Below are 60,948 nucleotides of genomic sequence, written 5' to 3'. Positions count from 1 at the left end.
AACGCAACCATGGGGCTCCAATGCAACCACTGGGCTCCAACACAACCTGTGGGCACAGATGCAGTGCAGGTGGTGGCACAGAGGTCCTGGAGCACCATAATGCCTCCAACTCTCCCTAACCTCCCTGTGGAGACCAAACCGAAGCCAGGCTTGGAACAAGAACTGGGTTTAGGAAGGATGTGGCCGAGGTTGTGCCCACCCCAGCACATATTCACATCCCGACGTGCTCTGGGTGCACAGTGCAGCACGAGGAGAACTGATGGGTTCTGAAAGCTCCGGGGAGGAGGCAAGCACACAACCAACCTGACAGAATCCCTTTAGCACAGCATTAGTCTTTTTTTTTTCTTTTTTTTCTTTCCAAAACAACAGCATCCATTGCAGAACCTGGCAACAGTGCCCACCCCTCTTTCTACCTCTCACCATCTACGGTAATAATTTTACCACTGATGCAAAATGGTGGAGGTAAATCACTTCACGCCCATCCACCCATATCCAGAGGGTGAAACTCAGCAGAAGAGGGGATGTTCCCGGGAACATTGTTACGATGAAACCAAAGTCTCCTGTAACCGAAGGGAAAGAAAACAAAAAATGGCGTGCGATTTTGGTGACGGTGATGATTTTCTTTTGTTGTCTCAGCTAAGTTGTGCAACTTGTTGGTTCAGCTCTAAATTGGGGTCCAGAATCTGTGAGGGGCAGGAAATGGGGCAGGGAGAAAAAGAGAGATACCACTGATATATACATATATATAGGTGCTAAGTGCCTATATATATATATATACTTATATTTATATATATATTTATATTTTTATATATAAATATATATATATATGTACATGGGTGTTGGTAGTGAGGGCACTTGTGTTTGCTGGGTCAACCCAATACACATCTTTACCACTGCGGCATTTCAGCATCTGGAGAACAGCAGCCAAACCAACCCAACGATGGCAACTGAGATACTGCATCCACCACCGGGCACAGGACCAGAACAGAGGCCCTTCCTCTCCCATTTCCCAACGATGAACCAAAAGATGCGACTAAACGGAACCAGGAGTCTTGCAATGACCAAAGGATGTTTGACAAGGCAATTCTTTTTTTTTTTTTTTTTTTTTTTTCTGTTTCATTCTGAAAAAAATAGAATATATAAAAGTGGCCAACCTCAGGAAGATCCTGACAAAGGACAGCTGAAGAGGTTTCGGTCCATAAAGAAATAACTTTTTTTTTTCTTCTTTTCATTTCCCCCCAACTTGGTTTTGGGTAACAAAACTTTTGGTCCGGCTTAAAAACGACGACGACAACAAAATTATATCTCTGTAAAACCCAGGTTTTGCATTCATGGTTGTTTGTTTTTTGTTTTTTTTTTTTGCTTTACCGTTGGGACAAGCGATCGCCTCCACCGTGTCATCATATCTCTTAGGTTTCGGCGCAAGGAAAGGGGAAGGAAAGCACCTTGTGATGTGCATGCGTCCGCCTCGCATGGAGCCCAACGCGGGGGGAGCATGTGGAAATACCCTGTTAGCAGCTCCGGCTGCATCGGACCAACTCATCCCTGCTTGGAGGAGGAAGAGGAACAACGACTGCACTCCGCGGTGGCTCAGAAAAACAAGACGCGGATCGGCCCACGGGGACTCCAAGAGCTTCTTCCAAACCTTCTTCAGTTTCACCAGCGTTAAACGTGGTTTTTTTTTTCTCTTTTTAAAATATTATTATTTATTATTATTATTTGTGTCTGTGTCTTTTTTTTTATTCTTTTTTTTTTTTTTTTAGAAAAACGGCAAATCAGAAAAAAAGAGAAAACAAAGTTCTTCAGCTGCTGTGGTTTTCTGGTTTTTTTTGTTGGTTTTTTTTTTTTTTTTTTTTGTAAATCTTTGAGGTAATACAGTTGTGCCCTCGTTCAAACAGGTTCCCAGAGGTCGGTGGTTTTTTTTTTTTTAATTATTATTATTTATTTGTTTTTCCTTTTTCTTTTCCAATCTCCGACATCCGTTTTCCTGTCTCTCAATCTCTCTTCTTTTTGGAGCTCCCGGTTGAGCTGACTCCCTCAGAAGTGGCAGGAGGAGGACAGCAGGCGCTTCAGACCCGTGTGACAAATGGAGGGAAAGGGCCACTGGGACCCCCTCCTTGTCCTCCCCCATCCAATGGTCAGCACTGACGAGTCCCAGTCTCACCAAGAAACTGACTGAAAACTGCTTTGCTTGCAGGATGCGAGTGTGCGTTCAGAGCTCTTGTTCTTGGAGAAGGCGTTGCAGGTGGAGCATCCTCTGCCCTCCCCCATTTCTGGCTTTGCTATTTGCTTCCACTGTGTCATTCACTTCTGTTTTTTCTATAGATTTTTTTTTTTTAAATAACATACATTGCTCGTAAAATAATTTCTTTCTTTTTTTTTCTTTTTCCGTTTTTTCCCTTAGTTCTTCTCCTTTAAATTAATTTATCCTTTCCTTCATTTGTTCTTCAGGTCTCATTATTATTAATTATTACCATGACTTCTCTCTCCTGCCCCCCCCAAAACCCCTCCCCACGCTCCCGTCCTACCTCCCGCCCCCACCCTCCTGGCTCTGTCTCTTTAGGAAAATATTCTAATGGCCTGAGTGGCTGCAGCGTGGCACACCGGGCACTCCGGGTCAGTCCTCTCACAGATCCTCACGGCACACTCCATGCAAAAGAGGTTATGGCCACACGGCACCAGTGCTGCAGTCACTTCACTCTCAAAACATATCATGCACTCGCGGCTGCCAGAGACGGATGTCCGGGCAGTGCTTCCCAGTTTGGAGAAGCCCTGGAGTGATTCCCCCTGGGATCGCCGTGGAAGAGCAGAGAGATTTGGCTCTTGGATGGAAGAGGATGGTGAGCGGTGGGAATTGGGGTGGATGGCACCGGTGCTGCTGGAGCGCTGCTGCTTTGAGAAGAGCACTGAGACTGGGTTGGTGTTCTCCTGCCCAGCCCACATCGGGGCACCTGACTCCGGCACCCCATAGTACAGATCTTGCTTGTTGACGCCGTAGTTGGGAAAGAGGTAACCGTAATTGAAGTCGTTTTGGTCACTCAGCCGTGGTGTCTCATAGACCGGGTCCACCGAGCAGTCCCCGATGCAGCCCAGGCTGTTTTGCCGGAAGGTGGAGAGCGGCTTGCAGCCCGGTGCAGGAGTGTGCACCCGCCAGGCCTCTGAGTAGCGGTTCTCCATGCTGGAGTCGGGGCTGCTAGACAAGAAATCATTCTCATTGTTGTACTCCAAGATCTTCCCCGTCCTCACTGCGATGTGGGTCTCAATCTCCTCTCGTGCACGTTCCACGTTGCCTGGAGCACCGGTGATCTCAAAGACGGGGTCTCGATCTCGGCTGGGAGTGATGATGTACGTGTTGGTTTGCTGTTGGATCCTCTTGATGGTGGCTCCTTTTGGGCCCACCACCAGTCCCACCACTCGATAGGGGACACGCACTCGGATGGTGACCTGGCCTGGCAAGGTGGGTGCGCTGCCAAATGTGGTGCCGGCCTTATTGCGTGACGCCCGGATCATGGAGAAGTGCTCAGCCGCTGAGATGATCTCCCGCCGCGCCATGGCCACATCCTCGCGCCGCCCTGTCACCATGAAGACTGGCTCCTCACCCCGCACCGGTGTCTTGATGTATGTGTTGGTCTTGGCCCGGAGAGCTTTGATTTTGCAGCCTTGGAGAAGAGGGGAAAAGGGTAAAGAAAGGTCAGGAAGGCCACTCCCACCATCAGCCCTCTGCCATGGGAAATCAGCACAAAATAGTCATGGCTGCTGCTATGCGGCAGAGAGCTCTCAGTCCCCGTAACACTGATGGGCGACTGCCCAGTGGTAAAACACAGTGGAAAGGGATTTTTCCCCCGTAACAGAATTGCTGAGGAAGGTTCCCCCATCCCCATCCCCACAGTGAGGTCCACTCCCTGGAGGGCACTGCTATTTTGAGCACTGACCCTCAATACACAACATGTTCCCCCCCACTGGACCCCACTGATCACTGTGCCCCCTCCCACCAAACCCCACTGCTTGCTGAATACACTATGGCAACTGCTGGGGGTGGAGGGTGTCCCCCAGCTTTGGGCACTGGACAATGATGGCTGTAGCCCTTCCCACCACAGCGGCCCAGGCCCTGCCCCAAGGCTGCTCTCCATGCTGTCCACTTGTGACACCAATGCTGACACCCTGGAGCCCACCAACTCCACTCCCTCTGCTCCTGAAAATGGCCTGAAAATGTTCTTCTCCTCCTCCAAACAGTGCTGTCCAGTGTGCCCTGGTGCTTTCTCTGAAGAGCTTAGAGGCAGCAACATGGCCACTGGCTCCTATACCACTACCAGTTCCTACACAACTACTGGTTCCTAGTTGACTATGAGACCCTATATATATGACTACTGGTCCTTACATGGTTACTGGTCCCTACACAACTACTGGTTTGTACACAACTACCAGTTCCTGAGTGACTACTGGTCCCTGTGTGACTACCAGTCCCTACACAACTACCAGTTCCTAAATGACTACTGGCTCCTACACAGCTACTACTCCCAAGTGACTACCAGTTCATAGATTACCATCAGTTCCGACCTGACTATCAGTTCCTGAGTGACTACCAGTCCCTACACAAGTACTGGTTGGTATGCAACTACTGGTTCCTACAGGACTACCTATTCATACACTACTACCAGTTCCTGAGTGACTAATGGTCCCTACACAACTACTGACTCCTACATGACTACCAGTTCTTACACAACTCCCAGTTCCTACATTCTTACTCAATTATTAGTCCCTACAAACTATCAGTCCCTTCATGACTACAAGTTCCTACACAACTACCAGTCCATACACCATCGCTGCTTACTACACAACTATCGATTCCTGAGTGACTACCAGTCCTTACACAACTACTGATTTGTACACAGCTACCGATTCCTACATGACTACTGGTTCTTGAGTGACAACAGGTCACTATGTGACTACCTGTTCCTAAATGACTACCAGTTCCTACACAAGTACTGGTTTGTACACAACTGCTGGTTCCTACACAACTATCTATTCCCAGTCTACTACTGATTCCTGAGTGACACCCACTTCCTATACAACTCCTGGTTCCTGGATGCCACCAGGATGCCACCAAGCCCATAAATAATTTAACAGATGTGGCACTACATTTTTCTAAGCAACTTCTGGCAGCACTTCCTGCTTTGCCCTCCCCCAGTACACCCAATGAGCTCCCACTGAGGGTGGGGCATTCCTCTGCAGGAGGAGGTTCACTCTGAGATTGGGTCTCCAGGAAAAACAAAACCATGCATTCCTACTGGTGAACACAGTGTCAGGTGGCATTTTGTTGAGGTGACCCATAGGGCCACATGTACAGACACATCTGGATCAGAGCTCATTGAGCATGAGGTCCCCCATCCCAGAAGCGTCCCAGGAGAGGGTCAGCTTGGGGATTAGGAAACATTTCTTCTCCATAGGAGTAGTGAGGTGTTGGAATGGCTGCACAGGGGTGGGGGGGTCACCATCCCTGAGGGGCCGAAATTACAACTGAGAGACGTGGAGTGTGGGTGACTGGGGGTAGGTGGATGGACGGAGTGGATGATCTTGGAGGTCTTTACCCACAATAACCATTCTGTGATCATGTGAGCGAGCACAGTGATGGGGGTGGGTTGGGTTTTGTCCTGGACATCTCAGAGCTCTTCTCTGACCGGAACGATTCATTGACTCTTCGGGTAGTGGGCACAGTGGGGATGGGCTGCGGTTGGACTTCATAATCTTAAATGTCTTCTCCAACCTGAATTTTTCTCTGGTCATCCTCTCCCCAAAAGAAGCCCATCTCTTCTCCATCCACACAGCACTGCATTACCACTACACTTCTACCACAAAAGATCCAACAACAATGCTTCTACAACCAAGTAAGTGCCTTGTCCAGCAGACTGCAACATTACCACACAGACCCCAATATCACCCACACCCCAAATAACAAGACCGCTTCTCCCTGTTGTGTGTCCGGGGCTGCTCGCTCAGCAGTCATCTCACAGAGAGCGATTTGTGCCATAGGGGCACGTGCAGGAAAGCAATGATCTCACTGGTTACCACAGCCAAAAAGAAAACCTTTAGGGATAAAACCAGAACCCCACATCGATACAGCTGGTGGGAATCACCCCCCAGGCACAGCACAACTGAGAGCTACAGCCACACAGTGAACAGCCCACAGATCATAGTCGCTCTCCCAACACCACACTGACTGCAGGAGAGCATTGCAAGGATGGCAATGCTGCTCCCAAACCCCTTTTTGTTCAGAGGGCTCTGGCACAGGTGGGCAATGTGGGATGTCTGCAGGCGAATCCCCCCACTGCAACTTCCAATTCCTGGGAGGTACTTCTGTGCACTGAGTCCCATGCTCTGTAAAATGGAGAGGACGGCCCCATGATATAGCAAAACTTCCTGTGCTACCGAGTGCGGTGACATTATGCACTGAGTGCATCTCTAGGGTACTTATTTCACACTCCTGGGGGTTGGAAATGTGATGCAGAGAAAGAGCAAAACCCAAAGCCCAACCCAAACCCAACCCCCAACCCAAACCCAACCCCATGCAGCCGACACATCACTCCACACCAAGTTCACACCCTGAAATCCATCTGGGCTGTTTTCTTTACTAAAGTTTTGCAGCAACTTCTGCGGACCGGTGGTTATCTGCAGCACTGTGCTGCTGGGACATGGGAGACTCTGGCAATGAACAGTGCTGGTTTTGACAGCTGTGCAATGAAAGCAAAATCATGGAAGAATGGCTCCACCACAGCAGGAAAAATGGGACGGGGTCATCTAGTCATAGGATGCACAAGGACATGTGTCAGCCCCACATCTGCATCCCCAGCTCCACGGACAGAGATCCATCTTAAGAAGACAATCCCAAAGCCAAACCCAAACCCAATCCCTCGCAGCTGAGACGTCGCTCCTCAAAGAGCTCACACCCCAAAATCCACCTGCACTGTTTTCTTTAGGAAAGTTTTGCAGCAGCTGCTGTGGAGCAGTGGTTATCTGCAGCACTGCACTGCTGGGACACAGGAAACTCCAGCAGAGAACAGAACGCACCAGGCATGACACAACCATGCAGTGCAACAACCAGGACAAATTCACAACTAATAAAGCTTCTCCAGGGAGAAGAGGAACAAATGGTTCAGGATCTGCAGCCCTAGGTTAGGGGGATGCATGTCAGACTCACACCAGAAACACCGGCTACAAGGCTGGAGATCCATCGTAGGAATGAACCAAATGCTACCATTTCCTCTCGGGGTATCACAGAAGCATTGTGTGGGGAGCAAAGGGGCAGTCACTGTGCTGCGGCTGACCTCCATGTGCTCTCCCCAGGGCAGAGGGTTTGCAGGAATCCCTCTTCCAAGGGCCGTAGGTGCACACTGTCAGGGCTGGGTGGGTCTTTTTGAAGCTGTGGGGCAATGCCTGCATTGGGGGAAGGGTGATCCAAGCGCAGCACCACTGGGAACAATGTAGAGGTGACACTGATGGTCAGAGTGGTGACAAAGGACGGGTTCCATGCTGAGGACAGATGGAGGGAACGATGGGAACACAAATGAGTGAGAGCAACTCAGAGCCAGAGGCAGCAGGAAGGATGGGGGAAAGGCAGTCAGAATTGGGGGAGAGGAGGGCTGGAGCAAAAGAGGGAAGATGGAGGGGCAGTGCAAAATAGAGGACCCCAAAAAGGGAACAAGAGGGAGAGAATGCGGCAAGAGGAGGGAGGGAAGATGGAGTGGCAGACAAAAGAATGCACGGTGCAGTGGTGGTGTGAGGAACAAGGGGAGAAGGAGGAAGAGGAAGAGAAGAAGGAGGAGGAGGGAGGGAGGGTCTGTGCGGACCTGCAGACAGGAAAGGAGGCTTTGTGTAGGCAGACAGATGGGGATCCCCTGCTGCTCCATGCAGGAGAATGACCCCGCAGGGATCAGGAGCAGCGGTGCTCCAGCACAGCCCCAGCACAGGGCAGGCAGCGCACAGCCCGCCAACTTCCAGAGGGCTGCACCGATTTCCATCCATCCTGATCTGATCCATTCAATCCAATGTGATCCACCCATCCCAATCTGATCTACCTGCCCCGATCTGATCCACTCACCCCAATTGACACACCCACTCCATGTCGTGGCCCCAGCCATGAAATCCTGAGGGCTAAACCCTACCCCCCTTCATCCCCAGCACTGTCCCATCCTCAACAGAGCAGGAGGGGGCCCTCTACAGTGCTTCATCAAAATGAAATCTGCCTCCTCCCACCTCCTCACTCCCTCCTGTATGTGCTGCATTTTTTCCCCACCAAAACGTTTTCTTTTTTTGCATGGAGCTGAAACCAACGCAATGCAGCGGCTTTTGCTCGGGGATCGCAGTGCAAAAACGTGAAGCAAAGAGAAGAGGACCCCCAGGAGCAGCAATAGGGCGGAACTTTGCCGTCATGCATAATTCCACCCCAGGAAGGTGGCGTGCAGACATCGTTAATTGATCCCTGGCAGACTCCTGCAGGCCACAGTTCCCTATGGGAAAGCTCAGCTCCTCCTCATGGTGCTTCCACCGCCCATATCCTTTCATTCTGTTGTGTTTTCTTTTTTTCTCTTTGCCGACAGCACAGACCCCAGAGTGTTTCACATTTTGTGTCATCTCTTTATAACTTTAGCTAACGGACTCCAAGTGAATGTGTTTGTTCACTTCCCAGAGAGAGTCACAAATGCTCAAAGCAGAAATGAACCTGGAACATGGTGACCCAACCAGGATCAGTCCCTGAACAGTGCTGGTAAAAAAGAAATGCAGAAATCTAGTCTAGAAATGGAGAAATCTGGACTAGAAACAACCAAAGCTGGTCTAGAAATAGACAGATTTTGTCTAAAAATGACTAAATCTGGTCTTGAAACGGATAAACCTCGTCTCTAAATGACCAAGCCTGGTCTAGAAGTTGATAAACACAGTGGAGATATTGCCAAGTTGGAGCTGGTGTGATGGTCCCTATGGTTTCCTTCCAAATGGGGAGGTTCTAGGAAACTCGGGAAGGGAAGAATCAGGTAGAGCCAAATTCCACCCCTGAATGAGGGAACAAACTCATCAGAGGTAACAGAGAAGGATTAAGGATCCTTCTCCGCCTCACAGTGTGATGCGGGTGCAGAACACATCCCATCCACCTTTGGCTTCACACGGATTCATCCCAAACCCTTCCATGCTCAGTGCACCACAAAACCAATGGGATTCCATAGGACCTCATTCATGACAAGGTAGTGGAGAAAGGCCTCTGAGCAGATCACAACCACGGATGTGTGCTCCGTGCGGTGCCAACAGGAATGTACCAATGGGAATGTGCAGCATCAAAGGGAATATGCCAATGGGAACAGGAATGCTCAATGGCAATGGGAATGCACAATTTCAATGGAAACACACAACGCAAATTGGAATGCACAACACCAACAGGAATGCAGCAGTGGGAATGTGCACTGCCAATGGGAACACATCAGTGGGAATGCATAATGCCAATGGGAACACACAATGCCAATGGGAATGCACAATCCCAATGGGAATGTGCAACACCAACAGGAACGCGCAATCCCAATGGGAATATGCAGAGCCAATGGGAACACGCAATGCCAACAAGAACAAACAACATCAATGGGAACACACAACGCCAATGGGAACACACAGTGCCAATAGGAATGTGCAGTGTCAGTAATGGCAACAGGAATGCACAATACCAATGCCGGTAGAAGGACAGCACAATGGGAAATATGACGTTCCCACGACACAGAGATGACATTCCAAGAGATGCTTCCATCGGGCGCCAGTTCAACTCCAACCCATGGACCCTTTCCCCTCAGTGGGGCTGAGGGCGGACACAGAGCAGGTGGCACTGCTGGAGGGTCCCCACACCTCCAGGTGGGCCTCAGCCACGAGCAGCAGATTGCAGTTCCCACCACGGACCCACTGCTCCTCTTATCACACAAACCACTCTGGGACAGTGAATTTCTTCCTTCCTTCAGATAGAAACCATCCCCACAGACAAAAGATTCAGTTTTCATTTACACTGCGGCTCCTTTCCACTGCCCCACTGTAATACCCCACAGAGGGCATTCTGAAGTCATCTGGGGGCAAATGGGAATCCACTCTTCTTTGCTTTTATGTCATGAAATGGAAGAGGGCCACAAAACAAACAGCCATCCCACATCCTCGGCAGGGTGGGGTGCCCTCCTCCCACTGAAGACACAAAGGCCACAGTGGAGATGTGTGGGGTGAGGCCACCACTGATGCCCCTCTGCTCGGGGGTCTGTGGTGCCTATGATGCCATGAGTTGTGTGCATGAGAAAGGAAAGGAAAAAAAAAAGAGAGGGAAAAAAGAAGAAAAGGAATCAATGCAATAGAAAAACGAGGGAGCGCACTCACCGTGATGTGGTGGAGACGGGAGTTGGATGAAAGTTGTGTTAAAAATGAGAAACAACAACAAAAAAACACACAGAACCCTACACAACGTGACCCTGCAGACAATTGGTGCCTTGTTTGTGCTGGAGGGGGGAGGGAAGGGGGGGTGCTGTGAGCATCCCACCGCATCACCCTGCACTGTCGCCCCACACCGGGTGGGTGTGCCCATGGCCCTGTGCGATGTGATGCGATGCAATGTGATGCGACGCAATGCAATGTGATGCGACTGCTGCACACGAGCAGGGCTGGGAGTGGGGGTTGGGGGGGTAACCACCAGACAAAGGCAGCGGAGGAGGTGGGGGGCATGCTCCCCCACTGCCCTACATCTGGGCTCCGGCATCCCAACCCAGACTCCACTCCATGCTGTCTTCCTGAAGTGTTCCCTTTGTCTCCCTCCCAGCCCCATTTTCCCCTCCCACCTCCAGTTTGAGCAGTGCAAAGTCACTCCTGTGGCGACGCACTTTTTCCTAGTGGAAATTCAGACGGATTCTCAACACCACCTCCCAGTGATGGCCCGACACCAAGCGCGGTTCCGCTCACTCACCCCAACTGCCAGAGCACAGAGTGTTGGCTTCGGCCATTTGGCCCCACCACAGACCCATTGTGATGCACCCTTCTGAATGCTCTCCGTCCCCCTCCACCCATCCCCACGGGGGTGGGCGCTGAACTCGGAGCCCTCCAGCCCTCCCTGGGAATGTGTGCAGTCAACAGGAGCATGGCTGGGGGGACACAAAGAGCCCCTCCACTGGGGTTGGTGAGGCCTCCACTGAGCTTCACTTTGCTGAGAAAGGGCAATGCTCCCATTGCAGAGCTCCTTTTATTGAAAACGGGCTGGGAGAACGGGCTCCACCGAACGGTGGCTCTGGCTCCAGGTGACAATGGACACAGACGCTGGTGACACCAGCAACAGCACCCGGTAGGAAGGTGCTGATGGCTCCACTGTGCTCCCAGCAGCAGAAAACCAAAGGGGCTGCTGCCCTCTCCACAGAGCCCCATGTCCTTCATGGATCCACGAGGCAGAGGGAGCAGACCGCAGCTGGGCAGCAAAGAGACAGTGGAGCCGTTCTCATGCCTATCTGCACCTCTGATACTGAGGGGATCTCCACCGCGTGACACTGCTGTCACTCTTCCCAGCATCACCAGCACAACCACACCCTTGCAGTGAAAATGAAGAGGGCCTCACCACCCCTTCTGTCCTGAAACCTCATCCCAAAACAACTGCGAGGTGTGCAGGTGCTTTGGTGTTGCACCTTGGCAAACCCATTGCTCAGCTCCAGGAATGTTGTGGAGGAGCTGTGTGTTGGTGCTCAACACAGTGCTGGCAAGGATGGAACCGCCGAGTGCCCCATGGGCTCCGGAGCCCGTGTCACATCCATGACCACACAGCCACCTGCGGCTGACATCCTCACAAGAAAAGGGCACGTGAGAAGAAAAGTTATTTTCAGCTACTGCTCGCCCCGGACAGAGCAGAGGGAAGAGATCACACGTCACCCAAAGGTGTTGTTCTGCCCGTCCCCTCCTTGTTCCTCCACTCTGGCACTACGGAGGAGCAGTTCCCAGTGTCTCCAACTGAATCCCCAGAACCTCCCCCCACTCAGGGTTCCATGCTGTCCCAATGTGGACCCCACACCACCAGGAATCAAAAAATCACTGAAGTTGGAAAAGTTCAGAGCCCATCCCAGTGCTACTGCAGACTCCAAGAGGTGCTCCAGGCAATATGGTCTACAACTGATGCTGCCCACATCCAGCGCCATCTGCAGTCAATAAGGTCTATGGTCCATAGAGTCTATAGTCAATACGGTCTACAGTCAGCTACAGTCTATGGTCAACACGGTCTACAGCCAACACAGTTTATGGTTAATGGAGTCTATGGTCAACATGATCAAATGTCAATGTTGTCTACAGCCAACATAGCTTATGGTTAATACAGTCCATGGTCAATGAGATCGATGGACAACATGGTCTACGGTCAGCCACAGTCTACAGTCAATGTGGTCAACAGCCAACACAGTTTATGGTTAATACTGTCTACAGTCAACGTAATGTACAGACAATGCATTATACAGTCAATATGGTCCTCAGCCAACACGGTCCATGGTCAACACAGTCCATGGTGAACATGGTCTGCAGTGAACGTGGTCCATAGTGGATATGGTCTATGGCCAAAGCAACCTGTGGATGATGTGGTGTATGGGCAGTGCATTCTAATTCCAATGCATTCTATGGTCAACAGCCAACACAGCCTAAAGTAAACCCAAGCTGAAGCCACCAAGCTCAAGCTGAACTCACCCAGACAAAGTAGAGCCCCCCCATAATCAAACCTCCCCACTGACCACACTTTATGGCCTCCCTGACCCAAGTATCTGGAGCTGAGCTATGGCCGAGTGCCCGCAGACCCCTCCGGCAAAGTTGAAGGCATCTTCCATTGGTGGTACCACATCACACAGGGGAGGGTCTCCATGCCCAGCTCCAGAGCTCTCCCCCAGTTACGCTCCCAGAGGTGGAAACCACAATGCTCCATGGGGAAGGAATGGAGCACTTCATCAGACCACAAAGCACCAACTCTGTAAAGAAAATTCCACCATCGCTTGAAGCCTTAGCGTAACTTTCATTTCAATGGTGTTTCTTCTCCCTGCTCTTTTTCAAGGTGCGAACAGGAGAGTGAGGAACAGGTACCACCCAACTACACACTGCCCATCACCATATCACAAGGATGGGGAGGACGGGGGGAAGGGGAGGTGTCTTCGTGGTGTAGAGATTGTCCTGCTGTGCCATGGGCTCCACAGTGGTGCAGGATGCAGCCCCTGGTACGGGGCACTGTCTGACCCAACTGCTAACACTTCCCAGATATAGAAAACCCTCATGCACACAAAAGATGGTGGAAGAAACTCCACGGTTCAGGCTGACCCAAGATGCAACCCTCAGCAGGACTCAATGGGGCGGGGGGTGGGCAATGAGCTGGGACCCCCATCCAGCATCACTCCCCAAAACCTCTCCTTCTGAACTTTCCCAAACAAAGGTAACCCCTGCACGGTGCCCCCCACACAGTGCTGAGCGCTGCCCCAACTCACAGAGTGGGGGCTGAACTGACCCTCCCTGGCACCCCTGTTCCCCCTCCTGTGCCCTAAATGCACCTCAGCCCCATTGTTCCAAGCGCAGCAATGCATGGCCATCCCCGTTCCCCATTCTGTGTGTGTCCCCTGGTGACAGTAGCCTTCCTCACCCCACGACCTTTCCCCCATACCTCCCCATAACCTCCAAACCTCATCCCAGGAGCTGCACTCTGTTCCCTCTTACTCTGACTTTTCTGCTCACCCATCCATCCCCTCCCCCCCTCTGCCATGCTTGCTCCATTTTTCCCCCTCTCCGAACCCCACGAAGTGTGTGTATGCATCCCCTCCAAACACACCGTGGACCAGATGCGTGGAAGGGTGGGGGTGGGCATGGGTCGACTGAGGAAGGGGGTGTGGTGTGCGCGTGTCTCTCTCTCACTACAGATATATATATATATAATTTTTAAAGCCCTCCTCCATCCCACCTCGCTCCGCGCGGAGCCGCGACGAGAACAAAGCGGTGCTGTCACCCACGCGGGACGGGGACCCACGCGGGGACGGGGACCCACGCGCTATGCAGAACCGAGTTCCACTCGCGCCGATCCGATCCGCGATCCGGAGCTCCAACCACACCCCCTTCGCTTCCACTGCCGCTCCCGACACAAAGGGGATTTTTCTCCCCGCTCCGTCACGGTTCTGGGGGGGGGTTCGGCGGTCCCCGGCCCCGCTGCCGCCACCGCTACGCGCTGTGGGTCTTTAAGGGTGAGGGGCGGTGGGGGGAGGGGGAAGGCATAAAGTGGGGCTTTGGGGTACGGGGGGTGGGGAAGCTCAGAGGACGGACCCACGCAGACATTCCTATGGATGTGGATCCATAGAGACCCCTCAGACCCCCCCCTCCCAACACCCCAATCCCAGAATGAAAGTCCGGGAGCTGTGATTCCCCCTCCACCCGTACCCTATTCCCCGGCAGAGAATGCGATGGGGGCGGCGGCGCGGGGAAGTTCCGAGCACCCCCTGACAAAGGGACCCCACACCCACCCGCGACTCCCACCCACACGTGAGCTTCCACCTCCCCTGTGACCCCCCGCCCCACGCACGACCCCCCTCGTATCCCCTTTCAGGGCCCGAACAATGCGAGGGGGAGTGGCGGCGCGAGGAACTTCCGAGCACTCTCTCGACAAAGGGACCCCCGCACCCACCCGTGACCCCCACATCCAACCGTGACCTCTACCCCACCCCTGACCAATCCACGCGCGATCCCCACCCGAACCGCGCCCGGCGCCGTAGCCCCCTTTGGGGGCCCGAACAATGCGAGCGGAGCGGCGGCGCGGGGAAGTTCAGAGCGCTCGACAAAGAGACCCCCGCACCCACCCGTCACTCCCACTCCACGCAGGACCCTCACACCCACCCACGCGCGCCGCCGCGCTTCGAAAGGCGAAGCGGCACGGGGTAGTCCCGAGTACTGCACGACGAAAGGACCCCCGTACACACCCGCACCCACCCGCGACCCCCACGCCTACCCACGCGAGACCCCCTCCCCCCACGCCCTGAACAACGCGGCGAGCGGCGCGGGCCGGTCGGCAGCTCCGCGCCACAAAAGAACCCCCCCCCCAGTCTTCCTCCCCCACCCCCTACCCCCCACCTACGCGCGACCCCACGCGCGCCCGCTCACCTTGCCGCCCCACGATCTCGGCCACGTGCTCGGAGCTGGGCACGGGCACGCACTCGGTGGTGTTGGAGCTGCTCTTCAGCCTCAGCTCGGCCTCCTTATACAGCGCGCACAACTTGGGCTCCGCCGCCCCTCCGCCCGCGGCGGACGGACCCTTCGGGGCCGGGGGAGGCGGAGGCGGCGGCGGCGGCTGCGGCTGCGGCGGCGGCGGTGGGTTCGGCGGCGGCGGCTGCTGCGGCGGAGGAGGCGGCGGAGGGTTATTGTTGTTGTTGTTGCTGTCCTCCACCAGCACCGCGGCGGCGGCAGAGGAGGAGGAGGAGGAGGAAGGCTCGCCGAGCCCCAGCAGGCAGAGCTGGTCCAGGGCGAGCTGCAGCGCCCGGTCATCCTCCAGCAGAGCTCTGTCTTTGCCGCTCCCACCGAAACAGCCTAAATCGCCGAAGCCGCCGTTCCTTTCCATTATCCCTGGGACGAGCAGGCTCGGCATGGCTCACAAAGAGCTGGGAGGGGGCCGGGGGGGGCGAGCGGGGAGAGGAGGGGATGGGGTGTGTGTGTGTGTGTGTGTGTGTGTATGTATGTGTATGTGTGTGAGCGTGTGAGCGAGTGGGGGGGGGGACACAAAGAGCTCGGGAGGAGGGAGGGAAAAAAAAAAAAAGGAAAAAAAAAAAGGGAACAGACACAGAGAAAAGGACCCTCCGCCCACCTCACCCCGCCCCTCCCGCTGTAACCCGACCCCCCCCGCACATCCCCTCCCAACCCGCGGGGTCCGACCCCCCCCCACCCTTCCACCCGCCCCCCCCCGCCTCTCTCTCCTTTCCCCGCGCCCGGAGCGTCGCGCGGTGCCCCCGGAGGGCGCGGAACGGAGCGCAGCGCCGTGAGGGGAAAACTCTTTTGTTTGAAGGTGGGAGGCGGCCCCCGCCCACCAACCCCCCCCCCCCGGCGCAGCCTGGCCGGGGATGATGGGGGATGTAGTCCTCCGTGCCGCGCCGAGCCACCGCCTCCCCCCGAACGCGGACACGCGTGGGAAGGGGGCGGGAATGGGGAGAAGGAGGGGCGTGGGTCGAAGGTGGGGAGGGGTGGTGGTGCGGGGCAGTGCGCTGTGTGTGGGGGGCGGCGTGGGGGAGTGGGGACGTGGGAGGGGGAGGGAAGTGGAGAGGAGGGGACACGAGTGAGGGGAATAAAATCGGGAACCTAGGACACGAGTGGGGGCATAGAGTGGGGAGGCGGGGACACGGGTACAGAGAGCTGCACTGAGAACCTGGGACACGAGTGGGGGGATAAAGTGGAGAACCTTGGACACAGGTGGGGGAATGGAGAGGGGAAGGGGCTGACATGGGTGAGGGGATGGAGTGGGGAGGCTGGGACACGAGTGGGGAGATAAAGTGGGGACGGGGCGGGGGGACAGTGTGGGGAGCAGGGGATGCTGTGCTGTGAGGAGTGGGACAACATGGGGACACAGGTGGGAGGATGGAGTGGGGACCCTGGGACATGAGTGGGAGGATATTGTGGGGAGCACGGAACACTAGTGGGGGGATAATTTGGCAAACCTGGGACACAAGTGGGGTGGGCTGCATAGGGAGGCTGGGACACGAGTGGGGGGAGTCAACTGGGGAACCTGTCATGTGGGTGGGATGGGCTGCTTGGGAAGACTGAGACATGAGTGGGCGCTGCTGTGTCACCAGTGGAGGGGACTGTGGGGATCCCTCTGGGCCACGGGTAGGGTACAGTGTGAGGTCCCTGGGACATGGGTGAGGGGACCGTGTGGGGTGTCTGGGACATGAGTAGGTGCACTGTTACAGGAATGGGGACAGTTTGAGGGCTCTGGTACATGGGTGGGGGAACAGCATAGGAGTCCCTCATGTAAGGGGTTGTGTGAAGACCCACTGTGTGCCCCATGGGTGGGAGGGGCACTTGTGGGGCGCCCCCCACCTGTATGGGTGCTTGGGAGTGGGGGATCACATGTGAGGATGGGAGGAAGTGGGGACACAAAGAGTGGGGCTGGGACCCTGTAGTGGGGGGAGGATCCCCACACTGAGGCTGTGTGATGCCCCACGTGAAATGGAGCTGCTCTAGGGGGGGCACAGCACAACCCTGCTTCCCCTGCATGGCTCTTCCCGTTGAAATGAGTGATGGAGGGCACTGAATATCCCACACCCTACAGCCCACATCATGTCGTGCATCCTATACCCCACATCACGCATCACACCCCACACCTAGCACTCCACCCCCTGCATCCCATATACCACACCCTACATCCCCTCGCCTCACTGTGAGGCAGAACCAGGGGAGTTCCATCTGCTGCAGAACAGGTCCTGAAAGGGTACAGGTACTGAACAAGTCCAGGTCCCAAGTAGATGTAGGTCCTAAATGGGTGAAGGTCCTGAAAGGGTGCAGTTCCCAAATGGACGTAGGTCCCGAATGGGTGCAGACCCCAAGTGGGTGCAGGTCCTGAGTGGATATAGGTCCCAAATGGGTTCAGATCCCAAATAAGTGCCCATCCAGCCAATCCAAAGCCAATGGAGTGCATTTGTTGCACCCAGTGCAGCTGTAGGATGTCCATGGGTCAGCCCTTTTGGTGTTGCACCTTTGCAAAGCCACTGGGGTAGGTTTGCTGCACCCAATGCAGCTGTAGGACACATGTAGGTCGTCCCTTTGTGTGTTGCACCATTGCAAAGCCACTGGGTTGGGTTTGCTGCACCCAGTGCAGCTGTAGGACATGTGTCGGTCCCCCCCACATTATTCACAGTATTGTTGAGCGGGACCCTATAGATCATAGAACCTTGGAATCAAAAGTGTTGGTTGGGTTTGGAGGGATCCTATAGATCACAGAACTGTGAGATTGCAGTGTGGTTGGGTTGGGAAGGACCATAACGGTTATAGAACCATGGGATTGCAGCATGGTTGGGTTGGGAGGAGTTGTATGGGAACTGTTGAATCATGGCCTGAACCACTGATTGGTCACCTGAGGTGAGCACTGAGTCAGACACAGAGGCACAGGTGAAGGTGATATACCTGTGTGATTGGAAGGGGTGGAGCCTGGCTCCACCTCTCCCAAACCCCATTTAAGGGCTGACCACCACCAGGGAAGGATCTCTTCTTGGAGATCCCTCATGCATGGAGTTCACGGCAAGCCTCTATCATCCTAAAGTTGAGCCACTGTCTTTTGCTAGCTGTTTGTGTACCATCTGTATAGGCCTACTAAAATATACCATCTTCCATACTTTTTTCATTGAGTACCATCCTTGGGGGTTATTTACCCTACAGGGGTCCTACAGATCATAGAACCGTGGGATCACAGCATCACTGGATTGGACGGGACCTAAAAGGCCATGAAAGTGTGGAATGGTTGGGTTGGAAGGGACCCTAAAGACCATGGAACTGTGGGATCCCAGCACAGTTGGGCTGGAAGGGATCCTGTAGATAACAGAACCATGGGGTCAGAATGGTTGGGTTGGGAGGGACGATGTGAAATCATAGAACCATGGTATCACAGCGCAGTTGGGTTGAACTGGAGCCTATAGACCATAATACCATGGAATGGTTGATTTGGAAGGGACCCTATAGATCATAGAACCATGGGATCACAGCATGGTTGGGTTGGAAGGGACCCTAAAGACCATGGAACTGTGGGATCCCAGCACGGTGGCTGTGTTGGAAGAGCCCTTACTGCCCCTCCATCTCTCTCCAATTCAGAGACAAAGATGCAGTGTGGGGCCACACCAAAGGTGGAGTGGACAGTGGTTGGGGCAGGTCCTTGTGCTGTGTATGACACCTTCCCAGCGTGGCGCCTCACTCCTGTTGGGACACACTACAGTCTCATGGGGCTGAGTGGTGCACCAGGGGAGGATCAGGGTGTGGGGGTGGGGGAATGGCTCTGTCCTCGAGAGTGGTGGGCACGGCCCTGAGCTGCCAGAGCATATGGATCACAGCCATAGGGTCTGGGTGGTGCAGTGTGGGGCTGTGGGTTGGACTGGGCAAACCCTGTGGATCCCTTCCAAGGTGGATTTTTTCTCCTTGGGTTTCTCCCAGGTGCACCAGGATATGCAGAGTGTACATGGAAGCAGGATCAGGCCCTGAGCCAATTGAACCCTTCTTCTTATCAGTCTAGACGTTCTCATTATCCAGATAAGTGTCTGATCCCCCTGAATCCTACTAAGCCACCAGGGGCACTCACTCTGGTCCTTGGGGTGGAAGATCCCATGCTGGGAGCAGATTGTGGAGCTGGCATCAATCATTAAGGGCTCTTTACCAATTACAAGACATTACCAATGCCTTTATTACTATTATTTAATAGATCATGTTAATTATTATTATTCATTGGCTTTAAAAGAAGTGTTTCCATGGCAACGGGGAGATGTATGCTGCTTTTCAGGCACATCAAGTGGACCAGTTCCTGGGTTCCCCCAGAGCAGTGCTGCCAGTGGCTGGGGGAACCAGGTCTGTGATGGCATCCCCAGGGTCAATGATGGCACTGCCGCTGCCACTGCCACTGAGTGGTCCCTTGTGCCATTCGGAAGTTCCTTTGGGATGCAAACATTGCTCCAAAATGCTGAGAGTCCTCCAGAGAGCAGTGTTCGTCTGGCCACATCGCTCCAGGCATGTGTGCAGACCAGCAGTGAGAGCATACACTGTTCATTACTGCATCAATGCCACAGTGGTCTGAGGATGCATGTCGTGTCCTGCTCTGGTGCTCAGGTTGGGCTCTGCTCAGAGCAGCAGGGCTGAGGCGTGCCCAAGCCATGTGCCATGGCCAACCATTGGTCAACCACTTGGTAACTGCTGAGCAACTGTTGGGCAGCTGCTGGTCAACCACTGGGCAACCACTGTCATCTGTTGGCCAACTGCTGGTCAACCGTTGCTCAGCCATTGGTCAACTGTTGACCAGCTGCCGGTCTCCACCCACCAACACTCCCAGGTCCTTCTCTGTGTTGTTAAGCAGATGCCCATGGCTGGTGGTAGCTCCCAAATGATCTGTTGCATTAATTGGCAGCTTTGCAGGCAGCCTGGGGTCTGTGGGGATCCCAGATCGTTCCAGCAGTCCCTGTGGGGCTGGGGTGATACACAGCATCACCTCAATCCTGCAGATGGCCCCAGGGTGGTGGCAGGGAGGGTACAGGCATCCGCACACCAGCTGTGTCCCTACCATCAGCCACTGCATATCCCACTGCTCAGTGCGTTATCAGAGCAGCAGGTTCCACAGGGTCATGTCCACATGTGTTTGGATCCCTCCAGAGAGGGAGACCCCTGCCCAGCTCTGTTTTAGCACACTCTGCTCCTCACAGCACCAAAGATCTTTGTCCAATTCAGACAGAACTCCCCAGGCTTCACCCTGTGCTCTCTACCACAATCCACACCCTCTGTGGGGCTCTCCCAGTCTGCCCTGAGCTGGGCATCCCAGCACTGGGCACAGCGCTCCAGTTTCACAGTATAACAGAATCACTAAGTTGGAAAGGACCTCAAAGATCATGTAGTCCAAATGTGAACCCATCACCACTATTGCCCGCTAACCCACATCCCTCAGTGACACATCTTTGGCACAGAGTCCAGTTGGAGGCCTGAACTTAGCGGTGTTCCTCAGCAGTCGGTACTAGGTCCGGTCCTGCTCAGCATCTTTATTAATGACCTCGATGAGGGGAAGTTTGCTGATGATACGAAGCTGGGAGGAATGGCTGACACACCACAGGAAGGCCGTGCTACCATTCAGCAACACCTGGACAGGATGCAGAGCTGGGCAGGAAGAAACTGGATGAGGTTTAACAAGAGCAAGTGTAGAGTCTTGCACCTAGGGAGGAATAACTGCATGCACCAGTACAGGTTGGGGGATGAGCTGCTGGAGAGGAGCTCTGAGGAGAGGGACCTGGGGTGCTGGTGGATGACAGGTTGACCATGAGCAGTGTGCCCTGGTGGCCAAGAAGGTGCATTAAGAAGAGCATGGCCAGCAGGTCGAGGGATGTGATCCTCCCCCTCTGCTCTGCCCTGGTGAGGCCTTACCTGGTGTGCTGTGTCCAGTTCTGGGCTCTCCAGTACAAAACAGACAGGAATCTCCTGGAAAGAGTCCAACAGAGGGCTACAAAGATGATAAAGGGCGTGGAACAGCTCCCTTTATGAGGAAAGGTTGAGAGACCTGGGGCTGTTCAGCCTTGAGAAAAGAAGACTCAGAGGGGATCTGATCCATGTTTATAAATATCTAAGGAGCGGGAGGCAATGGGATGAGGCTGGATTCTTCTCAGCAGTGTGTGGCGATAGGACGAGGAGAAATGGCCACAAACTGAAGCATAGGAAGTTCTGCACAAATGTGCGTGGGAACTTCTTCACAGTGCAGTGACGGAGCACTGGAACTGCACAGAAAGGTGGTGGGGTCTCCTTCTCTGGAGACGTACAAACCCACCTGGATGCCGAGCTGTGCTGCCTGGGCTGGAGCTGCATTGGCGGGGGCTTGGGCTCGAGGATCTCTGGAGGTCCTTTCCAACCCCTGCAGTTCTGTGATGTTGTGATGCTGTGGGAGGTCTGGGCGGGCTGCAAGCATCTCATTTCTTCGGGGGAGTATATAGTTGTACAATGGGGGTTTATGGTGCAGTGGGGTTATTCAAGAAGTAGGCTGCGAGGTTGAGTGAACTCAATAAGCACAGCATCAGCAGACGGTAATCTGAGCATTGCAGCTGCTTTGGCCGCAATGCTTTCAGATATTGCAGCTGCTCAGCTAATGCAGCACCAAACTCAGCGTACTTCTGTCGTGGCTAACTTCACGTGAGCCACCAGCTTGAACCTTGTGAGGTACCACCATGTCTGCACTGGGGAGCAGCTCTGTGCATGCCCGCAGCAATGAGCGCGTGTGACAAGAAGCTTTACAGGTGCCTGGAGTGTGAGCAGGGCTCTGTGCAGGGCGCGGGGCTCCTCGCTCGCAGGAGACAGCACTCGTGGAAGATGTGCTGTGAATGTCCTGAGCACAGGAAGAGATTCGAGCACAGCTCCAGCCCGACACTTGCTCTCCCTCTAAGCCTCCCAGCCTGCGTTTCCTCTCTCAAGAACGCTGTTCTTCAGCCGCAGACAAAAACTTATATTGCCTCAAGGCTCCTGAGCTACGTCCCTTTGGTACGCCGCTCTGTAGCTTAAGCAGAAACAATACGTTGTCTCCCACAAGAGTCACCTGGAGAGCGCTTCTTGGATGCACGGAGCTCGCCCACGCCCCTCAGCCAATCGCACGAAGGAACGGGAAGAGGTCACGCCTCCCGGCCAATAGCAGGACGGCTTCACTTAAAGCCCCGCCCCTCAGCCAATAGCAGGGAGAGTTCTGACCAAACCGTAACGCTCCGGCGCGAACGCTTCAATCGACGGTCGCGATGGTGCCGGACGCGGAGCCCGCGCGCAGTTTCGGGATGGGCCCCGGGAGCAGGAGGGTGGTGGGGACGTTGGTGGATGCGGGGACGTGGCAGCAGCTACAGTTCAGGCGGTGCTGATGGACATGGAGCAAATCATGGCTGTGAGAACATCCAGGAGCTCCGTGAAATAAATGCATGGCTGCAGACTGAATGCCAGCACCTGGTGAGCCCCAAATCCCACTTGCTTCCACCAAAAGCTCATATCCTATATCCCATATCCTATATATCCCATATCCAATATCCTGTATATCCCATATCCCATCCCCTATATCTTATATCCTGCATCCCATATCCCAAATTCTACATCTTATATCCCATAGAACACTTCCCATACTCCATACCCTGCATCCCATACCCCATATCCCATCCTATAACTGTTCCCTATCGGGACCCCTTTCCCTCACCCATCCCATATCTCACACCCCATATGCGATATCCCATCCCCCCACACCCATCCCTCCCACTTATAGGACCCCATTGGAATGCCCTTCCTTCATTCACCCCGCAGGAATGGAGGCTGTGGGGGCAGACACCCGTGGGAGTGGGGGTCTCTCTATGGGGAGGCAAGAGGGGATGACCTCCCCCGCTGCCCCCCACCCCCCAACTGCCATCCTTCCAGGTTGAGAAAGACCACCAGCACCTGGTGAGCCCCAAATCCCACCTGTTTCCACCCAAAAGCTCCTGTTCCCTGGGGGCACCCCCACGTACTATATGCTCCCCCAGGTCGAGTACCTCCAGGCTCCACCAACTGCAGGAGGAGGGGAAGGTAATTGTGCTCCCCTCCCAGCACCGTTTTGCCTCATTTTACCCCCAGTCCCTCCCCCCTTCCCTCCCCCACACCTTCTGTGCACTGAGGCCAAGGTGACACAGGCAGAGCTGTGAGAGCTGGTGGTGGCACTGGGGTAGTCCTCTGGGTTCGGGGGGGGGGGGGATGTTCTGATGGCCTGGAGGGGGACTGTGTGGGTTTGGGGGGTCTTTGTGGGTGAGAGGGGCCCTGTGGGTCTCACAGTGGGGGGTCTGTGAGTTGAGGGTGCTCTATGGTTTGGGGGGGGGGGGGGGGGGCAAACTGACCCTCTTTCTGTTTCAGCTCCACCTTTGGCTGCACTTCCTCCTCATCCTGCTGCTGCCACCGATATGTTCTCTGTGTTCCAGCCCCTGCACTTTGGCCCTCCCCAGAATGCAAGCACCTCCCCGGCAGTGTCCATCTGTCCACACCCCCCTCCATGCCTCTGTGTCTGTAGTTCTATGCACAGTTGTGCTCTTTTGTACTTCCAAGTTGTTTGTAATTAATTAAAAAATGATGCATACACAAAAATTGGAAAATATTCCCACCCTCAGATCCGCTCTCATATGTCAACCCATGTCTGTCCCCATATCCATCCGTCCCCTTACATCGCCCCATATCTGCCTCCCATATCTATCTGTTCCCATATTTACCCCATATCTGCTACCATATCCTTCTGCCCCACATCTATGTGCCCCTATACCTGACTCCATAAGTGATCCTCTATCTGCCTCTATATCCTACTGCCCCCATATCTGCCCCTTTATGCAACTCCATACGTGACCCCATAACAGCCCCATATCTATCTGCCCCATACCTGAGACATATCCATACCCCATATGTCACCCCATATCTGTCCTCATATCCATCCATCCCCTTACATCACCCCATATCTGTCTCTCGTATCTATCTGCTCCCATATGTCCCCACATATCTATCTGCCCCCATATTTACCCCATATCTGCCACCACATCCATCTGCCCCAAATCTGTCCCTCCCCACCCCTACAATTCTGTGATTTTGAGAAAATCCCTCTTAGTACCCCCAAACCTGCCTGATATCCCCCAGAACCCCTCAAATCCCTCACTGTCCCCCATTCATTTCCCCCAAGTTCCCAGTACAATCCCCCAGTGTTCCCCTGGAACACCCTACTATTGCCCCCAAATCCCCTTAGGATTCCTCAAACCACCATTAACATCCCAAATCCTCCTTAGGAGCCTCTTAGGACCCCTCGAACCCCAAACCCAAATGGGATTTCCCATTTCAGCACGTTACCCCAATCCCAATAGGGATTTCCCATTCCAACATATTCCCATCAAACCCAAATGGAATTTTCCATTCCAGCACATTCACCACAAACCCAAATGGGATTTCTATCCTGCCCCCATTTGCTATGCAGTGCTGCTGTGAGTGTATGCGGTGCTGTGTGTGCCTAGAGTGTTTTTAATGAGCCAGTAGTCCTTAATAGGGTAGAAGTGGCTCTTTATGGCACAAATTACGTGTTAATTAGCGTGGAGCAATTAACACCATTCGCAGCTGTGTGGGCTGTGAGGGCTGAAGGCAGTGGGTGGCTCCTGCGCAGCGGTGGGGACAGTGCTGCCGTGATCCTATGGGTACTGCTATTGACAGCAGAGACACACTGCACTGGCACCATGACCCTATAACCCTGACCCTGTAACTCTGACCCTATAATCTTAATCCTATAACCCCAACCCTGACCCTATCCCTAAACTTATAACCCTAACTGTAGTCCTAACACTAACTCTGATCCTATAACCATGGCCCTATATACTAACCCTGATCCTATAACCCTGGCCTTATAACACTAATCCTAACCCTGACCGTATAGACCTAACCCTGACCCTAGCCCTATAAACCTAACTTTGACCCTGAACTTGATCCTATAATCCTAACCCTATAACCCTAACCTTAACCTTGACTATAACCCCAATCCTAATTCTGACTCTATAATCCTAACTCTAACCCTAACTCTGACCCTATAACCCCACTGCTAACCCCAACTCTAATCCTGACCCTGTAACTCTGACCCTATAATCCTAACCCAGACCCTGTTCCTGACCCTGTAATTCTAACATCATAACTCTGAACCTATAACACAAGGCCAACACAAACCCTATAACCAACACCAGTCCTAACTCTGACACTGTAACTCTAACCCCAATCCTAACCCTGACCCTATGACTGTAACCCTAACCCTGACCCTACAAGCATAACCCTAATGCTGGCCCCGTGGGTTTTGTGTCCATGGGAGTTCTCTCAATGTTTTTTTGGGCCCTATGGGAGTTTTCTCAGTGGGCTTTGGGTGTATGGAAATTCTTTTCTCAATTAGTTTTGGTTCTATGGGAATTTTCTCAAGGGTTTTGTGTCTATTCAAGGTTTTTTTTTAGTGAGTTTTGGATCTATCAGAGTTTTCTCAATAGGGTCTGGGTCCAAAGGAGTTTTCTCAATGGGTTTTGGGTCCCTCTCCCAAAAGGGCAAGGTGATATTCACCACACAGTGGTGGAGCCCCTGTCCTGTTGTTGCTGAGCAGAGCAAGGCAATTTGAGAGAAAAGGACGAGTGGAAATGGATACCGACTCGGCAAAGTGGGCATCCCCTGTCCTGACCATCCTCGGCTCCCCAGGTGCCTCTGTGGAATAGGTTTGAGGCTCTGGAAGTCGAGGGAGAGGTGACCATGGATGTGGAGGGGGGCTCACCCATGAGGGTGCCTCGAGTGAAGCAGTTGACCCCACGCCTCAAGACTTCCTCCACCTGTAAGGACATAAGGGTGGTTGTCATAGGTGACTCCCTGCTGAGAGGAACGGAGGGTCCTATATGTCAGCCTGACTCTACCCACAGGGAGGTGTGCTGCCTCCCTCGGGCACAGGTCAAGGACATTTCTAGGAGACTTCCCAGACTGATTCACCCTTCTGATTACTACCCGCTATTGATAGTTCAGGCTGGCAGGGACAAAGTCGCTGAAAAAAGCCTGAAGATTATCAAGGATGACTTCAGGGGACTGGGGCAGGTAGCTGAAGGAACCAGTGTGCAGGTGTTTTTTTCTTCTATCCCTTCAGTGTCAGGAAAGGATACCGGGAGGATCCAAAAAACCACCTCTTAAATAAATGGCTTAAGAGTTGGTGCAAACATAGGAATTTTGGATTTTTTTTTGACCATGGGGCAATTTAATCGGCACCTGGCATGACGGCTGCAGGTGGAAGCAGCCTGTCTCTGAGGGGTAGGAGGATTCTAGCCAAGGAACCGCGGGACTTATTGACAGGTCTTTAAACTAGGTATGAAGGGGGAAGGGGACAAAATGAGAGTCGCTGGGGCTGAGAGGGTAGTTCAAGGGTCAAAACAGAACTTCATGGGTGAAGAGAGTGGAGTTCAAAGGCATGGAGAGAGGCGGGGGGATGCTGCTTCCCTTAAGTGTCTGTACATTAATGCGCGCAGCATGGGAAACAAACAGGAAGAATTGGAGATCTGCGTGCAGTCGCAAGGCCATGATCTCATTGCGATCACAGAGATGTGGTGGGACAGCTCTCATGACTGGAATGTTGCCATGGAGGGCTATGTGCTTTCTAGGAAAGATCGGCTGGCAAGGCGGGGTGGTGGAGTTGCTCTTTATGTGAGAAAGCAGTTAGAATGTATTGAACTCCACCTGGGGGACAGTGACGTAGTAGTGGAGAGTTTGTGGGTGAGAATCAAGGGGCAGGCTGGTAAGGGTGACACAGTTGTGGGTGTGTACTACAGGCCCCCTGATCAGGAAGAGGAGGTTGATGAGGCCTTCCATAAGCAATTGGAAGTAGTGTCATGTTCCCAGGCACTGGTGCTTATGGGGGACTTCAATTATACAGATATTTGCTGGATGAACAACTTGGCCAAGCACACACGGTCCAGATGGTTTTTGCAATGTGTTGAAGACCACTTTCTGATGCAGGTGGTGGAAGAACCGACACAGAGAGGGATGTTACTGGACCTTATTCTCACTAACAAGGAAGGACTTGTTAAGGAAGTAAAGGTTGGGGGCAGCTTGGGTTGTAGTGCTCACAAGATGGTGAAGTTCAAGATCCTGAGTGGAAGGAGCAAAGCAAAAAGTAGGATTGCTACTCTGGACTTTAGGAGAGCCAACTTTGATCTCTTCCGGGACCCACTCAGAGCTATCCCATGGGCTAGGGTGTTAGAAGGTAAGGGGGCCTGTGAGAGCTGGTCAGCATTTAAACAGCTCTTCTTCCAAGCTCAGGATCAGTGCGTCCCTGTGAGCAAGAAATCGGGAAGGGGTGGCAGTAAACCTGTATGGGTGAGCAAGGAGCTCATGTGCAAACTCAAAGGGAAGAAGAAGGTCTGTGAAATGTGGAAAAAGGGTCTGAGCACTTGGGAAGAATATAGAAAGTTTGTCAGGGCCTGCAGAGATGCAACGAGGAAGGCTAAAGCACATCTGGAATTGAATCTGGCAAAAGTGATAAAGGATAATAAAAAAGGCTTTTTTAAGTATGTTAACAGTAAAAGAAAGATTGGGGAGAATGTGGGCCCCCTACTAGGTGAGGAGGGTGTTCTGGTAACAGGGGATGCTGAGAAGGCGGAGATACTGAACGCCTTCTTTGCTTCTGTCTTCAGTGAAAAATCTCTCCCTCAGGAATCCCAGACCCTGGAGGTTAGTGAGAAGGTCTGGGGAATGGGAGACTTTCCTTTAGTCAGGGAAGAAATGGTCCGTGAGCGCCTAGGCAATGCTAATGTTCATAAATCCATGGGACCTGATGGGGTGCATCCACGGGTGCTGAGGAAGCTGTGGAAGTGATTGCTGAACTGCTCTCTATCTTTGAGAAGTCTTGGAGAATGGGGATGGTGCCTGATGACTGGGGGATAGCCAATGTCACTCTGGTCTTCAAAAAGGGCAAGAAGGAAGATTCTGGTAATTATAGGCCAGTCAGCCTCACCTCTTTCCTTGGAAAGGTGATGGAACAGCTTGTGCTGAATGCCATCTCCAGACAGTTGGAAAAAAAGGTTATCAGGAGTAGCCAGCATGGGTTCATCAAGGGGAGGTCATGTTTGACCAACCTGGTGACCTTCTATGATGTTGTCACTGGCTGGGTGGATGGGGGGGAGGGTGGTGGATGTAGTCTACCTTGATTTAAGCAAGGCATTTGATACTGTCTCCCATGACATCCTTATAACAAAGCTAAGGAAGTGTGGGATAGATGAGTGGACAGTGAAGTGGGTTGAGAACTGGCAGAGCGCAGAGGGTTGTCATTGTCGGTGTAGAGTCCATTTGGAGGCCTGTAACCAGCAGTGTCCCCCAGGGGTCCATGCTGGGTCCAGTCTTGTTCAACATCTTCATCAATGACCTTGATGAGGGGATAGTGGCCACCCTCAGCAAGTTTGCTGAGGATCCGAAGTTGGGAGGATTGGCTGCCACGCCTGAAGGCCGTGCTGCCATTCAGCAACACCTGGGCAGGATGCAGAGCTGGGCAGGAAGAAACCGGATGAGCTTTAACAAAAGCAAGTGTAGGGTCTTGCACCTAGGGAGGAATAACTGCATGAACCAGTACAGGTTGGGGGATGAGCTGCTGGAGAGGAGCTCTGTAGAGAGGGACCTGGGTGTCCTGGTGGGTGACAGGTTGACCATGAGCAGTGTGCCCTCGTGGCCAGGAGGGCCAATGGCATTCTGGGATGCATTAAACAGAGCGTGGCCAGCAGGTCGAGGGAGGTGATCCTCCCGCTCTGCTCTGCCCTGGGGAGGCCTCATCTGGAGTACTGTGTCCAGTTCTGGGCTCCCCAGTACAAAACAGACAGGGATCTCACAAAAGAGTCCAGCGGAGGGCCACAAAGAAGGGCCTGGAGGATCTCCCCTCTAAGAAAGGCAGAGTGAACTGGGTCTGTTCAGCCCTGAGAAAAGAAGAATGAGAGGGGACCTGATCCAGGTTGATAAATATCCGAGGTGTGGAGGACAAAGTAGCAAGACCAGACTCTTTTCAGCAGTGTGGGAGACAGGACAAGGGGAACAGACAGAAACTGCAGCACAGGAGGTTCCACACAAAGGTGCACAAGAACTTCTTTACAGTGAGGGTGACGGAGCAGTGGCACAGGCTGCCCAGGGGGGTTGTGGGGTCTCCTTCTCTGGAGACATTCAAGACCCGCCTGGACGCCTACCTGTGCGACCTGGTGTAGGGAACTGCTTTGGCAGGGGGTTGGACTCGATGATCTCTGGAGATCCCTTCCAACCCCTATGATTCTGGGATTCTGTGATTCTGTAGTTCATGTATTTTCTTTCTCTGGAATGACATGGCGTTTCCTCTGGGTTGACCTGGCCGATGTGTGTTCCCATTCCATGGTTGCAATGGGCTGACCTGGTTGATCTTTTTTTCCTATGGGTTGACCTGGCCAACATCTTTATGTAGTAATTGAGGGTGGAAAAGCACAGGAACAGGCTGCCCAGGGGAGTTGTGGAGTCTCCTTCTCTGGAGATATTCAAGACTCACCTGGACGCCTACCTGTGCGATGTGGCATAGGGAACTGCTTTGGCAGGGGGTTGGACTCAATGATCTCTAGAGGTCCCTTACAACCCCTATGATTCTGTGATTCTATGTGGGTTTTCTCAGTGGGGTTTGTAAATATGGGAGGGGTTTCTTAACGGGTTTTGGGTCCATAGGTGTTTTTTCAATGGGTTTTGGACCCTACGAAAGCTTTCTCTGTGGGTTTCAGTTCAGTAGGAGTTTCTCAATGGGACCTGGGTCTATGGGGGTTTTTCAATAACTTCTGTGTGCACCGGAGTTTTCTCAATGGGATTTGGGCCCTATGGGGGTTGTTCTCAATGGTTTTCGGCCCCAAAAGGCAGCAGCAGTTGGCAGTGGATGTGTGCAGCACTCAAGGGACAATGCGATGGACATGGTCCAATGAAGGCCTGGACACACCGTAGTAGTGCCTGGGGCCGTTCTGTCCCACGAAGGACCTCATCCCCCCAGCAGTTGTCCCTCTGCTCAGTGGTGCGGGCCCAGAGCCGTAGCACTGTTTGTCCGTTGTCCGCAGCATGGAGCCCGCAGCCACACGCAGCCCCTTCTGCTTCCCGTCCGCGCTGACGCGGATCTGACGGCGGTTCTACGAACGGGGGTGGGAACGGTTGGGGGGAGAAGGGGTGGGATGGACCCACGGAGAGAGCGACAGCGGCACCGCGTGGCCACCGGAGGCCGAACAGGGGCGGCTTCGGACACTTCTACGCGGTGGTGGGACTGTGGCGTGTGGGAGGATCCTTCTGACACAACGATGCTGTTATCCCGTGGTTCTGTGATGTATGGGGCTCCTCCAAGCCCAGCGATATGGTTCCGTGATCTGTAGGTTCCCTCCAACTCACTCATGTTATGATCCTATGGTTGCATGATCTATAGGGGATATAGATCCTCCTCCCAATCCAATGTTGTGATTCTATGTATAGGGTCCCTCCAATCCAACCATGTGCTTCTATGAGCTATAGAGTGCCTTTCAATCCCTCCCGCTCCCTTACCCCCTTCTATTGTTCCATGGTTCTGTGATCTATAGGATCCCAACCATGTGATTCTGTGATCCATAGGGTCCCTCCAATCCACTGTGATCTCATGTTTCTATGATTTATAGAGTCCCTCCCAACCCAATGATGTGATTCTATGATCTATAGAGTCCCTTCCAATCCATTCATGGGTGATCCCATGGTTCTGTGATCTATAGGGGCCCTCCAACCCACCCATGGTGTGATCTAAAGGTTCTGTGCTCTTTAGTTCCCTTCCCAACCCAGTGATGTGATTCTATGATCTGTAATGTCCCTTCCAACCAAACCACTCCATGATCCCATGTATCCATGATCCGTAGGGTCCTTTCCAACCCAACTGTGCCATGATCCATGATTCTGTGATCTATAGGGTCCCTTTTCAGCCCAAATGTGCCATGATCCCATGGTTCTGTGATCTATACAGTCTCTTTCAACCCAACTGTGCTGTAGCTCCAATGTTCTGTGATTTATAGGGCCCCTCCAACCCAACTGTGCTATGACCGCATTGTCTTGTCCCCACAGCCCCAGCTGAGCCCTAGAGAGAGGACCATTCCCTTTCCCCCCGGGCCAAAGCAGCAGTGTGGGACATGAGTGGCAGCCCTATATCCCAACACAGTGCCTGGCACCAACCCCTCCATCCCATCTGCACCCTCTCCCCAAAGCACAGAGCCTGGCACAGCACTGGCACTGGAATCTCACTGCTCCCGAGGCAGAGAGCCAAGCACTGTGGTGGGCAGTGGGGACTGAGCAGTGGGAAGAGGGGAGTGGGCAGTGGGGAGTAGTGAGTGGGGAGAGTGGGCAGCGGGGAATGGGGAGTGGGCACTGGGAAGAGGGGAGTAGGCAGTGGGAAGTAAGCAGTGGGGAGAGGGGAATGAGCAGCAGAGGGTGGGGAGTGGGTAATGGGAAGATGGGAGGTGGCAGTGGGAAGCAGGGAGTGGGCAGTGAGGAGAGGGGAGCAGGCAGTGGGAGTGGGGGGAATGGGCAGTGGGGAGCAGGGAGCAGGGAGAGAGGAGCAGGCAGTGGGGAGAGGGGTGTGGGCCCGTGGCCATGCACAGGTGTGGGGCTGACGGCAGTGCCTGGAGGCAGTGCCAGCGCTTCTCTGGTTTGCAGAAACTGGAGCTCCGGGGGCTCTGCCCAGCCCATCACCAACTGGCAGACATGGCACAGTGGGGACAGCATAGCAGCATGGTACCTGGCTGCCCCACAGCCTTGCCCAGGACTCACCTCATAGCTGTCCCCTTGGAGCTGGGAGCATCACCCAAAACTCACCCCACAGCAGTCCCCTCAGTGCCCACAGCATCACCCAACACTCACCCTATAGCAGACCCATTGCTGCTTGCCCCAGCCCAGCTCAACTCCACATCTCCACATCCCCATCCCCACGGCCAAGGCATTCACAGAGCCTTACACCAAGTGGCTCCTTGTTGCTTGCCAAGGATACAGCCCCTTGGCCAGCCCTGAAATGATCCTGACCTCCCTGAATTGTTATTAAATCAGATCCATCTGGCCTGCACCATGACACTTGTTATTCAAGATCTCTTGAGTGGGGCTGGGATTAGCTGACAGCCATGGGGGAATTCTCCCGCCCCCTCCCACCCTGCCTGGCTCCTCTTGCTTTTACACTTTTGTGTTTCTCCACTTCTCAGAGGAGCAGGGGGGAGTGCGGGCTCTTGAGGTGGCTTTTGTGCGGTGCGGTTTCTTCACAACACCACAATGTTACCGTGCTTCCAAAATGTTCTACTGAGATGTCCCCATTCCCATCCAACCAAGGGCTTAGTGTCCCTGCCACCTCCGGTCCCCTCTGCAGACTCCATGTTGGGTGGAGAGGCTGAGCTGCAGGAGGGGGGCTCTGTAGGGAAGGTCCTGGGAGTGCTGGTTGACCAATGGTTGAGCAACAGCTGACCAATGGTTGACCAGTGGCTGGCCAACGGTAGATGGACTAATTGTTGACCAACAGATGACCCGTGGTTGAACACGAGCCGGGAGCATGCCCCGGTGGCCCAGAAGGCTGGTGGTTCCCTGGGGGCACTGCCTGGAGTGGGGACAGCCAAGCTTGGAGGTGCTCCCCCTCTCTGCTCTGCCTGGGGAGGGTACCATAAGTGTTTGCTTTTGGGCCCCTCATTACAAGCAAGACATTGGAGGCCCTGGAGCACGTCCAGAGAAGGGCAATGAAGCTGCAATGAGTCTGGAGCACAAGTGTTACGGGGAGCGGTGGAGGGAACTTGGATTCACAGAATCACAGAACTGCAGGGCTTGGAAAAGAACTCCAGAGATCCTCAAGCCCTGCAAAGCAGCTCCAGCCCAGGCAGCACAGCTCAGTGTCCAGGTGGATCTTGAATGTCTCCAGAGAAGGAGACCCCACCACCTTTCACCTCTGTCACTGCGCTGTCTTCTTGAGGGGGGACCTGATCCAGGTTGATAAATATCTGAGGTGTGGAGGACAAAGTGGAGAGGCCAGACTCTTTCCAGCAGTGTGGGAGACAGGACAAGGGGGAACAGACAGAAACTGCAGCACAGGAGGTTCCACACAAAGGTGCACAAGAACTTCTTTACGGTGAGGGTGACGGAGCAGTGGCACAGGCTGCCCAGGGGGGTTGTGGGGTCTCCTTCTCTGGAGATATTCAAGACCCGCCTGGACGCCTACCTGTGTGACCTGGTGTAGGGAACTGCTTTGGCAGGGGGTTGGACTTGATGATCTCTGGTGGTTACTTCCAACCCCTACGATTCTGTGATTTGGACACAACCAAAGGAAGAATTAAATCAAATCTAGAAATAGAAGTTAGCTGTTTGTTTATTCATTTATTTATTTATCTAGGGTTGTTTTATTGGACTTTTTTTTTTTTTTTTGCTAATGAGTAAAACAGATCTAGTCAAAATTGTGGAAGTGAAGATGCTTTGGTACAGCACTTCTGGCACTATCCCACAAATCTCAGCATGCAGGAGATGCTTTATTAACTGTGCTGTAAATAAGCCCGCATCATTCCCCGATTTACCCACCTCTCTCTCCCCTTTTACCCCCCCACCTTCACTGCACGTTCCCTCCTTCCCCTTTTCCCCAGACCCCACATCCCACCTTCCCCGTGCTCTCCATTACCCCACATCCCACCTTCCCTTTACCCCCTTACTCCCACCTCACCCCACCCCACCCCGCGCTTTCCCTTTGCCCTCCATAACCTCTCACCTCATCTTCCTCGTGCCCCCATCACCCCATAGCCCACCTCCTCTTTGCCCCCTTACTCCCTCCCCCACCGCACCTTCCCCTTGTCCCCCACTTACCCCTCCATGACTCCCCTCACCCTCCACCTTCCCCACGCGCCCCCTTTCCCCTCCTACCCCCTCACGACCCCCCAAGCCCGCACCCCTCTTGCCCCCCACGACCTCCCATCCCACACACCTTCCCGGTGCTCCCTCCCGACCCCCCCGCACCTTCCCGGCGCATCCCCACCCGCAGGCACTTGCGCAGCCGGCAGTACTGGCACTGGTTGCGGTGGGGCTGATCCACGGGGCAGTCGCGGCCCCCCCGGCAGCTGTACCGCAGATTGCGGCGCACGGAGCGCTTGAAGAAGCTCTTGCAGCCCTCGCACGTGCGCTGCCCGTAGTGCCGCCCGCTCGCCCGGTCCCCGCACACCACGCACTCCCCGCCCCCCCCCGGAGACCCTTTGTCCGACGGTTTGGGAGCGTCCGGGGGGGGCTGAGTGGGCTCCGGCCACGGCCCGGCGGTCAAAGGCATAGCGGGGAACGTGCGGGGGGAGTGGGGAGCGAGGAGTGGGGTGGGGAGGGGGGAGAGTGGCAATACTGGGGGGGGTGAGGGGGGGATGGGAGGAGTCGGGAGGGCAGAGGGAAAGAGGTCTGGGACGGACGGAGGGGAGATTTGGGGTGGAGGAGAGAGGAGAAGAGGGATGTGGCAGAAACGAGCTCCGGGAATAAGGAATGGGGAGAAACGGGATGGAAAGAGGGGAGGTTTGGGGTGAGAGAGGGGGGAACTGAGTGCGGAGTGGGGGAGAGGAGCGATGGGGGGCAGCGGGGCGGGAGAGGGGAGGATATGGAGTGAGAGAGGATAGCACCAGGAACAGGGAACGGGGAGAACCACGGTGGGAGAGCTTAGATTGGGGATCGGGTTATAGGGATGGGGAGAGAGCTCAGGGGTGGAGGAAAGGGGAGAGCCGGGCTGGGAGAGCGGAGCAGTGCAGTGGGAGAAGGGAGCTCTGGGAACAGGGGACGGAGAGATCCAGGACGAAAAGAGGGGAGGTTTGGGGTGAGAGAGTGGGGCACCGGGACTACGAAACGGGGTATCGGGGATTGGGAAGGAGCCCCCAACCGCCGGAGCCTATGGCCGCGCCATTACCGCGGGGATTGCTGGGAGTTGTAGTTCAGCCGGGACCGCATGGCCGAGCGGAAGTGGGGGGTGGGACTGAGATTCCCATCGTCCCCCGCGGCGCAGCGCGGCTGCGTTGGGGTGCGGTGGGGGCGGTGGGGGGTTCTAACCTCAGCCCCACTGCGGTGCGGGGTTGGGGGGCGGGACCTATACGTGGGGGGAGGCTGAGGTGGCGGCGTGGGGTTTGATGGGGGGCACAAGGGAGTTAGCGGGGGCTCTCGAGAGATTGGACTCTATAAAGAGCGGTATGGGGTTGGATGGTCACGGGAGGAAGGTTTTTGGGAGGGGGTGGTGTGGAGGTCTGGGGGGAGGAAAGAGGGGGTGCAGCATTTGGGGGAGATGCCACTGATCCCCCCTCTCCCCTGCCAGCAGCCACTATGCTGTGTTGTTGCGATGGGTGCTGTGTCACTGTGACAGATGCTGCAGTGTCCCCATAGATTCTGTGTCATGACCGACGCTGCGTCATTGTGATTAATGCTGTGTTATCATGACGTGCTGTGTTATCATGGTGGATGTTGCGACTTCACGATATACACTGCATCACTGTGATTAATGCTGTGTCATTTCAACAGGTGCTGCATCGTGGTGATGGATGCAGTGCCATTGTGGCAGCTATCACTGCGATAGATGCTGTGTCAACACGATAGGTTCCATGTTATCACAATAAATGCTGCATCACTGCAATATGTTCTGCATCATTGTGGTCACTGCAACGGGGTGGGAGAGGGGGGAACGGGGGATGCATGGTCACGATAGGTGATACATGATTGTGACAAATGCTGTGTCTTCAAAATATTGGCTGCACCATCACCATAAATTCACTGCCATCAAACAAATGCTGTGTCATCACAATCATTGCAGAAGGTGCTGTCATCACGACAGATGACAAAAAGCCTCCAAAACCTCCCTCCCTGAGCATCCTGTCCCAGGTCTCTTGCACCCTCACCGGAAGAAGTTCCTTTGCATATCGGTGCAGAACTCGCTATGCTCGCAGTTATGGCCGTTTCTTTGTCCTGTCCCCACAGACCGCTGAAAAGAGGTTGGCCACGTCCCTCCGACGGCCACACTGGAGATATTTATAAGCATTAATAAGATGCTGTCACGGTGTTATCTGTGACAGTGACCCAAGGGAAAACGAGAAGGGAGAGAGAAAGGGAAAGGAGAAAAAAAAAAACCGCACCGTCAGTGGCCACGCGGCTGCCGGGCAGAGCCGTGCGCTCCGGGGGGAGGGGAAACAGCAGGAATAGATGGGTCTAGAAAATAAAAAAAAACAACAATGGCACGATCTGAGAAAGAACGGTAACTTTACTAAATCTAATAAAATTGAACAATTGAGAGAGAAATGAAGTTTCCAAACCAAAAGCGGGGAGCTTACGTTAAGGAGGAATTGCAGGGGAAGCACACGTGCTGAACCTCCACGGCAGCCCAGAGGAACGCGCCCAGGCAGAGCGCCGCCTGGCATCTATGGGGTGGCTATGGGGCGGCTATGGGGCATCCGGTGCGGAGCTCCGCCCCTCTGCTGCTCCCACAGCATTAACTCCTTCACTGCTGCGTGATGCTCTGATGTGGAATACCGGCATCAAAACCACAAAAACACAAAACCACAACAGATGCCCTCTCAGTCTTTTCTCAAGGCTGAAAAGACCGAGGCCAAGCAGCCTTTCCTCCTCGGGGAGAGGAGATGCTCCAGGCCCTTTATCACCCTCATGGCCCTCCCCTGGAGCCCCTCCAGGAGATCCTTGTCTTTACGGTAAAGTAAATACGGTACTCCAGGTGAGGCCTGCCCAGGGCAGAGTAGAGGGGGACGATCACCCCCTTGAACTGCTGGGCACACTCCTTTTGATACACCCAAAAGAACATCCTCTACACTGCTGCTGGAGAGAGAGGTCCCACTTGGGGTCTTTGGCAAAGGGCCCCAGGAGAGACCCAAGGCCAACCCCTTGGATTCTGGAGTCCAGGGTACAGGGAGGCTGACTAGTACTATGCCCCAATTGGAGAGGAGATCTTAGCTGTGTGGAAGGGACTTGGAGCTGCTTCCCAAGTAATTGCACCTGAAATGCAGCTCCTTTTAGCAGCTCAATTGCTGGTGCTCAACTGGATGTGTAAGGGAAAGCTTCCTTCCTCCCATCATGCTTCTGATGCCACTTGGAATAAGCAGGCAGCACTCACTGAGCTTGGATGGGAAATATCAGTCAACAAGGAAACTTGGAAGCAATCGTGGACTTGCCTGAAGGCAAAAGGTTTGGGATGTCACCAGAAGAGGTATCATGTGCTAAAGAGGCCGCAGCACACAGTAAATTACTCCCACCCCTACTGCACCTTCCCCATGTCCTCACTTAGGACCCCACGACCCCTCCCACAGCTCTGCCCTAACCTGCACTTTCCCCATGCCCCTCTTTATCCCCCCATAACCCCCCCACCTCGCACATTCACCATGCCACCTCTTACACCTCCTACTCCCCTATTGAACATGCTCCTCACAGATGTGAATGAGAGCATTAGAGAGGGTAAGATTGGAGGCAGCCTGGGCTGTAGTGACCGTGCCTTTGTGGAGTTTGTGATCTGGAACTGAATTTCCTCTGCAGGCCCTTTCACTTTGCTTCGCTTAATAGTGAAGCCAGGTCACAGGAGGATCTGGATTATTCTCTCTCCTTTCTTGAAAACTTCCCCTGCTGTATTGCCCCACACAATAATATCGTCAATGTATTGTAAGTGCTCAGTAGCACCTCCCTGTTCCAGTGCAGTTTGGATCAACCCATGGCAAATGATTGGGCTGTGCTTCCACCCCTGGGGCAAACGGTTCCAGGAGTACTGAAAGCCCCTCCAGCTGAAGGCAAACTGCGGCCAGCATTCTGTGCCCAGAGGAATTGAAAAGAAGGCATTGGCAATGTCAGTAGTGGCATACCACTTGGCTGCCTTTGACTTCACTTCGTACTGAAGATGTAGCATGTCCGGCACAGTAGCACTCAGTGCAGGTGTGACTTCATTCAGGCCACAGTACTCTACTGTCAGCCTCCATTCTCCACTGGCACTGGCCATATGGGGCTTCTGAAAGGTGAATGGGTTTTGCTGATTACTCCCTGGCTCTCTAGATGACGGATCAAGTTATGAATGGGGAGCAAGGAATCCCTGTTGGTGCAGTACTGCCGCCGTGGACTATTTTTGTTGCAACAGGTACCTGCTGCTCCTTTACTTTCAGTACCCCCACAACAGATGGATCTTCTGACAGGCCAGGTAAAATACACAGCTGCTGAATGTTGTCTGCATCTACAGCAGCTATTCCAAAAGCCAATCGATACCCTTTGGGTTCCTTAAAATATCCCCTTTTGAGGTAATCAGTACCAACTATGCATGGAGCCCCTGGGCCAGTCACAATAGGATGTTCTTGCCAGTCTTTACCAGTGAGCCTTATTTCTGCCTCCAACATGGTCAACTCTTGGGAACCCCCAGTCACCCCAGAAATACAGATTAATTCTGTCCGTTGGTGACTTGAGGGCATTAGAGTGCACTGTGCACCAGTGTCCACCAGTGCCTTATATTTTTGTGGTTCTGATGTGCCAGGCCATCTAATCCACACAGTCCAATACACTCTATTATCCCTCTCCCCCACCTGGCTGGGGGGCAGGGGCTATTGTGGCTGATATGTACCTTGCTCAGTTCTGAAGGAGTACCGTTCAGACAGGAGGATGTCTCGCTCGAACTGAAGGGTGTCTCTTTCAGGTTGGAGGGCGCCTTGTTCAGATTGGAGACCATCTGTTTGAGACTGAGGGTTGTTGAGTTCAGACTGGAGGGCATCTCTTTCAGGCTGGAGGACGTCTTTCTTGAACTGAAAAGCAACTTGTTTGGTCTGGAGGGTGTCTCGATCAGACTGGAGGCTGTCTAAATTGGACAGGAGAGTCTGATTGTCAGCTAAAAGACTCTTTCTGGATCTGGACACTATCCCTTCCGGCTCAGAGACTCTCTCTCTATTTCAGAAACTCTATGCCTCTGTGGGATAGCATTGAATGAGTTCTGATTGGCATAAGCCAAACCCCAAATAATTTGGGCCTCCTCAGATCTGTCTGAGCCGCAACATCCCTGTCTCAAATATCTGCTTAGGTTCTCAAGATCTTGCAAGTGTTCAGGGAAAAAGTCCCAGTGCGTTTTGAGCATTACAAGGGAAAAAATGATGAAATGCAGTCCCTTTAAGACCAGTTTAAAAAGAGAAAGCATCTTTTCTTTACTAAAACAAGCTGGCAGCACCCAAAAAAGTTTACAAATATATCAAAACAACTGACAGTACAAACAGACTTCAAGGTCGTGTTTTACAGTACAGCACCTGCAGTACAGATAAGCCTCCTAACGAAGCTCTCTCTCAGAGCAAAGTGAGATTTGTTCTAAAAGTTCATTGCCCCACGTTGGGTGCCAAAAATGTCAACGGTTTACTAGGCTGGTTTGGCTCGGTTCCGTGACGATTGGTGCGGGGGACCCACGGACCCACGCCCCAGGAAAAGGGAAGGGGGAAAAGGGAAAGGGGAAAGGGAGATGAGCCTAGAAACAAAACAGCGGCAAAGATCTGAGAAGGAAAGCTAATTTACTAAATAGATATCGGAAAGCAAAATAACACAATATAATACAATAGAATTGGAATTAAATCTAATAAATCAAATAAAATGAGCAAGAGTGTCCGATAAACCGAAGGCCTTATGCTAAACACTGAAGGCGAGATGGCAGCGAGCACCCACTGCTGAGTCAATCCCAAAGGATAGAGAGGGTGTCCCGTGACCGCAGACAGTTTTTATCTTTCCCTCTGAGTGTAAATACATAAAAATGCAAAGCATTGCAAAGTCCTCTGGGGAATGTAGTCCTTCTTCTCTTCTGAGACAGGTATACCTGGAACTATCGAGGATCCATGGAGCTGGATCATTAACTCTTTAACTCCAAATGCACTACATGATGTTATGATGTGGAACACTGTCGTCGCACTGACAAGCCTGGGAACTATATGGTGCTGGTGCTGCCTGACGTAAAGAAACTGCACCGATATGGTGTGGCAAAAGTTCCGCTTTTATTGTCCCGTACATCTCCTTATATCTTCTTCCATGGCTACGCCTCTTAGGGTCCATCCCTAACTTTTCTACCAACCCCCTATCGCCACATTTTCTTCTTCTACCTCCTACTATTGTCTATGCTTAGTCAAGCCTAACCATTAGTTACTGTGTAAGCTTGGTCATTAGTTACTGTGGTTACTATGGTCATGCCCTACTGCTTTTTCAGCTACTACAGAATACCAGTACCAAAAATCATAAAACCGTGACAGTAACCTGGGAGGAATACAGGGCTGCTGTCCACATATGTGGAGATAGGATTAGGAAAGACAAGGCGCAGGTGGAGCTGAACATGGTGAGGGGTGTGAAAGATAACAAGAAGGGGTTCTACAGGTGCATAGGCAGGAGGAGACAGGCCAAGGAGAGCGTTCCCCCCCGATGAAAGGTAACGGAGAGCTGGATTCCTCAGACATAGAAAAAGCTGAGCTACTCATTGTGTGTTTTGACGTCACAGACTTCTCGTGTCTGCCAGGACCCTGAACCTCTAGGTAAGGATGTGCGGAGTGGTTTCTGTCCCACTGTAACAATGGAAGAAGTCTGAGACGTCCTCCTGAAACTGAATGTGGATAAGTCCGTGGGGCTGGATGATATCCATCCTAGGGCTCTGAAGGAGATGGCTGATGTGGTTGCTGAGGCGCTCTCCATCACATTTGAAGAATCGTGGCTGCCTGGTGAAGCCCCTGGAGACTGAAAAAAGGGAAACATTACTCCCATTTTTAAGGAGGGGAGAAAGGAAGACCTGGAGAACTACAGGCCAGTGAGCCTCACCTCTGAGCCTGGGAAGGTGATAGAGCAGATCCTCCTACAACCTATGCTAAGGCACGTACGAGACAAAGAGGTGATTCGAGATAGCCAGCATGGCTTCACCAAGGGCAGATCTTGCCTGACCAGTGTGGTGGCCTTCATGATGGAGTGTAGCCTTTGGTGGTGTTGTGGTGTTGTGGTTTTTGATGACGGTATTCCACATCAGACCATCATGCAGGCAGTAAAGGAGTTAATGCTGTTGGGAGCAGCAGATGGGCGGAGCTCCACACCGGATGCCAGGAGGCGCTCTGCCTTGGGCACAGTCTCTCTCGGCTGCTGTGGATGTTCAGCTCGTGTGCTTCCCCTTCAATTCCTCCTTAAAGTAAGCTCACAGCTTTTGGTTTGGAAACTTCATTTCTCTCTCATTTGTTCAATTTTATTAGATTTAGTAAAGTTACCGTTCCTTCTCAGTTCATGCCGTTTTTTTTTTTTTTTGTAAACCCATCTATTACCGCTGTTCCCCCCCCGCCCCCCAGAGCGCATAGCTCTTCTCGGGTGGCCGCGTGGCCACTGTCGGTGCAGTTTTTTTTCTTTTTCTTTTCTCTCTCCCTTCTCAGTTTAACTTGGGTCATTGTCATGGATAACACCGTGACAGTTATTGGTGGAGAATACGGGCAATGCAGTATTTGTACTCCAATGTAAATCTGGTGCTAAGTGGACTAAGGGTTTTCATGTACCTTAGAGCATGTTGGCATCTTAAGCTCCTCACCTTCAGCACCGGAGTCATATCTGCATACAGCTACTTTAGTGTGCTGATGGCGTTACCTGCCTCCTGCCTAAGCACCCTGGCTAATGTGACAGATTATACAGCATTTGTATTGGTTTCCAGGTACTCTTTTCAGGTCTTTACCTATATTCAGGATGCCAGCCTGGTAACTGTGTTATCTGTTTTTCTGAATGCACTCTTGGCAACAATAATTTACATCATGTAGTGGAAGCTTTCCTCAAAACCAGAGAGTGTTGAATGGCAGGGAAGGTGGGAAAAATTAGGAAAGAAATTAGGAGCATGGGGACCCCCAGTGTTATGCGATTTTGATCTGGAGCACCTGTGGAATCCTGAGAAATTCAGTGAGTGTTGAGGCAAGGAGTCATGTGACTCAGGAAGATCTGAGAGGGAATGGATTGTTTGGGGTTTGGCTTGTTCTTATCGAGCTATAATTGATATTCTGGAGAGAAATGGTTTCCAAATCGAGGTCCAAAGCAAAAATAGAAAGCTCAAAGTTAGACCTGACCAATCACAGGAAGCACTGGCATCAATGTCAGTTGCCCCTGTGGAAGGCCAGAAATGGAAATGAGTGTCCTCATGCCTAGAACAGAAAGAAGAAGCAGATAAAGAAGTGGAGATCCAGGCTAGGGGCCCTCCTCAGCACCACCACCACAACCTAGAAAGGCCACTAAGAAAGTTGAGAGACATGGAGAAGACAGCGATGATGATGAAGTCACTGTTACCACTACTTGTCGGCCCCTAAAGATGACTGAAATCCAGGGTTCGAGAAAGGAGTTTGTAAGGCGCTCGGATGAATCTGCTGTCACCTGGTTGCTGCGGTGTAGAGACAACGGTGCCAGCAGTGTGTCCCTAGATGGCAACGAAGCCCACCAACCGGGAAGCATTGCTTGAGACCCAGCTATCGACAGAGGGATTAGTAGATGTCTGAGTGGAGTTGCTACCCTCTGGGAACGAGTGCTTGTGGCTGTAAAAGAGAGACATCCTTACAAAGACTATCTGGAGCCTAAGGTGGAAAGATGGAATACTGTGGAGAAAGACATCCAGTTTCTGAAAGAAACGGCTGTAGAAGAAATGCTGTATGATCCCAATTTCATCCCTAACAATCCACACCAGGACCATGATCCTGATAGAGTAAGGTACACACCCAATGTATGTTGGAAGCTCTCAAAAACAGCACCAGAAAGTTACGCAAGTACACTGGTAGCAACTTTCCATAGATTCAAGGGTCAAGACAGAAGACTCCCAGTTAATGAATTGATTATTACACTTCAAAACTTTGAACAGCTTCCATCATTACATGTTTCCATTGCAGCTGTATCAATGGTAGCAGAAGAAGTAGGTGAAATGAAGAAGACACAGAAAATTATACTGGAGGAATTGTCCTTACTGATGAATAGGGATGAACCTGTGTCAGTATTGGAAATGCCTGATGAAGACGAGCATGACCCAAAGAATCTGATGAAGCAATTGATCAAACTGATGAAAGTCTCAGCCACCAAGGGCAACCGTCTCTCTGCTCGAGCAAATGACAGCAGTAACACCATGTCACGTGTGGCTATGTTGAGCTTCTTATGAGAAAACAGAGAGGACATGAGGAAGTGGCATAAAAAACCCACACCTGCACTGCAAACACGGGTGAGAGAACTACAGCAGAGATCAGCCACCAACGAAATTGCACCCGTCACTGCAGGTAACCAATAGAGGGGCCCTGCCCTCAGCAAGAGGGGGGAAAGGGATAATAGAGTGTATTGGACTGTGTGGATTAGATGGCCTGGCACATCAGAGCCACAGTAATAGAGGACACTGGTGGACACCGGTGCACAGTGCACTCTAATGCCCTCGAGTTATAAAGGGACAGAATTGATACATATTTCTGGAGTGACTGGGGGTTCTCAGGAACTGTCTGTGTTGGAGACAGAAAAAATGCTCACTGGTAAAACCTGGCAGAGGCATCCCATAGTGACTGGACAGGGGGCTCCATGCATACTTGGTATAGATTACCTCAGAAGGGGACATTTCAAGGATCCCAAGAGATATCGATGGGCTTTTGGAATAGCTGCTGTAGATGCAGACAACATTCAGCAGCTGTCTACTGTACCTGGTCTGCCAGAAGATCCATCTGTTGTGAGGGTACTGAAAGTGAAAGAGCAGCGGGTACCTATTGCTACAAAGACAGTCCCCAGACAGCAGTACCGCACCAACAGGGATTCCTTGCTCCCCATTCATAACTTGATCCGTCATCTAGAGAGCCAGGGAGTAATCAGCAAAACCCATTCACCTTTCAGAAGCCCCATATGGCCAGTGCCAGTGGAGAATGGAGGCTGACAGTAGAGTACTGTGGCCTGAATGAAGTCACACCTGCACTGAGTGCTACTGTGCCGGACATGCTACATCTTCAGTACGAAGTGAAGTCAAAGGCAGCCAAGTGGTATGCCACCATTGACATTGCCAATGCATTCTTCTCTATTCCTTTGGCCACAGAGTGCAGACCAGCTTTGCCTTCACCTGCAGAGGCGTTCAGTACACCTGGAACCATTTGCTCCAGGGATGGAAACACAGCCCAACCATTTGCCATGGGTTGATCCAAACTACACTGGAACAGGGTGGGGCACCTGAGCATCTCCAGTACATTGATGACATCGTTGTGTGGGGTGATACAGCAGAAGTAGTTTTTAAAAAAGGAGAGCGAATAATCCAAATTCTTCTGGGTGCTGGTTTTGCTATTAAACGGAACAAAGTGAAGGGACCTGCCCAAGAAATTCAGTTCCTAGGAGTAAAATGGCAATATGGGCGTCGTCACATTCCAGGAGATGTGGTTGACAAAATCACCAGTATGTCACCACCCACTAGCAAGAGAGAGACACAGTCTTTTCTGGGTGTAGTAGGTTTTTGGAGGATGCACTACAGCCTCATAGTAAGCCCCCTCTATTAGGTGACCCAAAAAAAGAATAATTTTGCATGGGGTCCTAAGCAGCAGCAGGCCTTTGAGCAAATTAAGCAGGAGATAGCACATGCTGTGGCCTTGAGGCCAGTACGGATGGGACAGGACGTAAAAAACATCCTCTACACTGCTGCTGGAGAGAAAGGTCCCACTTTCTAAGGCCCTCTGTCCAGCTGGTCTTAGATGTGGCTGAACGGGATAGGTGGCCTATGCTATATCTTTACACTGACTCTTGTATGGTGGCAAATGCATTCCTAAACCATGTGCATGGTTGCAGCACTGGGAACAGAACAACTGGCAACAGAAGGGCAAACCTATTTGGGCTGCTGAATTGTGGAAAGACATTGCTGTCCAAACAAAAAATCTGGGTGTAAAGGTTCAACATGCAGATGCTCATGTGCCCAAGAATCGAGCTACTGAAGAACAGAAAAATAACCATCAGGTAGATCGAGCTGCCAAAATGGAGGTGTCTCAGATAGACTTGGACTGGCAGAACAAAGGAGAGCTATTTTTAGCTCGTTGGGCCCATGAGACCTCAGGCCAACAAGGAAGGGATGCAACCTATAAGTGGGCTAGAGACCGTGGGGTGGACTTAACTATGGATGCCATTGCAAAGGTCATCCATGACTGTGACACATGTGCCATAATTAAACAGGCCAAGAGGATGAAACCTCTCTGGCAGGAAGGGCGATGGCAAAAGTATAAGTATGGGGAGGTGTGGCAGGTTGATTATATCATCTTGCCACGATCTCGTGATGGTAAGCGTTATGTGCTCACTATGGTGGAGACTACCACTGGGTGTGGAACTGTTGGAGCGGGTCCAGCAGAGGGCCACGAAGATGATCAGAGGGCTGGAGCACCTCTCCAATGAAGAAAGGTTGAGGGAACTGGGCTTGTTCAGCTTAGAGAAGAGAAGGCTCCGGGGAGAGCTCGTTGTGGCCTTCTAGTACTTGAACGGACTGTATAAACAGGAGGGGAAACACCTGCTTTCAAGGCTGGGTAGAGATAGGACAAGGGATAATGATTTTAAACTGCGGCAGGGGAGGTTTAGGTTAGAGATGAGGAGGAAGTTTTTCACACAGAGGGTGGTGACGCACTGGAACAGGTTGCCCAGGGAGTTGGTGGATACCCCATCCCTGGAGACATTCATGGCCAGGCTGGATGTTCTCTGGGTAGCATGCTCAAGTGGTTGGCAGCACTGCACATGGTGGCAGGGGGGTTGAAACTCGATGATCATTGTGGTCCTTTTCAACCCAGGCCATGCTGTGATTCTGTGATTATAAATGCACCGTCATTAAACTGATCCTTCATCATTGCGATCATTGCAGAAGATGCTGTGTCATCATGACAGATCAACACCTCCAGACAGACGGCTCTGGGGACACCAATGGGTGACAGGGGGGCAGAGAGATAGGGAGCCAATAGATATGGGGGCATATCTGGGCTAGATAGATATGGAGCAGTAATGGGGTCACGTATTGGGTCATTTGTGTGGCAGGCATGAGGGCGGATAGATATGGGGCAGATAGGTATGGAGGCAGATATATGGTCAGGTAAATGGGCAGATAGATGTGGGGGCAGAACTGGGGGCAGATAGATGATTGGAGGGGACCTACAGAATCATGGAATCACAGAGTGGTTGGGTAGGAAGGGTCCCCGTGGATCATAAAGGCACAGAATCGCAGCACTGTTGGTTTAGGAGAGACTCGAGAGACCGTAGAGCGATGGGATCGCAGCATGGTGGAATTAGAGGGGACTGAGCTCAGTGTCACAATGCTGGGGATGTGCAGCAGCTTTCCCATGTACAGATCGGTGTCAGCGTGTTTTGGGGACATGCTGCACTGTCCCCATGTGCAAATCAGTGTCACGGTGTGTCAATGGTTTACGGGCCTGTTCAACCCAGTTCTGTGAATAACGGTCCTGGGAAAAGGGAAAAAGGGAGAGGGCAGGGGGATGGGCCTAAAAACAAAACAGCGGCAATGATGGAAGGAGGAGAGGTCACTTCCTAAATAAGACACCAGATTGCCAAAGAATACAGTATAACACCATACAACTGGAATCAAAGCTAATGAATCAAAAGAGAAGAGAGAGAGTGTCAGAGCGCACTATAGTTGGTGGATTCTTTAAGGAAGGAACCTTAAAGCCCACCCAGCAACTACCTGGTTTCCGTGGAACTGAAGCATCCGCGCAGCCCCAGCCTGAGCACATAGGTCACGTGCGGATACAGAATGAAGAGCAGAGCTCTTCCACAGAGCTGAAGCTGGAGAAATGTCCACTGTTTCCCGCAATTAGGAATAGTGTTTGGTGAAACTCACATCCAAGGAGGGTTCCAGAACCTTCTGTCTGCCTGCACGTCGGCTTTGTGCTGCATCACAGTGGCATCTAGAGACTTCTCTGAACTTTGAACTTCTCTGAGCCTTGACGAGATCCGAATCTTACAAGTCCAGCAGGACATCCACCAGGGCACACTGTGAATCCCACGGCCAGGGTGGGGGAAAAGCATTGTGACATCACAGGGCAGGGAGTGACATCAGTCTTTAAGGCACACAGGCAGATTCCCCCAGCACAGACGCTTGGGGCAGTTGCTCCATCGGGTGCTCACTGCTGGAGCTCAGCTCTGGCTGACAGCTGCTTGTGTGTTGAGATTCTTGGCAAGAGAACAGGATGAAGATCGACCTGCATCTCTTAGCGGTCATCATCTTGGCCATGTTTTTATTCTCTCGAGATGCCCCTGACTCTGTCGAGATGAACCTGATGGTGGTAATCGGAATCCTCATCGAGGTCCTTGCGTGGTACGTCTTTTTCACCCTGCTGAGAGCTGCTTGCGTCCATCTCTGCAGAAGAGTAAGCCGATTACGGGGAGAGGTGAGCAACTGAGATGCATGGCGTGGGGAGTGTAGTGCAGGGTAGGGTGGGGAGCAGGCAACCACAAAGGCCTTGTCCGTGAAGTGCTGCAAGGCAAGCAGTCTCCCAGAGCTCCATTAGCTCTCTGCAGGGACTTGCCCAGCCGTGGGTCTGACGCCCTGCAGGAGAGCCCTGTGTGACATGGGACCCGCCAGAGGTGGTGTGAGCCCAACGGGTTGCCACAAACGGTGCTGTGAGGCAGGGAAAGCTGCGCAGGAATCAGAGCCCTGCAGGGGAACGCTCTGCCCAATGAGTCCGCATCCCTTTCACTGTGCCCACACTCTGTCCCTGCCAGGGAATGGGACCAACGGCCTCAGCTTCAGTAGGGACAGAGTGCAGGGAAAATGACGCCGTAAGTACGCACAACCAAGAGGAGGCTGGAATACGCTTCACGGACAGGCATGAGACCCTCTGCCAGTCCCACAGGGAAGCATCCCTGGGGCCTGGGGACAGTCTGAGCGCTCAGGGAGGGCACCCGGCTCTACTGCAGTTGCAGCGGGGCAGCTGCCACCGTTGTTCACGGCTGCCACAGCTGGCACCAGCACGCTGCAGAGCTGGGCAGCGGTAGTGCTGCCCTGGGGAGACCCCCGGGAGGTGTCTGAGCACACCCCCGGGGAGAGCTCTGCACCCAGCAGTCCAGGGCTGCTTGCTGACCAGAACCTGGACCCACAGCACGTCTGTCCAGCCCCAGGCTCTGTCAGGGACTGCAGGGCAGGATGACACCGGGTACCACTCGCAGACACGAGACAGACAGCTGCAGCTCACACTGTGTCCTAGGGCAAGGGACAAGCAGTGGTGCCAGAGCCACAGCATGGAGGGGCCCAGACACGCCAGGACTCCCAGCACCAGGACATGGCAGCCTTCATGCAGTGGGCCCAGCAGCAGGAGCAGAAGTATATGGCAGAGCAGAAGGAAGCATGCTTGATCTCTGAGAGGCAGCGGAACCAGGCGATGATGGACCAGGTAGTGCTGCTCAGTGCAAAGGGCACAGGCTGCGACGTGCGAGTTCCCGGCCCGCAGCCACATGTCCCCTGCCCGGCCACTCCTGCTCACAGACCCACCCTTCCTCGTGCAGGAGGAGAAGCATGCAGACAACGAGGAAAAGCTGAAGGAGCTGCAGAAGGCCCAGGAACAGAGCCAGCAAGAGGTAAGCATAGCCCAAGCCGTCCCAATAGGCACCTGTGCTAAGCCTGCGTGTCTCTCATCACCCGTCTGTGCCACTGACAGGTCTGCTCCCTCCAGGAGGAGCTGAAAAATCTGAGAATTGAAGCTCAGCACTGGCAGATGTTGCACTGTGACAGTAAGCAAACTCTGGCTGAACAAGAAAAGGAGCTTTCTGTTTGCAAGGTGGACCTGGCTTCCTTCAAAGAAGACAGGCAGCAGCTCCACACAAATCTGGAGAAGAGCCGGCAGGAGGTGAGCATGGCCCAAGCCTTCCCAACAGGCACCTGTGCTAAACCTGCATGTCTCTAATCACCCCTCTGTGCCACTGACAGGTCTGCTCCCTCCAGGAGGAGCTGGAAAAGCTGAGGAGTCAAGCTCAGCACTGGCAGACATTAAAAAGGGACAATGAGCAAATGCTGGCTAAACAAATAGAGGAGCTTTCTGTTTGCAAGGTGGACCTGGCTTTCTTCAAAGAAGACAGGCAACAGCTCCACTCAAATCTGGAGAAGAGCCGGCAGGAGGTGAGCATGGCCCAAGCCTTCCCAATAGGCACTTGTGCTAAGCCTGCGTGTCTCTAATCAGCCCTCTGTGCCACTGACAGGTCTGCTCCCTCCAGGAGGAGCTGGAAAAGCTGAGGAGTCAAGCTCAGCACTGGCAGACATTGAAAAGGGACAATGAGCAAATGCTGGCTAAGCAAATAGAGGAGCTTTCTGTTTGCAAGGCGGACCTGGCTTTCTTCAAAGAAGACAGGCAACAGCTCTTCTCAAATCTGGAGAAGAACCGGCAGGAGGTGAGCATGGCCAAGCCTTCCCAATAGGCACTTGTGCTAAGCCTGCGTGTCTCTAATCAGCCCTCTGTGCCACTGACAGGTCTGCTCCCTCCAGGAGGAGCTGGAAAAGCTGAGGAGTCAAGCTCAGCAGTGGAAGACATTGAAAAGGGACAATGAGCAAATGGTGGCTAAACAAATAGAGGAGCTTTCTGTTTGCAAGGCGGACCTGATTTTCTTCAAAGAAGACAGGCAGCAGCTCCACTCAAATCTGGAGAAGAGCCGGCAGGAGGTGAGCATGGCCCAAGCCTTCCCAATAGGCACCTGTGCTAAACCTTCATGACTCTAATCACCCCTCTGTGCCACTGACAGGTCTGCTCCCTCCAGGAGGAGCTGGAAAAGCTGAGGAGTCAAGCTCAGCACTGGCAGACATTGCAAAGGGACAATGAGCAAATGATGGCTAAACAAATAGAGGAGCTTTCTGTTTGCAAGGCGGACCTGACTTTCTTCAAAGAAGACAGGCAACAGCTCTCCTCAAATCTGGAGAAGAGCCGGCAGGAGGTGAGCATGGCCCAAGCCTTCCCAATAGGCACTTGTGCTAAGCTTGCGTGTCTCTAATCACCCCTCTGTGCCACTGACAGGTCTGCTCCCTCCAGGAGGAGCTGGAAAAGCTGAGGAGTCAAGCTCAGCACTGGCAGACATTGCAAAGGGACAATGAGCAAATGATGGCTAAACAAATAGAGGAGCTTTCTGTTTGCAAGGCGGACCTGGCTTTCTTCAAAGAAGACAGGCAACAGCTCTTCTCAAATCTGGAGAAGAGCCAGCAGGAGGTGAGCATGGCCCAAGCCTTCCCAATAGGCACTTGTGCTAAGCCTGCGTGTCTCTAATCAGCCCTCTGTGCCACTGACAGGTCTGCTCCCTCCAGGAGGAGCTGGAAAAGCTGAGGAGTCAAGCTCAGCACTGGCAGACATTGCAAAGGGACAATGAGCAAATGCTGGCTAAACAAAAAGAGGAGCTGGCTGTTTGCAAGGCGGACCGAGCTTTCTTTAAAGAAGACAGGCAACAGCTCCACTCAAATCTGGAGAAGAGCCGGCAGGAGGTGAGCATGGCCCAAGCCTTCCCAACAGGCACCTGTGCTAAACCTTCATGACTCTAATCACCCCTCTGTGCCACTGACAGGTCTGCTCCCTCCAGGAGGAGCTGGAAAAGCTGAGGAGTCAAGCTCAGCAGTGGAAGTCATTGCAAAGGGACAATGAGCAAATGCTGGCTAAACAAAAAGAGGAGCTGGCTGTTTGCAAGGCGGACCGGGCTTTCTTCAAAGAAGACAGGCAGCAGCTCCACTCAAATCTGGAGAAGAGCCGGCAGGAGGTGAGCATGGCCCAAGCCTTCCCAATAGGCACTTGTGCTAAGCCTGCATGTCTCTAATCACCCCTCTGTGCCACTGACAGGTCTGCTCCCTCCAGGAGGAGCTGAAAAATCTGAGAATTGAAGCTCATCACTGGCAGATGTTGCAAATGGATAATGAGCAAATGATGGCTAAACAAAAAGAGGAGCTGGCTGTTTGCAAGGTTGACCTGGCTTTCTTCAAAGAAGACAGGCAACAGCTCTTCTCAAATCTGGAGAAGAGCCGACAGGAGGTGAGCATGGCCCAAGCCTTCCCAGTAGGCACCTCTGCTAAACCTTCATGACTCTAATCACCCCTCTGTGCCACTGACAGGTCTGCTCCCTCCAGGAGGAGCTGGAAAAGCTGAGGAGTCAAGCTCAGCACTGGCAGACATTGCAAAGAGACACTGTGCAAATGCTGGCTAAACAAAAAGAGGAGCTTTCTGTTTGCAAGGCGGACCTGGCTTTCTGCAGACAAGACAGGCAGCATCTCATCTCAGATCTGGAGAAGAGCCAGCAGGAGGTGAGCATGGCCCAAGCCTTTCCACTTGGCACCGTTGCTGTAAGCCTGCATGTCTCTCATCACCCCTCTGTGCCATTGTCAGGTCCGCTCCCTCCAGGAGAGGCTGCAACAGCTGATTAGCAAGCTCCACACTTGAAGCAGTTGCAGTAGGAAGAGGAGCTATCTGTTTGGAAGGGGGAGCCAGCTTTCTTCAAGTAAGACCTCCGAAGGTCAGCGAGCAGCACCAGGACACGAACAGAATGGAAACCAAACACAGACCATGGGCAGAAGGAGTGCAAATTGATTCCCAGGCACCGCTGGAGGATGGATCTGAGCAGGGCTCTCTCCGCAATGATCGCAATGATGCAGCATCGGTTTCATGATGGTGCAGTTAGAATCACAGAATCACAGCATGGCCTGGGTTGAAAAGGACCACAATGATCATCGAGTTTCAACCCCCCTGCCACCATGTGCAGTGCTGCCAACCACTTGAGCATGCTACCCAGAGAACATCCAGCCTGGCCATGAATGTCTCCAGGGATGGGGTATCCACCAACTCCCTGGGCAACCTGTTCCAGTGCGTCACCACCCTCTGTGTGAAAAACTTCCTCCTCATCTCTAACCTAAACCTCCCCTGCCGCAGTTTAAAACCATTCTCCCTTGTCCTATCACTACTCAGCCTTGAATGCAGGTGTTTCCCCTCCTGTTTATACACTCCGTTCAAGAACTGGAAGGCCGCAACGAGCTCTCCCCAGACCCTTCTCTTCTCCAAGCTGAACAAGCCCAGTTCCCTCAACCTTTCCTCATAGGAGAGGTGCTCCAGCCCTCTGATCATCTTCGTGGCCCTCTGCTGGACCCGCTCCAACAGCTCCACATCCTTCCTGTACTGGGGCCCTCAGGCCTGGACACAGTACTGCAGATTTGGCCTCAAAAGAGCTGAGTAGAGAGCAACAATCCCCTCCCTGTCCCTGCAGGCCATCCCATTTTTAACACAGCCCAGAATACAGTTGGCCTTCTGGGCTGCAAGCACACACTGCCGGCTCATGTCCAGCTTCTCGTCCTCCAGGACCCCCAAGTCCTTCTCCTCCGGGCTGCTCTCCAGGAGATCTTCCTCCACTTTGTAGAAATACCTGGGGTTGCCCCGACCCAAGTGCAGAACCCTGCGCTCGGCCTTACAGAACCTCATTAGGTTTCCATGGTCCCACTTCTCCAGCCTGCCCAGGTCCCTCTGGATGGCTTCAACCCACCGGATGCTTCTCAACACACCTCACCATGTTCCAGACCTCCTCAGTTTATGTTAGAAGGATGCTGTGGGAGGCAGTGTCAAATGCCGTGCTGAAATCAAGGCAGACTACATCCACTGCTGCCCCCCCATCCACTCAGCCAGTAATGACATCACAGAAGGCACCAGGCTGCTTGAGCACGGCCTCCCTCTGGTGAACCCACGCTGTCTACTCCTGAGAACTCTCTTCTCCTCCAACTGCCTGGAGATGGCATCCAGAACCAACAGATCCATCACCTTTCCAGGGACGGAGGCCTGCAGTTCCCTGGATCCTCCTTGCCCTTTTTGAAGACGCTCTCCTCCCTCACCAAAGGTGCACCTTCTGTTCCCCAGACCCTCTCACTTACCCCCACGGTCCAGGAGTCCCGAGGGGGAGTTCCCACAGTGAAGCCAGAAGCAATGAAGGCGTTCAGCATCTTCTCCTTCTCAGCATCCCCTGTTACTGGAACAGCCCCCTCATTTAGTAGGGGAACCTCAATTTCCCTTGTCTTCCTTTTACTGCTGACATACTTTAGAACATCTTTCTTATTGTCCATTATCTCTTTTGCCAGATCCAATTCCAGGTTGGCTTTGGCCTTCCTCATCTCACCCTGCAGTCCCTGACAACATTTCTATGTTCTTCCCAAGTGGTCTGACCCTTTTTCCACATTTCATGGACCTTTCTCTTCCCTTTGAGTTTCTGCATGGGTCCTTGCTCATCCACACAGGTCTCCTGCCACCCTTGCCCGATTCCTTACTCGCAGGGACGCACTGATCCTGAGCTTGGAAGAAGTGCTGTTTAAATGCTGACCAGCTCCCCCCACCCTCTTTATGGCCCCATACCCTTCAGTTACACGGTCTGGTCCTGCTAAAACCCCACCACTACATACACACACCCCAGTGTACAATTCTTTACCTGCCCCTGTAAACAAGGGCTGATCCTACAGTCACCATAACCCCCCAGTAGTCCCATATACAGGCTCTCGTCCCCCAGAACTCCCCCTTTAAACCTTACCATCCCATAAACCCCTCTGCCCAACCCCCCAGTAAACAAGATGCCTGCAGCCCCCCCAAGACATCCCCACCCCCTATAAGTCACCATATCCCCAATTATAGGCTCTGATCCTCTAAAACCCAACAGTCTGGTTGCTCAGCTTCAGGCAATGGCCGCATGTGAGCGAGTCCACAGAGCTCTGGGGATCCACGCGTGGGACGAGGTGTGTGCAGCCCAAGGTGTGCGAGTGTGCGTGTGTGCAGCAATGCGAGTGCACAGTGCATGCCAGAAGGATGCGTGGGCACGTTGGGATGCATGGATTCCTGTGTGTGCACACATGTGTGAGCGTGCAGTGGGCCCCAGGAGGGTGGTGAGGTGTTCACGTGTGTGTGCATGGGCATGTGTGCACACGGGCACATGTGCATGGGTGTGTGTGAGTGCACAGGCCCACAAATGCATGTCGGTGTGAATAGGCATGTGTACACCGGTGTGCAAATATTTGTGTGCATGTGTGCATGCACGGACGTGTCTGTGCGTGGGCACATGCGTGCGTGGACCTCCTCCCAGCGCGTGCATGTGTGTGCAAATGGAAGTATGCGTGCACGAACCTGTGCATGCGCACGCGTGTGCCTGTGACTGTGCATACAGATGTGTGCTCGTGCAAACGTGCGAGCAACTGTGCTCTGCACGAGCCCACGTGCGGCCACATCTCCCTGCGCCCAGCCAAAGCCCAGCCCTGCTACATGCCCATATATGGGCATATGGGGCGGGGCTTGCCGTGGCACAAGTTGACATAGTCAGGCTCCATGCCTGCCAGAGGGCAGGAGGCGGGACAAGGCGGAGGGTGGGGGTGTGAGGGCGGAGGCTTCAGTTTATCAGACACTCTCTCTTGCTCATTTTCTTTGATTTATCAACTTCAATTCCAATCATATTGTATAATATCGTGTTATTTTGCTTTCCAATATCTTACTTAGTAAATCAGTTTTCCTCCTCAGATCGTTGCCGCTGTTTTGTTCCTAGGCCCATCCCTTTTTGTGGCGTGTGTCTGTGTGTCCCCAACGCAATCGCAATCGTCACGGAACCGGGCTGAACCAGCCCGTCAAAGGGTTCTTTGACAGTCCCTCTGGAGGCCCTCCCTACCCTGAGGCCGTTGCGGGGGGGGTAAGGCGGGTATCAGGAAGGCATGGGGTGAGTGGGTCATGGAGGGGTAAGGGGGGATGTGAGCATGGTGCAGGCTTGGGAGGGGCATGGTGGGGTAGGAGGGGTAAGGGGGGGCATGAGGAAAATGGAGGGGAGGGGAGTCCTGGAGGGAAATGGGGGGGACATGGGGAAGGTGAGGGGTGGGGGGGGTTGTGAGAGGGGTAAGTGGGGGACATGGGGAAGGTGCAGTGGGGCAGGGAGTAAGGGGAGAAAGAGGAGGTAGGACATGGGATGATGGGGGCACGAGGAAGGTGAGGTGAGGGGTTATGGAGGGCAAAGTGTAAGCGCAGGGTGGGGTGGGGTGGGGGTTTGGAGTAAGGGGGTAAAGGGAGGGTGGCATGTGGCTGAACCTGGTACAGGGGATTGAACCGATGGATTAGGAAGCATGGACAAGCCTGCCGTGCTATGGAGTACACAAGTATCAAAAGACAAACCATTGTTATCATGTTTAGTAAATGGCAGGCAGTTATCAGGCCTAGTGGATACTGGAGCTGATGTTACCATCATTAAGTCAAGTGACTGGCCCTCTGAATGGACACTAAAATACCCTAGTTCTGCTATTGTAGGAGTTGGGGGCTTACAGCAGCCCAAACAAAGTACCCACATTTTCTCTTTTGAAGGGCCTGATGGTTCCATTGCTCACACTGCTCCTTACATCTTGCTAGTTCCCTATACTCTGTGGGGTTGTGATCTTTTAAGTCAGTGGGGCATGATTTTGCAGACAAATTTTCAACAAGGGCCATTGATTGGCAGCAACTTTACCCCTAGTTAGGAAAACAGAGCAACCAATCTGGGTAGATCAGTGGCCCTTAACAAAGGAAAAGTTGCTGTGTTTACATGAGCTAGTTTAAGAACAACTGGCTGCTGGTCACATAGTGCCTACCACCAACCCTTGGAATACTCCAGTGTTTGTTATCCTCAAGAAGAGTGGAAAATGGAGGCTTTTACAGGACCTGCGTGCTGTCAATGCAGTATTTGAGCCCAGTAGAAATGTCATGCTCCAATATAAAGGAGGGCAACTAGGTTCTTAGATTATGTATATACCCAGCGTGAGATTAAGAAACAACGGTTCAAATGTTGGTCCGACCAGTTTATTACCGCTATAAACCAGGGAGATGGGGAAGGCGGACACTGTTAGGGTGATGGGGAAGGGAAGGCGAGCGATAGGAAAGATAGGAAGGAAGCAAGGGCTTGTACAACGCAGGGAAAGTCACCAGCCAGGATCCCAGGGGCGGTCCGGTTGCGAGCGGCTCCGACGGTCCGAGGCAGAAGAGCAGGGGCGGCAGAAGCGGAGAGAACAGCAGCAGCGACGGGCAGCCTTGAGCGGCAAGCAGTTGTCTGTAGAAGCGGCACCGGGTCAGCACAGGAGGAGGGGTGCGGGGTCAGCACAGGAGAAACGGCGAGGGGTCAACCCCCGGAGGGGCAGCAGCGTACAGTGATCAGCTCGTGAGGTCTCTCCAAAGAGAAGGCCTCTCCAGGAAGCAGCAGGCAGTGATCAGCTCGGGAGGTCTCTACTAAGAGAAAGCTTCTCCAAGAGGAAGCCACTCCAGAGAAAACCCTCCAACTTCGTGGCTGCAGGACCCCTCTATTTATCTCCCAGATTTCTCCAGTCTACATGACGAACCCCTCAAACCCCTCCTGCTTGGGCATCAGGCGGGTATCGCCTGAGATGGTTATCTCCCCCTGGAGATGGGTTCCACAAATGAGTGTTCTCCGGTCATTGAGCTGCAGCGTCAGGGGAGTATCGCCTGAGATGGTTATTTTCCCCTGGAAGTGAGTTCCACAAAACAGTGTTCAATGGCCACTGAGCTGCAGCTTAGGCTGCCCCAGGACATGCCCATCTGTTCATCCCTTAGACAAAGGATTTCACAACCCTTGCCCAGGACTTGCTTGGACATGTTTGGACATGTTCATCAGCAAGCTTTGAGGCAATGATATAAAATATTAGTCTCTTACACCCATGGGGGCATTGCAGCCTGGTCTCTTTTCGCCTTCAGTGTTACCATTGAATTGGCCTATAGCAGTCACTGATTTAGAAGACTGTTTTTTTACCATTTCGCTTCATCCAAAAGACGCACCACGATTTGCTTTCTCAGTGCCCTCCATCAACCAACAAAGCTCTGCTCAGCGCTATCACTGGACTGTGTTACCACAAGGAATGCTTAATAGTCCAACAATATGTCAACTGGCTGTAGCAAGTGCATCACAACCAGTACGAAAGGCTAGACCCCATGTCCTTATTGATCATTACATGGATGATATATTAATAGCAGCAGAACGAGAAGAGAGTCTAAAGGACACTTTAATGCTCGTAAGGCAGGCAGTTCAATCTGTTGGTTTCCAAAGAGCAGAAGAAAAGGTGCAACTTAGTTCTCCATGGAAATATTTAGGATGGAAAATTACATCTCATACCATTCAGTCACAAATCCTCAAAATAATACCTCACGTACAGACATTGAATGATCTGCAAAAATTGTTAGGAACCATCAACTGGTTACGACCGCTTTTGTGTATTACCAAAAACTCAGAGTTGCACCCTCTGTTCCAGCTACTCAAAGGAGACCTGGATTTAACCTCTAAATGACAGTTAACACCACAAGTGTTACAATGCTTAGACTCTGTAATAACATCACGTCAACGTCATTATAGCCATTGTGTTTGTTTATCACTACCAGTATCTCTTGTAATAATATCAAAGACCTATCAGTCATACAGCTTGTTATGTCAATGAGATACCTCAAGAAAAAATCCTCTCATTATCCTGGAATGGATATTCTTACCACATACCTTTTCAAAAACCATTACATCACAAGTGGAGATGTTTGCAATGCTAATACATTGAGGTCGACATTGTCTACAAATTTTACAAGCTCTTGACCCTGTTTGCATCTACATACATGCTACTAAAAAAGATTTAGATTGGTTGCTTGCACAGTCACTCACTTTACAAACTGCTATGGCAGGCTATACAGGACAGATCTCCACCCATCCCCCCAAACATCAGTTACCGCATAATCAGAGTGATCTGTCCTTTTCTACTATTATTTTACTTTCACATGTTCCAATACCTAATGCTGTTACTGTATTTACAGACGGCTCCGGCAAGACACATTGAGCAGTGGTTCTCTGGCGCGCGACTGCTACACAATGGCAGTCAGATGTACATGTTGTAGATGGATCACCTCAAGTTGTACAACTTGCTGCGGTAGGTTGAGCTTTTCAAATTTTTTCAAATCAAAAGCTTAATATAACAACTGATTCTTTGTACGTTACAGGTATCATTCAGCGGATTGAAGGATCTTTTCTTAAGGAAGTCAACAACCCTGCTTTGTTTGCGCAGCTCAAGCGAGTTTTACATTATGTCTCTCATTGTACTCTCCTTTACTTTATTATGCATATTCAATCACACACTACATTGCCTGGTCCTTTAGCTGAGGGCAACCGTTAAGGCTGATCAAGCCACTGTCGCCTTTGCTACACCTCAATTGTTCCAGCAAGTGCGAGTCTCCCATCAATTTTTTCATCAGAATAGGAGAGCTTTACAAAAACCATTTCAACTGACAGTAAATCAGGCCCATAACATTATTCTAACATGCCCAGACTGCCAGGCAATTGCCCCTTTGCCTCAAATTGGGACAAATCCCTGTGGCACAGCGCCTCTTCATCTGTGGCAGACAGATGTCACTCATGTTCCTGAATTTGGCCGTCTAAAATTTGTCCATGTAACAATACTCATTCTTCATACATATTTGCCACAGCACATACAGGCGAACGCAGTCGCGACGCCCATAAACACTGGTTATCTGCTTATGCTGCTATGGGGGTTCCACATACTATAAAAACAGACAATGGGCCTGCATACATTTCTAAGGCCACTTGAACTTTCCTCCAAGAATGGGGCGTTAAACATATTACAGGCATTCCTCATTCTCCCACCAGACAAGCTATCATTGAGCGTGCTTATCAAACATTGAAACCCATTCTTAATAAACATAAAAGGGGGAATACGGGAGATACACCACAAGAAAGTTTATGTAAGGCTTTGCTTGTGCTGAATTTTTTGAATCGTGATCATACGGATACAACTCGTGTGGACCGTCATTTGGGGGCCTCCCCAGTGCTCAAGGAACATCCAATGGTTAACGTTCGGCATATGGCCACAGGGTATTGGGAAGGTCCCTCACCACTAATAACTTGGGGTCATGGATATGTTTGTGTTTCCACAGGGACTGGTCCTACCTGGGTTCCAGTATGATACGTTCGGCCTCATCTCAAGGCAGAAAATAGCATCCAGCCTTTATGATTACTGGGATGGTGTGCTTCTTCTATTTTAGTAGTAGATCGAGAGTGAAGAGTTATTAGGTATTATCTAGCTTGTTGTGTGCTTCTTCTATTTCACTGGTAGATCAAATGTGAATTAGACAAGGTTTGATGTTACCAACGTTGGAGTTAATGGAAATAGCACTTTTAATGTATTAGGAACGCGTGGTTATGATTTTATTAGCCCATGAATTTGCCTTTTTTCTAATTTGCAAAGAGAAAAACCTGGAAAAGAATCCTAGGCAAAGGGATGATTTTGTGTTTTAGAATGATCAACTCTCTTTCAATTCGCTAATCAGAATAGTTTTCTAGAACCATGCATCATTTGAGACAAAGTCGTATGCTAAGAGAGCTAACCTTGATAGCTTATTCTGTTTTGCAAGCAGGTGTTCCACTTGGGCTCCGCATCACACACTGGCCACGCGGATTCGGTGTACAAATGGAAAAAACTCTGTAGACCCCGAGAAGAGTAAGAGTAGGAAGGAATCTGTGATGGATGAGAGAGGAAAAGTGTGCCTTGAAGCAGGGGATGCCCTGCTGGCACTGCCTATCACGTCCACCACTGGCATGTTCCTTTTCTCTCTTCTTTCTGGTGGTTTGCCATTTCTCAAGGGTCAATAGCTAATAATGCATTTACTTAGGGAGTTTCTGCTCCTTGCTTACACTTATCTAAAATGGATGTCTGCATGTGTGTGAGTGTGTGTATGTTGGCTAAAACCTTAACCCTCTGTGTTGCTCTGAATACACAATTTGCTTGCTTCTGCTCTTGAGATGTCCTGTCTCTCAGATCCAGGATACCCTGAAACAGCACCGCTCAAGCTTCAGCCAAAATCACCAAGTCAGGATGTTAGCTGGCAAAGGAAAGCAATACCACTAGTGATGCTCTAGCGGGCTTACCCACTGATATTGATTCTATTTGACATGCAACTTGATTCCTTCTAATCAGTTACTGGTACACAAAGAATGGGACCCTCAGGGATTCTTTTCTAGGTTGCAGGAACCTAAAGCCACGGGTGAAATGTGTGTTTGTTCACTGTTGCAACACACTTGGCCAGAGTACCTGCTAATAAGTGTAGGGAAGCACAACCACTCAATGTGAGTGAAGCAGCTTCAAGTTTATTCAAGTGCTTTACACTTGGATATATATGCTAAATATGCTTATATATGCTATGCAGTAGCTATGCAGTAGTATAATTTTAACTAGTAAGATACAAACAACTTCATCAGTCATACCTAGAAGACAGAGGGTACATGACACTACAGAGATCAAAGAGATAAAGAATACATGTGCTAAGGAGCACAGATCTAAGGATATAGTTAAATCATCTTATGTACAATGGTAATTGTTTTCTTCCCACGAGACTAAAGGCAATGCTTGGTTACTGAATCATCTTATATGTGACCAATTACTGAGGCATGAGGCCCTATTGTCTTCCTACATTTCCCCCCTTTTTCTTTTATGGTCGGAGGGCAAAACACTCAAGAGAGCCATGGCCTCCGTGATCCTTGAGCCAGTCTTGAATGATATTCTGGGTTGGTGTCTCAATTGTTAGCGTAGCCGCCGCAGGGTTGGTTGCTCGAACTGAAAACCTGTAGGCTGTCTGAATCACCATTACAACCAGAATAATAACCAATAGCCAACATAAAGCCTCCTTGATCAAGTCATATGCCCATGTGGCAAGACCAGGGAATACT

General features: G+C 52.3%; 1 protein-coding gene across 1 annotated transcript; it reads right to left on the bottom strand.

The window, feature by feature from the left end:
- Positions 1–2,540: 2,540 nt before the first annotated feature.
- On the bottom strand, positions 2,541–15,631 carry MEX3A (mex-3 RNA binding family member A). Its single transcript, XM_065750155.1, has 2 exons — positions 15,151–15,631; positions 2,541–3,659 (listed from the first exon to the last, which is right to left on the bottom strand). The coding sequence occupies exons 1-2, from the start codon at positions 15,629–15,631 to the stop codon at positions 2,560–2,562; spliced, it is 1,581 nt and encodes a 526-aa protein (XP_065606227.1). The 3' UTR covers positions 2,541–2,559.
- Between the last annotated feature and the right edge of the window lie 45,317 nt (positions 15,632–60,948).

This window comes from Cyrtonyx montezumae, unplaced genomic scaffold, assembly GCF_038088225.1.
Source record: "Cyrtonyx montezumae isolate F1298 unplaced genomic scaffold, pur_monq_1.0 scaffold_66, whole genome shotgun sequence".
Classification (NCBI taxonomy): domain Eukaryota; kingdom Metazoa; phylum Chordata; class Aves; order Galliformes; family Odontophoridae; genus Cyrtonyx; species Cyrtonyx montezumae.
This window is presented reverse-complemented; position numbering and strand designations above follow the sequence as displayed.

Coding starts and splice junctions, on each gene's coding strand:
- MEX3A (XM_065750155.1), bottom strand. CDS start 15,631: ATGCCGAGCCTGCTCGTCCCAGGGATAATGGAAAGGAACGGCGGCTTC. Junction 3,660..15,150: donor CGAGATCGTGGGGCGGCAAG/GTGAGCGGGCGC, acceptor CTCTTCTCCAAG/GCTGCAAAATCAAAGCTCTC.